General features: G+C 39.1%; 2 protein-coding genes and 1 long non-coding RNA gene across 4 annotated transcripts; 2 read left to right on the top strand and 1 right to left on the bottom strand.

Annotated features, from left to right (window-relative positions):
- The first annotated feature begins 3,668 nt into the window (after nucleotides 1–3,668).
- On the top strand, nucleotides 3,669–12,517 carry LOC108896400 (low-density lipoprotein receptor class A domain-containing protein 4). The gene is made up of 4 exons (XM_018695524.2): nucleotides 3,669–4,126; nucleotides 8,741–8,892; nucleotides 9,956–10,006; nucleotides 11,505–12,517. Exons 1-4 carry the CDS (start codon nucleotides 4,117–4,119, stop codon nucleotides 12,030–12,032), a joined length of 741 nt encoding a protein of 246 aa, XP_018551040.1. The 5' UTR covers nucleotides 3,669–4,116; the 3' UTR covers nucleotides 12,033–12,517.
- LOC127140264 (uncharacterized) lies at nucleotides 6,091–21,676 on the bottom strand. The gene is made up of 3 exons (XR_007810736.1): nucleotides 21,353–21,676; nucleotides 7,835–7,930; nucleotides 6,091–7,722 (listed from the first exon to the last, which is right to left on the bottom strand). It is a non-coding gene; the product is annotated as an uncharacterized LOC127140264 (long non-coding RNA).
- Nucleotides 21,677–22,178: 502 nt separating this feature from the next.
- On the top strand, nucleotides 22,179–59,387 carry arhgef1a (Rho guanine nucleotide exchange factor (GEF) 1a). 2 transcript variants are annotated; one of them, XM_018695514.2, is made up of 24 exons: nucleotides 22,183–22,220; nucleotides 22,356–22,426; nucleotides 28,332–28,494; nucleotides 28,715–28,782; nucleotides 31,303–31,366; nucleotides 31,657–31,789; nucleotides 32,973–33,082; nucleotides 33,898–34,041; nucleotides 34,275–34,525; nucleotides 35,014–35,139; nucleotides 39,358–39,475; nucleotides 39,960–40,036; nucleotides 44,025–44,196; nucleotides 47,911–47,987; nucleotides 48,135–48,307; nucleotides 49,007–49,074; nucleotides 50,531–50,719; nucleotides 52,371–52,457; nucleotides 52,924–52,973; nucleotides 53,807–53,854; nucleotides 54,021–54,071; nucleotides 54,951–55,277; nucleotides 55,677–55,839; nucleotides 57,009–59,387. In XM_018695514.2, exons 2-24 carry the CDS (start codon nucleotides 22,364–22,366, stop codon nucleotides 57,035–57,037), a joined length of 2,751 nt encoding a protein of 916 aa, XP_018551030.1. In that variant the 5' UTR covers nucleotides 22,183–22,220; nucleotides 22,356–22,363; the 3' UTR covers nucleotides 57,038–59,387. The 2 variants fall into 2 exon arrangements, with proteins under 2 accessions (XP_018551031.1, XP_018551030.1); XM_018695515.2 differs by having other exon boundaries at nucleotides 22,179–22,426; nucleotides 53,807–53,842.
- The last annotated feature ends 4,297 nt before the right edge of the window (nucleotides 59,388–63,684 follow it).

The following is a 63,684-nucleotide window of genomic DNA, read 5'->3' on the forward strand; positions in this document are numbered from 1 at the left end:
CATTATCCTTCCCTGTCACTCCCCTAAGCCTCGATCCATCCCCGCTGAATACGACTGCATTGGCAGGTGCGAGTCAACCTGATCTTGAGATGGAACTGGCCGACATAGCCGACAAAGACATATGGGTGTCCAAGTTTAAACGCCTGACAGCAGACCTTGAAGATGTTGCCCATCAGAAGGCCGTTCTTGCTCAGAATCACAAATGGCGTTATATTGACAAACCGGATAAACTTGTGTTCGAAACTTGGAATGCTATCCCCGACATTTATGTGAACATGAAAAAGTATGCACTTGGAGTCCTGTCGATCTTTGGATCCACATATGTATGTGTTCTCTAACAACTGAACTTTATTAAAAGCAAACATCGCGCACACCTCACAGATGACAGCTTAGGACCCTGTGTAAAGATGAAGGTGACGGCATACAGCCCTGATGTGCAGACGCTGTGCGCTGAGGTTCAGGAGCAGAAATCACATTAACCAAGTATGATAGATATTTTAATTACCTATTATTTTGCATATATTCATATTTTTTCATTGTTCAGTTCACTTTTATTATTCAGGTTGACAGCTGACTGCACACGCCAGTAAAAGGATGACAGCACACAGAGAGAGGACGGCATTTTTTGTTTCCTACTGGTAGATAATTTAGGTTCGGCCTTTTTTTCATAAATACAAGAAGGACTCAATAGACATTGAGTATTTTACTTGAAAGTAACCTTCAACCCAACGTCTTTTTTTCGGATTTCAAATGTTTTTGTTGCATGCAGAACTGTAATTTCATTTTCTCTGCAGTCGTTCATTGATTTCATAAATGCAACACATTATAATTTGTTTATACATAGCATAAAGGCAAAAAAAAGTGCAGTGTTATTTCATTTTAAATGTCTAAAGGGTTTTGTGGCTCCCAGTGTTTTCTTCACTGTGGGAAACGGGTCCAAATGGCTCTTTGAGTGGTAAAGGTTGCTGACCCTGTGCTAGGCTGATGTTCCCAGATGTGACAAGGAAACATGCTGAAAATGTATAAAGTGAAAACAACTAAGGCATCAGAGAAAACTCTGAACAGAACATGTGAACAGAGGTGGTTCTACCAGAGCAGCTTTACCAGCTCCCTCCAGCTCTAACTGCTATTAGCATTCTGTGCTACACTAAATAACATCAGACCACAGGCCAGCTACAGCTGAACAGCAGCTGTATTATATTAACAATCCTTTCTGAATATTCATATCCATCTGACATAGTTCAGTTTTCCAAGCACAAGGACCCTTCAAGTGAAATTAACCTTTTTAACTATAGGTTTTGGTAGTTTTGTAGTTTAGCTGGCTAACTAAAACTAACAGGCTCTCTGTCAGTTCAGGCGCCACATTCACAGTAAATAACTGTTTTATGTTTACATAAAATGAGCCATGTTGTTTCTAGACATGTGCTTGACAAATGTTAATGTAACAAAGTAATGTGAAGATGAGAAGATGAAACTCGCTCTGTACTGTGGAGGATCAGGATCAGAGGTCCAGCTCCTGTTTGCGGTGACAAACTGCCGCTGAAACAGGTGTTGAAAAAGTCCCTGCAATATTGAAATTAACATTTCAATGCTACATTGCATTTGACCTCCATTATTTATTTATTCATTCATTCAGTGTGTGCTTTATTATATGATTTTTTTTTTCTGAGATAAGAGGTGATTTAGAGCAGTTGATGACAGGCCTGTACATTTCCATCCCCCTCCGCCCATTTCATTGAAAAGAAAAACTAATAAAATATGTGATAACAGTTATACTTGTAGAAAGAGAGGACTGCTCACTGTAGCCTACTAGCCTAATATCCTTTATCCTAATATCCTGCTAGCATTTCTTTCTGCTAAAAAAAAATGAAGGGAACACTTAATCATCAGTATAACACCAAGTAACATCAAACAGATGCAATGGAGAAGCAAAAGCAAAACAACCCCCCAGAAGGGAATGGTTTTACATGTGGTGGCCACAAACAGTTGCTCTCTCCTTATCCTTCCTGACTGATTCTTCTCTAGTTTTGTGTTCTGTTAGTGTCCTCGTCACTACTGGCAGCATGAGGTGGTACCTGCAGCCCAATCAGATTGCACAGGTAGTCCAGCTCCTTCAGGATGGCACATCCATATGAGCAGTTGCAAGACAGTTCGCTGTGTCTCCCAGCTCAGTCTCAAGAGCATGGAGGAGATACCAGGAGAATGGCCATTACACAAGGAGAGCTGGTATCTGCAGTATCTGCTCTTTTATGCAAGGAAGAGCAGGAGGACCAGAACCACCAGAATCCTAAATGCCCTACAGCAGGCATTATGTATCTTATGCATCTGATGCCACCAAGTACCACCACAGATTGTCCAGGAGCTAACCGATACCCTGACCCAGATCTAAATTGTTGACTTTCCCTTTGCACTTTTAAGAGTAGGCTTAAAACTTTCCACTTTGATAACGAGGAGTCCTCTGTGTCCTGGCCTGTAAATTACTGTAGAAGGTTAAGAAATGTGTTAGGAATGTTAAGTTGTGCCTGGTTTGTTTAGTAAGACATTCATGTTCCTTTTATGTAGAATAGCATGGCTATTATTCTGTTTAGTTTATTTAGAGCATTCTGCCCAGTGATAGAAATGTGTTGTATGATTAATCACCCTCAAGGTATTTCTCAAGCAGTAGCATAAAGTGTACATGCAAGTCTGCTGAGTTCTAATAAAGAGCACCCTTTGTTCAATACTTTAACTCTGCTGCCTTTTTGCCTGCTTTAATCCAAGCTCGCCACAATATACATATATATGTATATATATAATATGTATATATTTTATTATTTTATACATATATAGACCTGAGAGGCCTACAAGCCACAGTATCTCGCACCCACTGTGAAATTTGGTGAATCAGTGATGATCTGGGGGAGCTTCAGTAAGGCTGGAATCGGGCCGATTCATCTTTGTGAAGGACACATGAATCAAGCCACATACAAGGTTATCCTGGAAGAAAACTTGCTTCCTTCTGCTCTGACAATGTTCCTCAACTCTGAGGATTGTTTTTTCCAGCAGGACAATGCTCCATGCCACACAGCTAGGTCAATCAAGATGTGGATGAAGGACCACCAGATCAAGACCCTGTCATGGCCAGCCCAATCTCCAGACCTGAACCCCACTGAAAACCTCTGGAATGTGATCAAGAGGAAGAAGGATGGTCAAAAGCCATCAAACAAAGCTGCGATCTTTTGTGCCAGGAGTGGCATAAAGTCACCCAACTGTAATGTGAAAGACTGATGGAAAGCATGCCAAGATGCATGAAAGTTGTGATTGAAAATCAGGGTTAGTCCACCAAGTATTGATTTCTGAACTCTTCCTAAGTAAAAATCATTAGTGTTATGTTGTTTAAAAATGAATATGAACTTGTTTTCTTTGCATTATTTGAGGTCTGAAAACACTCTTGTTATTTGGACCATTTGTCATGTTGTGTAAATAAATGCTCTAAATGACAATATTTATATTTGGAATTTGGGAGAAATGTTGGCAGTAGTTACCTATAAAGAGTAAAATCAGAGAAACTGATAATTTTGCAGTGGTCTCTTAATTTTCCCAGAGCTGTATATATAACACGGATCCAACGTCTGCGTGTGTATGAAATTCAGGCTATTTTCAGCTTTCCACTTGTCTCCACGGGTATAGCTGTTAGCGGCCACGGTCAGTGGAGGGTAACCTTTCCCAGTCTGGGTGATGTCTGGGTCTGGACCCTCCTCTCTCTGACCGTTGTCAGTCATTGTCACCAGCTCCCTCCCTCCCCCACGGATCAGTAACAGGAGGAGAGAGGAGGCGGGCTCCAACGCACATCCTCTAACATACACACAAGCAGCCTGCCGCTCAGCACAGAGATCCGCGGGGCAGTAACGGGGGATATACCACAGTATGTTCGGATGAGGATAGTCCGTGTTCCACACGGAGCTCCATGGTCGTGATGTAGGCTGTGTGCTCGGTGTGGGCACTGACAGGCTGCTGGACCCTCGAGAGCCCTTTGCTCCTTGCTTTTTGCAAAACAGAACGGTCTCGGGAAGCTCCAGCAACACAAGGTCCAATGTTTTTTGCCCCTGAAACTGCACTAGACCCCAGAGCCAGGGCATGGATATATGTAAGTCATCCTGTTTTTTTACCCAGACGAATCCTAACGGTTAAACGCATTTCCGGGCGAGGTTAAACGCCCCTGTGTAGGATAACGGGTGTAAATGGCTGTAGCTTCTGTTGAAGAGCGTATGACTGCGCGAGTTTGTCACAATATATATTGTGGTGGATTTGTAAGCTGATAACAGTGTCGTCAGATGGGTAAAATTAAAGTGTGTACTGGCTGTGAGGGATGAACAGTAGCTTAGTAATAGCCACAGTATTGCTAATGAGATGGCTCAGAGACAGACGGTGTATTGCGGCAGGTTCTTGGTCCTGCTTGGCCTGTCTGTCTGTGTGGACAGGCCGGCTGGTGAGGCGTCCACCCTCCCCCACATCATCTACTTCCCCCAACAGACTGCTGTCTGACTGCCCAAGCCCTGCAACACAAAGCTAGTCATGGAAAGCGGTGGGGCGTCACTGGTGACAAATAGTCAAATAGACTGTGATATTGAAGGCTCCAGGAGATCTGAAAATGTAGTTATTACAAATGTATATGTTTAGACACGATTTACTGACTAAGAGATGCAAAGTTACAAAGTTAGTCTAAAATAGCACAAGTTTATCCTGACTTTTCTCTTCTTGGTCCAGACAGGATGTTAGGGGCATTCCAATCATATTTAAATGACCAAGAAGGCCAGAGGTCAGGCTAAAGCTGCATGTTAGTGCATTTGTGAATTTCTTCGTTGTGGGACTAATAAAGGGTTATCTTGAAGTATGGACAGAAAAGCACAGTTAAATCAAGTGAATGCTGTACAGGAGGCAGAGGGTATAGCTGATAGTCAAACAGCAGTATAGACTGTTACATTGGAATACAGTTCCTGCAACGACACTTCAACTTGCTGTCTGTCAGAATGCACGCAACATATGCAACCATCATAGCTGCCAAGCTTTAATTGACTGACATTTGGTCACTTATGGGTTGACAGCAGCATTTCCATTTGGATTCAGTGATGCCAAACCATGTATGAGGTAAGCGTGAATCATTAAACAGTAGTTTGACAAAAACATCTCAAAATTGAGAAAAGTGGGTAACATCTTCCTAGACACACCATTCATTCCAAATACCATACAGTGAAAATGAGTTTTCAGGATTCCATAAAAACAATACAGGCTCAGTACAGTTCCCACAGGTCTGTAGGGGCAGGACTCTTGTGCTTTCCTTTTCTGGCATGTCTGGTTTATATATGTTTTCAGTTTGGTGAGTGAAAGTGTAGACTGCTGATTATTTTAGGAGTTCCAGTGGGTGGTGTCTGTATATTAACAGAATGTGATTTTTGAGAGCTGCCATAGCTGTAGAAAACAAAGGATCAAAATGCTGTGGCTACTGATCTATCATGAATACGCTCACCTTCACTTACTGACTTACTGCTTTGTCTTGATGTTATGATCATAGAAGGAGAGCATAGGCAGCTTAAATTATAGGGGTGAGTGATAGGTTAGTGAAAGGGGTGTAGTGAAAGGCTGATGAGATGACTAAATGATAAACACACACACACACACACACACACACACACACACACACACACACACACACACACACAAACACACACACACACACACACAAATGCACCAGGTTTATTAGTAATGCACCAGACTCCTCATTGCAGCTGGCGGCTGTCCCAGCTTGCTCCTCCCCAGGGTCAAGGGTGAAAGGTGAAGGCCTGTCAGTCACTGGTAATGTCTGAGCCTTTGTCTCCTCTCCTCTGCTTCTCTTTGTTCACACACTGGCTATCAATTGTGCACATATTTTTCAGTTTTCTATGTTTTAGAGCCAGAAATAGAACATGAAATAGAGATAATTTAAGCGGACTTGCAACTTTTATTAAGGAATATTGACAATCAATATAAATGCAAAAAAAAAACAAAAAAAAACAGCTATTCATTAATCTGAGACTTTTCAGGACCATATTTACTAAATATTTGTCATGGCACTATGCTTGTTAGCAATAAAAAAAATAAATAAAACTAACCCTTGAGGATATTTCTATTTCTGGGTGACATTACTATTGGGCTATTGGGAAATTAAGGAATAGAATCAGATTTTACAAGTCTATATTAATACAAGACTTGCACTCCATATGTATGTCGAAAAAGTTAATGTTTGCTGTATTCATTACCTTAGTCAAATTATTTATTTTTCCTGTTATTTATTTTTTGCTGTCCACACTGGTCATAAAGAGATAATGCTACTGAGTCAACAGTCCTCGTTCTGTGCAGTGAGATTTAACCACTAGGTGGTGTTTAGTGTTTAGTGAGATGGACTTTGCAGTCTTCAGAGTGACCTGTCCTATGTCAAGAGATGGTACATATTATGATAGCTATATTCTGCTGTTAATGCATGAGTGTGTATGAGAGAGTGTAGTGACACCTACTCTACCACATTGTGGGCAAATTGAAAACACAGTCCTGGTCAAAATCATTGGCAACTGTGAAATTTAAGCAGATAATTTAGAGTCGCTTGAGTGATAAATGCAAATGAACCAATTTTCTATAATGTCCAATGTAAAATGTCCAAAGTTGTTGGACAACAACAAAAACTGCTTTCATGTTGTAAAATAAAATAAAGTGTCTTATGCACACTGAACACCTTTTCTGAATTGTGTACTCGAAATTCAGTGGTGCCAATAATCTTGACCAGGACTGTGGGTAAGAAAAACACACAGCAAATCTGTGACTGCTGTTGTTTGGGCACTGATATAGAACATGTCATTTGCTATAAAGCACAAGCAATACTGAAATTTTTATACTGTTACTGATATTTGAATATAATGATATTTCAACTATTATGTTTTAACACATTTTTGTAGAGATCCCTTAAATGTTGTTATTACAGCTGCTTATTCATGCAGTTATCCAATCAGCCAATTAAGTTGGCAGTAGTACAGTACAATGCATAAAATCATGCAGAAAGGTAAAATATTATGTAAAAGTATTCTCATATTAGCTTTGTTTTGCCCTTCAGAATGCATTTTTGCACAAAACAAGAAGTATGGCTTTCACGCCAGTCTTGAGAAAATATGAACCCATCCTTTTCCCCATCCTTATTGTCAAGTTTTATTTACAAAGCCTGAACTCAACAATCACAAATGTGCATCAATGGGCTTTACAGTCTGTTACATATACACCAGTGCCCTGCACTCTTAAAACATATGTGTTAATATCATATATAAGGACCACACATTTTGTGTTACTTTCAACAACTGTTGTGTTGAGGGTTTTAACACAAGATTTGTGTTCGATGTTCAAACACAGTGATTGTGTCAAATGTAACACAAAGTGTGTGGTCCTATAGACACATTATTGTGTTTTAAAATTTGTTATTCTTTTCCTAAGGATTTGAATTGAAATATGCACCTGACATCCAACTGTGGAGAAGAGATGAACATTTATTGTACAGTTTAATTTAACAATTGTGGTCATGAACAGCCCTTCTTCTCCAAGTAAAACAGCAATCCTGCTGCTTCTTGAAATGATCACTCCTGGGCAGCTCCTTGGGTGTAGGATATAAGGTTGGTGGGCCTTCACTGATGGATTCTCAACCACAGATGCGATCCTTACTCCAGACTGTAACACAAAAAGTGAAATGCTACATCAGGAAACCAGCATGGGGAGAAAACTATGACAAAATTATGAGGTTCACTTAAGAGATGCAACCAAAAAGTCATAAGACACAAACCAACTTATGGGTGCAAAGTCCACATGGTAGTAAATGGCCCCTCGTCCTAATGCAGTTGTCAGAAGCAGGTGATGAGTGCTTGGAAACGAAGCGTGCCTACAACAGAAACATTTAAAGAAAAAAATGGTTAAACAAGGCTTACAGTTAAGGGACTGGAGCTTTGCTTATCCTCCTAAAGTTCTAGAAAACTCTAACAAGCTCTCTTTATCCTGGTTCACTGTATCCACCTCAGCCTCTCTGCTCAGCTGACCACTGGTTATGGAGCATGAACAGAGTTCTCTGACCCGAACAGGGAGCATATTTCCAAGTTGCACTGGTGCTTCTAGTTATATAATTTGGTAATGTCGCAGTCTGCAGCCCTAGCTGGCTTAGCTGTCTAGCTCTACAGTCTGCCGGTGCAGCTTGCAAATGTGATCGGATGTCTCTCGTGTTAAGGACAGAGGGAGCATTCACAGCCAATCAAGCCATAGCCATTCAGCCAAACTGGTTCGGACCGTTCACTCAGGGCTAATCAGTGTGTCAGTATGAGAGGCAGCATCTTACTAATGTTAGTCGGTCATTATTTCTTTACTGTGGCAGTAAACACAACACATCGGCCAGCTGGTGACAAACTGTGCTATATTCAGAGCTTTACAAGATATTGTGCTAACATGGATCACCCAGCTCCCCTCTTCCAGGATCACTGTTTGAGCTGATTGGTTGAACCGTGTTAGCATATAGGTATATAACCTTTTCCCACAGGACGGGTACATGCAGGTCTGTAACTTTGTGCCAGAAAATCTAAAGGTGGAATAGTGATCAGCTGTGACAAATATTAACTGTGTGATGGAAGACCTAGTTATATGTGCAAACCATCTTTTCTCAAATGTCCTCTGTGTGTTTATCTCTTTCTCTGTGTGTATGTAGCTGAACTGGAGTTTGTTCAGATAATAATAATCCTCCTGGTGATGACCCTCATGATAGTTGTGATCATCTGCCTACTCAACCACTATTGGCTGCCAGCCCTGGCCTTCCTCAGCAGGCTCAGCCACACCCAGAGAGACCAGACCACACAACTGGTTGGTGAATTTCTATATTTTGGAAACTGAAAATTTTAAGAACCACTGTTTTTTGATGCACGTTTAAAAAGAATCCCTTCAATTTACAGAGTTCTTAAAGAACTGTGGTGAAATTATATGTGTAATAAGTGACACATGCTACAGTGTAAAAAATAAACTTGTCAATTCTCTTTAATGAACAAACTGTAATGGAGACACTGTTTCTAAATGAACTCAAACATATCTCTGAAAATGCCCATACCATATTCTTATTTCCTCTTGTCAGCTGGTATATCTGTGATAAAAGCAAATTTGCTAATAATATAAGCTATGTAGATGTATTGGTCAGAATCTAGTAAAAATGTCCTGATGATCAGTGCATAGTTAATAATGATAATTATTAATATTAATATATTTTGTGTGTACATTGTAATCATTAAGCTTTATGTGTATCTATGGCCATTCTGACTGACTGACAGAGTCTATGTGATCCAAACAGGCCAAAATAGCTCAGCTGATAAAGCTTCCAGTTTCCATAGCACATTACAGTATTACAAATATTACTCATGTAATGATGATGATATTAGAGTGTTTGTGTTGTCATGGCATAAGTAATGTACCAGCTACAGGTGATGCATATGAGAAAGGATGCCTTACTTGAAAATGGTTTCAGTTCTTTTAGGTAAACAAATACATTGCAAATGGAAACTAAACCAAAAATACTTAAAGGATGAGGGTTATCATTCATTGTTCACTGTCCTTTACTCTCAGTCCTTGACATCTGCCTTGTGGCATGCTCATATTAAGTCTTAGGTAAGACCACCCTTTTGAGATATACAACAAATTGAAAAAGATGTAATAAAATGTCCTATTATTGTGACAGTGTGTTACATCAGTCTAGTTTTTAATTATTATATAATTGATTTACCAGCAATGGCCATTTAAATGATTTTGTGTATGTAACAAAGGAAATATACACATACACATAATATGTCTGCTCCTTCTCTCTGTGTCACAACCCCACCCCCTCCCATATACCTCTACCCCCCACCTCACCCTGACCCTCTCTGTCTCTTTGTCTTAGGATGGCAGTGTGTGGTCAGACAGTGTGCTGACTCAGCAGAGAAATACTGAGGTGAGTTATGCCTGGTGAGCCTTATGTGAGCCATTTGTTTTCACTTAACTTTCTCACCAGATTGCCCTCTAGAGCCGATAAACTGCTTTCAGGGCATCCCATTATCATTATCCCCATTTGAACAATTAGCATGTCTGTCCCCTCTCTATGAAAGCAGGCTTTTCTCCCTGCCTTTGAATAGGGTTATTCAGAATAAGCAGAAACACCTTTGCCTTCATGGAACATCAAATAATGACTCATGAAACATATTACTCACATCTGCTCCATGCGCATTACTGTGCTGCATTCTATTCATTTTCAACAGAAACAGTCTCTGAACTTTTATATGCTCCAACCTTCTGTCCATAAGCATAAATGCCATGATTGGCTGGAATGGATCACACTGATCCACCTCATTTATATCCTAATTCTAGAGCCAGAGCTGTGTAGAAACACCAGATACACACCAGACACACAGAGGTGGCAGCTTGCTCGGAGGACTATGAGGAGACATTCCAGTAATCATTGGGAGTGGGGCTGGCTATTTCTAGTATTGTTTAGTGATTTGTTATGTTGTTGACTTACTGACTCAGTTGAAAAAGTGGGCGACAGACAGAGAGATGTAGAAGAAAGGGCCAGAGCATCTTGATGTGGTATAAAGGAGATCTTTTCCATCAGATATTACCAGCTAAAAGGATAAATTACACATTTGGTTAAGATGAGATCAAACCCTGGGAATACACGATAGAGATCTATACTTATGTGCTATTTATATATCCCTAGTAGGGTATCCTTATTTTGAAGAAAACATTTTGGAAACAAATACAGCCTGATGAAAGTTAAAATGTTGAGAAATGGTTTGACCAAGAATTCAAAGTGATTATAAAAGTTTAGAAAAAGTTAAGAATATCAAAATAAAAAGCACCCCAACCAGACAATCCAGCCTCACAGATCATGAGAAATGAAATTTTAAATAGATATACAAAAGTATAAAAGTACAAATAATAATATAATAATATACTACATATATGTACATTGATCTTGGTGTTGTTTTATTGTTCTTTTTTCTGTTATTGTGTATTTGACAGAATTTTTATGCTTTTGGAATTGTGTTTTTAATGTGGATTTGAGAGAGAGAGTTTTTGAATGAGCTGGGAGCACAAACAAATGAGAGAAAGAGAGAGAGAGCGAGAAGCTGACGAAAACAAATGAGTGAAGACAGTTTAATTTGTAAATAGTATGATGAGGACACATACTAAAGCAGTGTTACACAATGTTAATTCAAACAACTTCACTCTGCATTATTGTTTCTTGTTATCAGACCAAGAACTTAAAACACTCAAAAGACTTGAAAGTCCTAAGTTTTAATTCCTCACTTCTTGGAACTATGTGGTAATAAATAGCCTCTATACCTCTGCAAGTTCAAATACTTCTAAGGAACTAAGGACCACTTGTTGTCTCCTACCCTAGCTGCCTGTGTCTGGTGATTAAAATGGGTTTCTTTGCTCTTTGTTTTCAGGTTATGCCTGGTCGTCTTAACAGCAACATGCCACACTTCATGCAGCAGCAGCAACTGTGTCGCTTCCAGCCCACCTACCCTTACCTACAGCAAGAAATCATCAACCTCCCCCCCCTCATCTGCCTGTCAGACGGGGAGGAGCTGCTGCCCTATAAGGGTCCCTGCAGCTTACAGCTCCGCCACCCAGAGCAGCAGCTGGAGCTGAGTCGAGCTGCTGTGCGTGCTCCGCCGAATCGGACTGTCTTTGATAGTGACCTCATAGATATTTACTCGCACAGCAAGAGCCCTCAGGCTCCCAGCAGTAACACTGGAACCAACGATGCCAGTGCCACAACAGAGGGTCCCCCACCCTCATACAGTGAGGTGATGGGAGGCTACCCAAGTTCCACACCCTGCTACAGCCAGTACAACAATAATGCGCCACCCACAGAGAACAGGTTAGGATGTGACAGTTCACAGATGCTGTTTCATGCTGGCAGCAGTGGTCCTGAGAGCACAGCAAAGACTTCCACTGACTTAAACAGCTGACAGAAGAAAACAGCATGAGAGAAGAAATAAGGGAACTGAATTGTACTAACCAGTCCCTATTCTCCATGTTTCCTCAGTCACCCGAGGGGAGCACATTCTGTCTACCTTAGCTGTACACCCTCACTAAACATGAACTAACTCTAGGAGCTCAATTGTTTTTTATTTCATATTAAAGCTGAAAGATTTTTTTATTAGGTATTAAAATCTCTGCTTTGGTTGTCTATTTTTGTACGCTTTACACTTCTGTATGCTGACACTGTGGATATTCTGATTCTGTTGCAAAGAAGATTTTGTTTTGATGTACCAGGTTTATGGACAAACTCCTCTCAAATCCAGAAATTAGTGCAGTGATTCACACTGTCATTAGTCACTGGGACCTACTGTAGTATGTAATGTAAGCAAATCTGAAGTTGCACTAACCTGGTTAAAAGCAGAGAATTCCTGTATTTTTTTGTTTTTGAGTAAAGGAGCTTCTAAGGTAGGAATAGTATTTGTTTTGTTGTCTGTGACAGAACTCTGCTCCAGTCTGAAGGATTCACATATTACAGGTTTATTTTTTATTTTTGTTTGACATTGCTAAGAAAATGGTCCATCCAGCCATTATTTTAGATGTCAACACCTCAAGCACTCTGAACTTTTGATCCAGCAAAAGACAGAATTATGGGAAAGTTAATGTTCCTCTTTAATTCATGCATAACAACGCTTTCTCTGTGCCATTTCTTTTCCACGGCATTTCTTTAGTTTATGCTTATACTGAACCTCAGAACCTCAGTTTACAGCTAAATCTAAATGGTTGACATTAAATGGTTAGCCAGCAAAGGTTGAAATCAATTTTAGAGAGTGGACTAAAACTAGAGCTTCAACAATAAACAATGAACAGTTATTGATCCATTCATTTATTTTTGCACTTATTAGTCTGTTAGAGTCCAAAACCAAAGGCTATTGAGTGTATAATGACATAAAGCAAGCAAATGATTGGCATTTTGCATGATAAATGAGTTAAATAATTGTCAAAATTAACTAATGACTTTTCAGCACAACTGTTGTTAGTTTACCAGCACTTTGAGGTTTCTGTAAAGTTCTGCACATGAATAATTTTTGTTATGATACAGTTTGTACTTCTGGCCACATCTAAAATTTGCCATTGTGCAGTTGTAATACTACACTGTAAGGCACTTCAAGATTTAGGTTGAGCTTCATAAGTAGAAAGGATTTTAATTTTAGAGGTTCAGTATTAGCAGAACTGATCTCACATCAGACCCTCCAGCTGCAAACTGAAGCTTATCAAATACAGGATAAGCTTCTCCTACATGACATAAACACAATTAAAAACTGGCACTACATTAACATTCATCAGAAATATTTTTTATATTAGGTAGAGGGAGATGAGTTGAACAGCTATTTCAGCTCGTAAAGTTAATAACTGGTATTTCGGTTTTGGGTAATTGAAAATTACAATTGAGCACTGTCTGGTCCACAGCAGTGATGACATCATTATCACTTTCAAAATGGTGACCACTGAGCGCCACCTCCATCTGAGGTAGGGTTCAAACCAGGTGAACAGGACGGGTGTTGGACGTGTTCAAATTCACATTTGGCAGATGACTGCACCAAGGTTGTTGTCCATTTTCTCAGAGCTGACCTGAAACAGAAATTCAGCTTCAGACATTCTACATAAACACTCCAAGAGTTGAAATGCATATACATGAAACAAGAGCTGTTTAACTCATCGCCTTCTACTTTAGGCCAAGAACTTATCAATCACCCCTCATAATATTGTGGAGCCATGCTTATTTGTGGTATATGAGTATTTATTTTTTATTTATTGATGTTACTTAGCAAAGCCTATAATAACTTTGAGCAGAATTTGAATTTGAGCCATGGTTCAGGAAGTTTTATTGTAACAGCCTGGGACCTGATGCTCCATGTCTGCTTTTTTCTGCATGTCACATGAATATGAGCTAACTTCGTGCCTGATGGTGACAGTGCATTGGCCACAGGAAACCACTTGCACTTAAAAAGCCCCCACCTCTGTTGTGCCTAACTTCCAATGGTGCTTTTTCAGCAGTCTGACTCCTGTGTCTTGATCTGTACAATACTGTACATATCTTAATATATTATGCACATGTCCTACCCAGTGGGAAAAAAACCCCACAGAGAACATTGTTCATACTGTAATTCTGTAAACATTAAAACAAAGAGGATGCATCAGAAAGGCAAATCCTGCTGGGATGTCTTGTGTCTTCTTTTAAAAAGGAAACAGAAAACACGTTACTTCACAGGCATGAACTGGAATGACAGTACATTTAGCAGTTCCACCCTCAGTTCAAAAAAATTGAACTCTGAATACTATACTATTAGCTTGTTTTGAGGATTTGAGGCTGACCTGTATGGTGACCAGAATGGAAGACTTCCCTGTGGCGATAGGGAGGATGCAAAGGAGGAAAAAAGAAATGAGGGAGGAGAGCTGGGTCTGGAAGGTGGAGACTGATTGAGAATGAACCATGCAACAAAGTGTGTCCACATTAGCATTGCCATTCTGATTTCGAATATAACCATGCTCATTAATTGTTTGCTTTGGCCATGATTAGATTATTGAGATGTTACTTTTAATCACATACATTCCAGGTTTGTTTTGTGTTCTGCATTACTCAGTTCAATTCAATTTTATTTATATAGCACCAAATCACAACAGAAGTTATCTCAAGGCATTTTCATATAGAGCAGGTCTAGACTGTACTCTTTATATTATTATATTTACAAAGAGAACCCCCAACAGTTGAGCAACACAAGGCCACAATGGCATGGAAAAACTTCCATTCAAGAGGCAGAAACCCCAGACTCAGGGTGGGTGGCCATCTGCCTCGACCGCCTAGGTTGAGTTATATTTCCATAAAGTTTATTTATTGCTGAGTTATTGGTTCAGTTATGTTTTCCATAAGTTCATGATTTTCTTTGCTGCTTAGCGAGTGGAGGAGTGGAAAGAAAAGAGGCAGCAGGTTGGCTGCTTTTATTGGCAACTGATGGTGCTACTCTGGTCACATTGCTGTGAAGGTTTCTACAGGCAAGACATGGAACTATTAGCCATGGGGTGATGTCCATGCTGCATATCCAGGGAGTTCTCACATGCCATCTTAGTTGCTGTTTACACCCCTCATTCTGCTAACCCAGCGGCATGTGACTCTGTTACTTGCAGACCAGACTCTGCCCCAGTATTTTCTTCATGATCCCGACTTAGGTCTCCAGACACATGACACATTACATTTATACTTATTCACTTCTTTCCTCAGTGTGTTGAGCAGTTGAAACAAAACAAAAAATTCCCTATGGGAATCAATTAAGTTTTCCTGATTCCTGTTTCTCTGAATCTACTGCACAGATTTCACCATTCATTTTTCATTCTGTCTCAAGTGAGTCTCCCAACTGTTGCAATACAAGATCATAGGAATAATTATTTAAACCATTTTTTTACTTATTGAGTTTTTGTTTAAGTATAATCACAGGTTGATGAACAATATCTGACTTAGAGAAGCAAGTGAACATGTTGAGGGATTGTATTAAATCAAGCTATGACCATAGCTCCCCTCCCTCGCCCAATCTCAGAATTTCCCACTTAGGCCAGCAGAAGGACCTAGAGGAAAACATTTAAAATTTAAAATTAAATTAAATTAAATTAAAAATAACACTACCAACCTTGGTAAATTTAGAAAACAAATACATGCATCTCCCAGTCTCTACAAATGTACTTGCATATACATATACTTGGTAGAAGAAATGATTAATCTTATTCTTCAAAATCTCAAACTACTCTGTAAATCTTTGATCCTTCTGTTATATAAATAGCTCGGATGTGGCAGGCCATACGACACCTGTACCACCATGCATGTGTCACACACATTAAGGTTTCCCCCAGGCTGTTTAGTCTCAACTTTAGTCTGCTACTCAAAACAATAACTGATGACCTGCAGTGCTGGATAAACTACTTTCCATCACGGAACAAATAGCTACTATTAAAAAGATAATGCATCCTAAAAGAAATGATTTCTTATCATTGATATTAACTTTCCCCACCGTTAACTGGTTCAAATCTCTAGACTCAATCATCTCCAAATTCTACTGAAAAAAACAGGACACCACAAATTTCACTGCCCATGCTGCAAAGACAGAAAACACAAGAAGGCCTGGAAGCTCTACATTCTAACCATTACTTTCTAGCAAATCAGCTACATATGCCACCAAAACAGCCCTGACCCATTGAGACATGGATTCCACTAGTCCTCTGATATCTGGCACCAAGCCTTCAGTAGCAGATCCTTTTAGTCCTGTCAGTTGTGGGGTGGAGCCTCCATGGATCGGACAGCACATCTCACAGATGCTTGATTGGAGATCTCCTTAAACTCATTGTTGTGTTCCTCAAACCATTCTTGAACCATGTTTGCAGTGTGTCAGGGAGCATTATCCTGCTGTTTACATGAAGGGGTGTACTTGGTCAGCAGCAATGTTTGTAGGTAGTTCCTGTCAAAGTCACATCCATATGAATGGCAGGACCCAATGTTTCCCAGCAGAATATCGTCCAAAGCATCACACTGCCTCCACCAGTTTAACCTCTTCCCAGAATGCATACTGGTGCCATGTCTTCCCCAGGTAAGCGATGCACATGCACCCGACCATCCACATGATTCATCAGACCAGGACACCTTCTTTAATTTCTCTGTGGTCCAGCTCTGATGCTCATGTGCCCATTGTAGGCTATTTTGACAGTGGACACGGGTCAGCATGGGTACCCTAACCAGTCTGCAGCTACATAGCCCCATATACAACAAACTGCAGTACACTGTGTGTTCTGACATCTTTCTATCAGAGCCAGCATTCACTTTTTCAGCTATTTGAGATTACTTGCCTAATATATCCCACCCACTGGCAGGTACCATTGTAAAGAGATAATCAATGTTATTCACTTAGTCATAATTCTATGGTGATAAGTGTATTATCAAATTGGCCCATTCAATCAGATAATGTGTCCTTAGACATAGAACAAACAGTTTGTAAAGACATTCAGATTTCTATTTTACTTTTACTGTGTTTCCACCAATCAAATACTATCTTTGTTTCAAAAAGTTAACAATAGCAGGCAACTCTGACAGCCTGGTAAAAATGCCACCTGTGCAGCATCTAAATATTCTCCAATCTGGAACAGTCCTAATTAACAGGAAACCATTTAATATCTGCTCATGGACAGAAAAAAACATCACACACATCCAACATATCTTCTATAATAACAATTGAATATGTTTAGCTAACTGGAGGCCAAGGTTATGTAACTAAATGATTAGATAGTGTTTTTCTTAGCGGTTTAGGGCCAAGTACAGTTTAAAAAAAAAGTATGAATGTATTTGTTGTTCCAACCTAGTTCCAACCTAAACCAACCTGGTCTGGTTAGGAGAGATGACATTCATCCCACTTTTGATGGAGGATCTCTCATATCTAGAAATCTGACAGAGTTTATTAGGAAGCCAAAGCCCTGATAATCCAGAGTTCAGGCCAGGAGACAGAGCTGCAGTCTTACACACTTCTCTGTGCCTCCTTTAGAACAGTCACCCCTCCATTACCCCATAGAGACTGTGTCTGCCCCCCGACCATTTAAATTAACTAAATTGAAGGTCAACAAAAGAGAAGTTATTCACAATAATCTCATAAAAATCAACACAGCCAATTCAAATGTACAGCAAAATAAAATAATTAAATGTGGATTACTCAATATCAGATCTCTCTCATCCAAAGCTGTACTAGTTAATGATTTGATATCAGATCACCATCTTGATCTATTCTGTCTGACTGAAACCTGGCTGTGTCAGGATGAGTATGTTAGCCTGAATGAATCCACCCCCCCCCAGTCATATTAATACTCACATTCCCCGAGACACCGGCCGTGGAGGTGGAGTTGCAGCCATTTTCGATTCCAGCTTACTAATTAACCCTAAACCTAAACTCAATTATAATTCATTTGAAAGCCTTGTTCTTAGCCTGTCCCACCCAAGGTGGAAAACATTAAAGCCAGTTCTATTTGTTGTAGTGTACCGTCCTCCTGGTCCATACTCTGATTTCTTATTTGAATTTTCAGAGTTCCTGTCGAGTTTGGTACTTAAAACAGATAAAGTTGTTATCATAGGCGACTTCAATATTCATGTTGATGTCAATAATGTCAGCCTTAGCTCTGCTTTTTCTTCATTACTAGACTGTATTAGCTTCTCACAGTGTGTAAATAAACCCACTCATGGTTTCAGTCACATTCTCGATCTTGTTTTAGCTTATGGTATTGACATTGAACATGTAACAGTCTTCCCACAGAATCCCGTTCTATCAGACCACTTTTTAATCACTTTTGAATTTATACTGCTGGATTATGTATTATCAGCAAAAAACATCCTGACTAGAAATATTTCAGATAATGCAGTACTTAAATTCAAGGAAATGATTCCCACTAACTTAGGTCCAGTGCCTCATCTTAATTTAGCAGAAGCTACTCCCTCCCAGCTTGATCATCTTGTAGACAGTGTTGCAGACTCATTACGTACCACTTTAGATTCCATCGCCCCCCCTAAAAATGAAAACAATAAAGAGGAAGAGGCAAGCTCCATGGTTCAACTCCCAAACCTGTACACTGAAACAAACAGCACGTAGGCTTGAAAGAGTGTTGCGTTCCACCAAACTGGAAGAATCGCACTTAGCCTGGCAGGATAGTGTCAAAAGATATAAAAAAAGCCATCTGTAATGCAAGAGATGCCTATTACTCATCATTAATAGAAGATAATAAGAACAACCCCAGGTTTCTTTTCAGCACTGTAGCCAGGCTGACAGAAAGTCACAGCTCTATAGATCCACGCATCCCTATAACCCTCAGCAGCAATGATTTTATGAACTTTTTTAATGATAGAATTTCTACTATTAGAGACAAAAATAAGCACATCCTGCCTTCAACCAGCACTAGTTTATGCCAAAACACAGGATCCATAGACTCAACTGCAAAACCTAACCTTGACTTCTTTTCTCCCATCGACCTCCCCCAGCTCACATCAATTATTTCGGCATCTAAACTTTCAACTTGTCTCTTAGACCCCATCCCAACTAGACTGCTTAAGTTAGCTCTGCCCTTAATTTGCAGTCCTGTATTATCTGTCCTTGGTAACAGGTTATATGCCGCAGTCGTATTAAACAGCTGTAATCAAACCTCTTCTAAAGAAGCTCACTCTAGATCCAGACGTATTAGCCAGTTACAGACCTATATCTAACCTCCCCTTTCTTTCCAAAATCCTAGAGAAAGCAGTTGCAAAACAGTTGTGCGACTTTCTACAGGATAATAGTTTATTTGAGGTTTTTCAGTCAGGATTTAGGCTGTATCACAGCACAGAGACAGCACTTGTAAAAGTTACAAACAACCTCCTGATCGCATCAGACAACAGACTTGTTTCTGTACTTGTCTTGTTAGATCTCAGCGCTGCTTTTGATACGATTGACCATCACATCCTTTTACAGAAACTGGAGCACTTTATTGGTATTAAAGGAACTGCACTAAACTGGTTTAAGTCCTATCTATCTGATAGGCTTCTGTTAGGATTCGGCAGTATGCCTCTCTCCCCTCTTGTGTCAGTGTGTTTCCCTTCCCTGCGTCTCCTGTTTGTCTCCCCCTGTCTGTGTTTGTTTTCCAGGGCGTGGCCATCTGGTTATCTCCTCCTACCTAAGTTTCCCTCCACTCAATCAAGCACTCCTGACTTCAATCTGGTTCATTACCTCACCTGACTCCTGCTGCATTTATACCCGGGTGCTTCACTTCAGTCTTCGTCAGATCGTCCGTTTGCCTGCATGGTATTCAAGCACATGATTCCTAGCTTTTTGAAACCCTCTCCATTAGCTGGCTAACTTTGTCTGTCCTCCTAACCCAGATAGTCGAGAGTCCACCTTTTGTTGGAAGCCTGCCTGCCTGCTCCTTTGTCAAGTGTTTCTGTTTTTTCCTCAATAAACCTTTCTTATCATTCCAAGTTCTGCATTTTGGCTCCTTTTCTGTTTATGAATCGTAACAGCTTCAGTTTGTACATTGACAACAACTCCTCCATGTACACAAAAGTTAGATATGGAGTTCCACAAGGGTCAGTGCTTGGACCAATCCTCTTCACTTTGTATATGCTTCGTATGTATGTATGCTTCGCTTTGTATATGGAGCCTAATGAAACCAATCATCTAACTCCAGGCTTGTCTTAGGGACATTAAAACCTGGATGACAAGCAATTTTTTTTATTACTGAACTCAGATAAAACTGAAGTCATTGTACTTGGTCCTGAACACATCAGAAAAAAAATTCTAATGATGTAGTTCCACTAGATGGCATTGTCCTGGCTCCCAGCTCCACTGTAAAGAATCTGGGAGTCATCTTTGATCAGGATATGTCCTTTAACTCACACATAAAACAAACTTCTAGGACTGCCTTCTTTCACCTGCATAATATCACCAAAATTAGACATTTTCTGTCTCAAAAGGATGCAGAAAAACTAGTCTGTGCATTTGTTACTTCTAGGCTGGACTACTGTAATTCATTATTATCAGGCTGCCCCAACAAGTCTCTAAAGACCCTGCAGCTGATTCAAAATGCTGCAGCACGATTACTGACAGGAACAGAGCCCATATATCAGGCTCCATCTTACCTTAAAGATCTCATAGTCCCCTACAATCCCACTAGGACTCTGCGCTCCCAGAATGCTGGTTTACTGGTGGTTCCCAGAGTTTCCAAGAGTTGAATGGGAGGCAGAGCCTTCAGTTATCAGGTTCCTCTACTGTGGAACCTTCTCCCAGTTTCGGTCCAGGAGGCAGACACCCTGTGTACCTTTAAGAGTCAGCTGAAAACTTTCCTCTTTGATAAAGCTTATAATTAGGGTTGGCTCAGGCTTGAACCATCCCTTAGTTGTGCTGCTATAGGCCTAGACTGCCGGGAGATCTCCCATGATGCGCTGAGCACTCTCTCTCTCTCTCTCTCTCTCCCCACAGTATGGATACATAGCCCATAAATACATGTTACTAACTAAATATCTAATAAAAATAATAAAATTGAACTGAATTGAATTGAAATCACCACCCTAGTGTATTGTTGGGCCAATCAAAGAGATAACCTCCGCCTGTGTTTTGGAATGAAAGGCTACAATGGCAATATGCTCACAGTGATTACTAAGATGCTGATGTTTAACAGGTATATGTTCATCATGGTCACCATCTTAGTTTTTTTAGCATGCTAAACATTTGCTCATTCACACTGAAGACAAAGTCCAGCTTACCTGATAATGGCTCCAGATGAAAAGTCAGAGGATCCCCAAAGTTATTATACTTCTTCCTGGGGGGAACATGAATGGCTAAATAAAGTTTGATAGCAGGCGATACAATCAATCTACAAATGTCACCAAAAGCCATAAATGTCAACTGTATGGTGGCACTGGAGTAAAAGTCAGCTGGATTTATTCTCTCGGGACCATATGTCTACATTGTGGATGTACAGACTAGCATTACCATCCCTACAATGATGTAGACATAAGCAATGACAAATGCACAACTCTGTGTATGTGCATGTGCAACTATTTTTTCTAATCATCCAATAGTGCGTGTTGAGACTACAGTTGCATGGCACTGTGTTGAAACATATCCTCCTATACCGGTGTAGTTTAACTGCTTCCTCACAGGGGAAATCTACACAAAGAAGCCAATGCGTCCACACACACACACACACACACACATACACACATTACTGTAACTGCACAGTCTGTGTACACTCTATTCAAACCACGCACACAGACAATTTGAATGTAGCAATTTTTGTAATGGTTGCAGCACATCTCTGTCAAACAGAAATATAATATGTGTGCTACGAAAGTTTTGATAAACTGACTAAGGTAATACCATCCTTTAAGTTTTGTCTCAATGTGAATAATTATTGGAAATTCAAGCATTCTGTAAATGGTTTCATATTGGGATGTAGCAAAGAGCAAATAATAGTCTATAACAGGCATTCACAGACAGCTGAACATTGTGTGTGTGTGTGTGTGTGTGTGTGTGTGTGTGTGTGTGTGAGGGGGCGGTGATGATTCAGAAGTCAGATTTCTCACAGGAACAGCCTCTTCACTAGAAGCAGAAGCACACTGCAGTTGGCCAGTGAGGAAAGATTTTTTTTTCCTCTTTGCTAGAGATCTGAGGGATTCACAGAGAAGCATACAAACATTCATTTTGGATATTTTATTTTTTGACCTGCTGACTGCCTTTCAAATTTGTCATTGTGTGAAAATACAGCTGTCACAATGTCAAGAGTTACCAATCTGTCGAAACTGCGACAAGAGAGGATGAGGGAGATCAACCTGCGGGTGAGTTGGCAAACAACTACCACCTTTGTCTAAAATGCTGTGACTTCTGTGATAAGAGGAACAGGTTATCGTACTTGCCATATATTAGTATTGTATATCTGTTGAGATAACTCCTAAAATGTGCTATGTTAATATTTACATTTCCTGTCTCTGGTTTTGTCACTTCCCCACTCTTTCGATATCACTGTGTCATTCCTGTGCTCTCAGCCAAAAAACATTTCCTCAATGTGACACAGGGCCTGCTCTTTATGACAGGAGCATGGGCCCCTCAGACCAAAGGCCCTGATATAGCTGTGCTGGTCACACATTACACTAATTAGGACATACAGGATAATGCTCTATGTATTTTTAAAATGTAGGTGCTGTGTATGTATGTTTGCTTGTACACAGTGTACTTTCTCACTAGATATCAGAGTATAGCAACTGTTGCCATAGAAATGGCAGTGGGTGTGTGTGTGATATTACTGCTTTCTTTGAGAATGTTGTGGGCCTCAAAATGTTTCTAAATAAATATATAAAAATCACTCATGTGAACACTGGTTGATTATGTAATCTGCTTTACTAAGGTCAGGCAAATTTGTAATTCATGTGAGCCATCAGCAACACACCATCTCTACCCTCCACTGCTGCACTCCTGAGCTTCTGCTGGACCTGACCCGAAGCTTTATTTTATCTAGATAAAAAATACAAATGGTGAAAATCTTACGATTTTTCAACATGAGGATATAGACACAGTGCAGACATAAACACAAGCCATTTTTATAGAACCTTCAATCTGTTAAGTGCAGCAAGCTAGCTGAATAGCATAGTCCTGCATTGCAAAAATACATAGATAAGCCAAAAGAGCAAGTGGAACAACAACCAAGCAACAGGGAGAAGAGGACACTGAATGTTTCGAGAGAAAAAGAGGATTTACTAGGACAGTAATGCTGACCTTAACGTTAAAGAAGCAATGGACAAAATTGTAACTGACTGTGTCATTTGTGGAGAGAAACTGACAGATAAAAGTATGAAACAATACCAGGCTATTAAACATGCTGAAATGGCAGGTAAACAGTTTTTCCTCTTAAAAAAAGAAACTTGTGATGGCAATCAGGCCCCAGACCGTTAGGGAACATTAGGACCACAAGCACAACACAATGAAACAATCAGAACAGCAGGAAACCTCTAGAATGAACTAATAGAAAAAATAAATGTCTGGCTAAATGTATGGCTCCTTTCTATCCATTCTATCCTCCCAAGAATATTTTCTGTTCAGCTACTTCACAATGCACAGTCTTCCCTATAACAATTTAGTTGCATGCTATACAGATGACACTGCTTCAGTTATGGGACCTCAGTAGCCATTTGAAGGCACCCTACTGCATAACGTTCGACTGCATGATGCATCACCTGGTGAGCAAACATCTCTCTGAGGAACTGAACAAAACCTTACAGTGGTAAAAACAGTCACCTTTATTAAAGCTTGTCCTGTCAACAAAGGAATCTTTGTGCAGCTGTGTGAGCATGAGGCACACCAGCCTCACCAAACTGAGGTGCACTTGCATGGAAGTGTTTCATTGAATTTCAAAATCAGATAAGGGAGTTCCTAACCTCCATAGTCAAAAACTAATGAAATAAGATGAGACATTAGATATTTGGTCCATACAGTGAGACAGTATTATACAATGCCAGGTCACAGTGGCTGTGTTTGTGTGTTAAATCGAGTGTAGAAAGAATTAACTGATGAAGGAGGACCTACAGTAGTAAGCTAAGGAAAGACCAATGAACCTAACTCTCACAAAAGAAGAGGATGCGGTGTGCCTCCAAACCTCAAAACTCAAACATAGATACAAGCAGTTTTGGTCACAACATACCTGTCAGACTCTTTTCAGCTCTGTGGTCATCATCAAAACAAAGACATGCAACAAGCTTGATGTTCACAATAACATCCATTTGGCACCAAAATCACACCTGACATCTCATTAATGACTCAAGAAATGCAGACTCAGACCTCTGATTAAATGGCTGCTTACACACCTATTTATTTATGATCCTGAAATTAAACAAGCTTTAGCTAGAGCAAATGCTTTGATTGATTCACTGCCATTCATACCAATATGTACCAGTTTTGGAAAGGACTCAATAAAATGTGTATGTAAATGTGTAATTGAAATGTGTGTGAAACATATGCAGTAGATGTGGTGTATCAAATCAACATGAATACTTAAATTTCTACCACTTTTAATAGAACAGCCATGCTGGGTAACTGCATAAGGATCTACATCTGGGCAATGTGCCTGCAACCCTGCAGATTAAAAATATATAGTATTTGATGATATATAGTATACAAAAAACAAACAAAAAACCTAAAACTAAAAATACATGAAATAAATAAATAAAAATGGAAAAAATCCTGCACATAGAGGGGCTCTGCAGGCACTTGCCTATGGTCACTGCCACTTTGGCCTCCCAGCTATGTATGCACATTCTAGTTACCCAATTATACCCACAGCCACCCTGCATGTGTCTATATTCATTTTTTTATTCATCTCTTGTCAGTGTCAGTACTATGTGTGAGGCGTGGTCCGTATGTCGGTCAGAAAGGCTAAACTTAAATTACCCAGGGTGCTATGCTGTCCCTTAGGAATCGATCTGGGTTACTGAACCACTTCTATCCTCACACTAGCTTACAGTTGTCCTCAAAGTGGAACACCAAACACACAAATAGTAAATGTGTGCTCATAATGCCCAACTGTGTGCAATAACAACAATAATTCATTTTAATATAGATTATTATTGAAACATGTTATGAAGAAAAAAAACAGAATAAGGACAATTAATTGAATTGCAAAGTACAGTCATAGTGAACGGTGTTTTGAATATAAGAAACTGTCTTGGAAGAGAGTTCCAGTAGGAGGGAGCAAAGAAAGAAGATGGCCCTATCAAATCAGGCCCAGTGCTTAGTTCCGGAGGTCATCAGCAGAGCAGAAGATTCAGAAGGGAGTGTGATGACTCAAAGGGTCATTGAGGTAGAACAGGGCCAAGTAGTATATTTCTGGATGTACTGAAGTTTACTTCAGAAATCAAGTCTGGAGGTAATAAGTCAATGGGTGAGAGTTTCAGCAGCAGAGAAGGAGACAGATAGGTGGAGATGGCTGATATGATGGAAAGGGAGCACATAAGAACTATATCTTCAGAAGAAAGCAATCTTATCTGTGTTGTTGCGTTTCCATGTCATTTTGTTTTTTTTAATGTAATCCAGATTGAAACTGAAGTTGGTCACACCATTGCAATATTTTGACAGAAAGGGGATATTAGAGATACTGTATCTTACGTCAAAGAATGTTTGGGTTGAAGCCAGGTTTTTAAGGATAGTCTGAGTCTGAGGAGATTGCGGACATCTCAGTGGCACCTTGTTGGTGTCATTTTTACAAGTAGGAGTAAAAGCATTTTATCGTGTTAAAGCAGGAATGTTGGTAAAGCAGGAATGTTGGTAAACCTTAAAAAATAATACTCAAATCCTGCTCTATGGTAGGATTATTTATAGTTGTAGTTTTTTTGCAACACTTGATTACTATGAGCTCAGACCTCACAGAGGAGAGAAATGGATCTTATTATGAGTACAGGGTATCAGGTCCAGGGAATTATGGTAGCTTCCTTTCCAAGCATCAATTTATAACCATTTTCTTGTTTAAAAATGACGCCGACTGTGGCCACACGTGCTCTCTTCAAGGGATGCAAATTATAATTACTAGTAAAGATTCCACAGTGTTGTGTGCAACTATTAAACTATTAAAGTTTAATAAAGCAATTCATTTAACAAATCAAAATTTAACACAACAACAAAAGATGTGGGATGTGTATGAGAGGTAGTGTAGGGTGTGCACCCTGGATGCAGTTTTGTGACAACTAACACCATCACATTATAAGGCAGACACAATGATTAACAGAGAATAACTCTATAAACTGGGAACATCTGGTCAACCAAGCAGTGAGATTAAAGTATGAACACTGCTGAACAGGCAACAGCTGCGGTCACCGCAATGGTTAATCTGACTTCAATACTAATTATACAGTAATGGTATTGCCATTTGTGATAGTAGTAGCACTTAAATATTTAAGATCAACAATATTCTATATTATTTACTCTAATCATTTTCTTATTTCCTAAACTATTTTCTTGTAATCAGTATTAATGTCATCAAAAGTTAGAGGCCATCCATAGTTTAGCTGTTAAAAGAGACGACTCTTGGTTCTGCTTTCACAATTGTATTCATGTGATCATCATGAAAGCTTCTCCTTTTCCGAGTAGTAACTGAAGAACAAGTAACTGAAAAGAAAAAAATAGCCCAAATAGACACTAACAGGAATTGACTTTATTGTAAGTAGCTCCACAGATTCATACAGAACAGATATAAGTCATGGCATTTTTATCAGTGCTTCATTTCTTAACTGCTCATGCTGTATAGCTGACTGCCTGAACTACTGTTAAGCATAAGCTCTGATAGGGCATCTATGTGTATTATCAACAATACTTATAAAGTTGGCCTAAGTCAAAATGTAAATAGATATTTCACAGGCTTTGAAACTATTACAGGTTGTAAAATGTCATCATTTTATGATGTTAATAGCCATGTATTCATTTTACAATGTTAAAAATGTTTTAATATTTTTCTTGATAATTTGATAATTGTAATGTCCTATGATAATGCAATATGCTTATAAATAAGTAAGTATAAGTATAGTAAGAAAGAAAAAACAGATACTTAAAAAAAAATAATTAATTGCTGCTCATTCATCATCCCGCCTCTCGCCCAATGTCAGCTGGGATAGGCTCCAGCCCCTCTGCGACCCCTAACAGATAAGCAGTATAGATAATGGATGGATGGAAAATTGCTCATATGCCATTGGCACATGATGTGGTTCTGCTGGCTCTTGGAATGCGGAGCTGATCACTTATTTATTTACTGGTTGCTGAACTAGAAAGTAACTTATTGTAATTATTGTATTGAAATGTTATTGTACAGTAACTAAATAACTAAATAACGTGCTGGCGTTCTTGCTCACTTGTCGTTATTACAAACCCTAACCTCAACTCTAACAATAGCAATAACAGGCATTCTCTGTAGGTTACTGGTCTGTAGGCTGTTTGCTACTGTTAGTAGCTATATCCACCTCCAAATCTGTAGTACTGTACACACAGTGGCTTAAATAAATTGTAATAGTTGACTTAAACTCTCTGAGTACTGTTACCCAAAGAACAAGTCAGATACAACATCATCTAGAGTCCATCTGATGCTGAGTAAAAGACGGTCCTCTGACGCACAGTAAAATTGACTGCTAACCAGCAAAATAGTAAGTTGAGGAATAGACACAAGCGTGACCACCACACCACAAATTTGTGGGGTAATGAGAATAATTATCATAATATAGCACTGAGAGTGAGAAGTCAAGCTGACAGTGGTTTTGACAGAGTGTGGACAAGCACACTGTGAGAGTGGAAAGGCTTTTTGTGTCCAGCTCTTTGTAGGGTTCACAGCTTTTGTCTAATTTCACAGGTCCTTGGGTATTTGACGTGTTCACCTGCGACCTTAATATGTCTCTACCTGTGACTATGCTTAACATCCCTCCAGTGAATGTCATCTCTGTCCCAGTTACGAGACTCATCTAATCATGATATTATAATCATGGTTTGTACTGAAATTTGCTCTGACCCCACATGTAGTTTGACACATCAACAATAAAGCAGTGATGCTGTTTCCATGACAGCCTGCTCCTTTTTTCATTTCCGGTCTTTACATACATGCACTAAATGACATACTGTAGGTTAGTGTCCAGATTCAGTGCATAAGTCTGCTGTGCTTTGTGCCATTGACAAATATAAAAGAACTTAATTTCACATCTTGCTTTATTTCTTTTCCAGAATAAAGAGAGAGAGCGCATGAGGGAGCGAGAGAAGGCAGCAAGAGAAAGGGAGGCACGTTACAGCAATGGCCACCTCTTCACCTCATTGACAGTGTCGGGAACCACACTCTGTACAGCATGTAACAAGAGTATTACTGCCAAGGAGGCACTCAGTTGCCCTAGTGAGTAATACAAATACTGCACCTCAGCAACTACAAACTGAATATAATGAGACGCATGGAAGCCATTTTGAGACAAGACACACACATATACATGCAGACAGACAGATAGACACACACACACACACATACAGGAAAGGAGGGCATGGCCTAAAACATAAGAGAGAGAAATAAATACAACAGGTGTGTTCTGTATATGCTTTTATGTTGTTATTTTTTCCAGCATGCAACGTCACCATCCACAACCGCTGTCGAGACACTTTGCCAAACTGTGCCAAAATGAAACAGAGGGTAAGACACAGGCTACACACTTTCAACACAAGTTTTTATTTTTGACAGATGCTATTAATATGTTCAGGATTTGTGCTGTTGTATCACACTCTTTAGAGAGACTGTGTGATTTTGGGCTGACTGAGACAAAGGTTGACAGCTGTGAGAGAAATATGGTAAAATCTTGGGTTAAAACTCCACTTCAGACATTTAGGCATTATAAACTTGAAATAGTAGATATGCTCAGTACAACTGCAAGGCAGGACTTATTCACCCCTGTTCACACTCAAAGAAACTGATTTTGTTAATATGCTGATGGTAAGGCTAAATGTTGCAAGCTATTTAGACAATAATGGCTATGTGTTGAGTTTTTCAGAGGACAGTCAATCTATACTGCTATACAAGCTGTACACTGACTACTTTAAGTTATATCCAAGTTTCATTTCTATAGTATTGTCCCTTGAGAATAAGATATAATAAAATGGTTGCTGAAATGTGAGGGGTGTACTCACTTTTGTGAGAAACTGTACTTGTCTCTGCACAAACTTTAATTTAATAAATAATGACCGGTTTAGGTTTTAGTGAACCGATGTACTAAACAAATTGGCACCTTATACATTTTGATCAAACAGTCTTAAACCAGGAAACTCTTTTCCTAACAGAAATATTGGTCTGCCAATGTACCTAATTCAGCAGAAATATATATTTCCTGCTCTTGAACTCTTTGGCTAAAGTTAAATGTTTGTGTCCTAGCTCTACAGTTTTTGTCACCTCTCCTCAATGCTCTTTGCCATGGCACACAAACCTTAGGCCATTTTTGTCAGGAGTAACCATCAAATGATTTTTTTTAGGAACACCTGTATATTCATGAAATTATCCAATCAGCCAATCATGTGGTGGCAGTGCAATCCATAAAATCATGCAGGTACAGGTCAGGAGCTGTGATCTCATTGTCTTTGACTGTGGCATGATGGTTGATGCCAGGAGCGCTGGTTTGAGTATTTCTGAAACTGCTGACCTCCTGGGATTTTCACACACAACAGTCTTTAGAGTTTACTCAGAATGGCACTAAAACAAAAAACATCCAGTGAGTGGAAGTTCTGCAAATAGAAATGTCTTATTGATGAGCGAGGTCAGAGGAAAATGGCCAGACTGGTTGGTGTTGTCAGAAACTCAGTCTTTACAACTGTGGTGAACAGAACAGAAAACCTTCTTTAGAATGCACTCCAACATTGAGACAGGTCCACATTGTTAGCAAAGAACAGAAATCTGGGGCTGCAGTAAGAACAGGCTCACTAAAACAGTTGACCACAGGTGGACCAACCAAGGTGTAGAAACACCTCAAAGATAATGCAGAGAAATGGGAGGTACCTGAGCTAAATTTCAGAGCAAAGGGTGTGAATACTTAAGTCCATGTGATATTTCATTTTTCCTTTTTAATAGATTTGCAAAAATTTCTAAAATGTGTAAAAAGTGAAGGGGTCTGATTACTTTCTGAATGCACTGTACAAGTGAGGTACGATACATAAAACTTTAACAAGCCTTGAAATTATATATATGATGGTAGTATTAGAAAACATGTTTTTATTTGCCTAATGATATCTAAAGTTGACCAAACACATATATTGTTATTGGAATGATTTTATTCTTAGAAATGCCAAACCATCTGGCAGATCAGGGAAGGCACTGAGAGCAACAGTCTGTGTGCCTACTTGCCACAATCACAGTTTTAAGCATGGTCAATTAGTTGCAGTCTTTTCTCTATGGTCCATAATGGGCTTATTCAACAAGACATCTACATCAACAATAAATGTGCCTCTTTCAGCCAGCTACACTCTAATTTGGTCTCCCTAATATATATTTCTTTTATTACCTATAGATCAGAAATGTAGTTTCTTGTTCAATTTGACTCTACCTCCTCTCCTTGTTTTACAAAGTGGGTCAGTGAGGTCCATTTATTGATCATTTCAGAGAGCAAATGGACTCAGCTTTAACTAAGTAGTGTATGCTTGATTTATGTGCCCTTCTTGCATGTGGCTTAATGCACAGTTTGTTTGAACTACCTTTTAAATCATATTCATCGTACAGCCTGCCTGAGAACTTTTTTTTGTTTTGTTTTGTTATGCTTTTCATTGTATTTTGGTGGGTGTATCTGGGTGATGGCTCATGTGCTATTGTATCTGTTGTGTTTTTCAAAGTTCAAAATAAAGCTAAAAAAGATATGCTGTTGTAATGTCACACATAGTTTAGGGCACTATTAGATGATGGAAATATATCTTTAATGTCAAAAAACATGATTGTTTTCAGTACCATTTAATCATCCTGTAATGAGTTGCTGCTTCAAACTCTGTCTCATAATGCCTGTGTCTCGTTACTAAGTAGAATGTGATAGTTCAAGTGCTATGGAAACTATGGAAAATGTCATTAGCTAGTGAGCTATCAATCAATGTATTTTACAATGCATGGCTTAAACTATAAGGGTTTTTCAGAGGTAGAATGTTATTATACATTCATACTGGTTTTTGTTCTTCATTAACACAGCAGCAGAAGACAGTCCTATTGAGGAATAACTCAGCCTTGCAGAATGTCACACTGCGCACAAAAAGTGAGAACTTTTCCTACACATACACAGTCTTAAGTTATATTAAGTCTTAAGTACTGCAACTATTTCTCCTCTTGCCACTTTCTTTCATCCCCTCTGCTTGTTATTTCATCTTCCTCAAAATGTTGACCTCTTCTACATTATCAAACTCTCCTCATTCCTCCTACTTTTATTTGTTTAATCTTCCTCCTAAACACGCTGCTCTGCTCTGTCATTATTCCTCTCTTCCTCCTCCTACATCTCTGTCTTTTCCTCGTCACTCTCCCTCCTCTACCTGCAATTTTTTTCCATAGCTCCAGGAATGCGTGAACGTCCAACTTCAGCCATCTACCCCTCTGACAACTTCAGACAGTCCCTGCTGGGATCCCGTCGTGGTCGCTCCAGCTTATCCCTGTCAAAGAGTGTCTCCACTAATAACATTTCAGGGTGAGCCTCATTTTCATTGACCAGCAGCTACAATACAATGTAAGGCACATCTTCTGACCCTGAACTAGTTCACAGGCAGTTGAGGCACATTTGTTTTAGAAGTCCTATCCAGGGATGAGGTATAGACTAGCTGCACCATGCCATAGGACAATCCTGTATCCCAATGAACCTGTCACAGTTCCTGTTTCAGCACTGTTTATTTTAGCCATGACACTGCCTGCATATCTGTGTTTGGGTCCTTCCTGCTGGTGCCTCGTACACCAGTTTTTTCCTGAAAAGGTATTAAAGTAGGTGATATATGCCACAGAGTACTTTCTAATTTACTGACAAAAAGCCTCCAGCAATGAACAAAAGCAGCTGTGATATTGACCATCCATCAGGTCACTTCCACACCCTAGATGTGACCTGACCTGACCCACAAAAATGTCTGAACAAAATGAGTCTGGATTGGTACTGATTTTAGGAAGTACAGTGGCTCACCCTTTATCAGTATATCTCTTCTTCAAATGACACTGCATTACTGCTATGAAGACAACAACCACAAAACAATTGGTAGTCACAATATTCTAGCTGAATATCAGCCCCTAGAGGAATGTTCCAGTATATAATCAGTATATAATCTGCAGACACCTACCTGTGGGTTTACTTAAGGTTAGGAAATGCTTGTATTCAACAAATGAAATCAATTACAGATAATTCTTCCAATTCTTTTGTGATTAGAGGCTACTTCCTATTTCATGTATTGTCTGCAAATGGCAGTATCAAAATATATCACCAGAGGGAGTCAAACACTACCAGAAATACAGTCTGCGACACACATTAAAATCGAGTGATTTGTTCCTTGGCCCACAAACCAACCTTCCTCTTTCATTTTGATCCATGAGGTATTTTTTAAGAGGTATTTTAACGTCCTGCTACAATACGTATAGGACAAAAAACATGACTGAAAATGGTTTTAGTTTAAGTCTTAGTTACACCTTTCGTAATTGAATTTTTCCTTCTTCCTAAACACAGATATAGTTTCAAATGCTTCAGCCCCATTCTATCTTATAATTCATCCTACATATACTGAGGTGGGGCAGGGTTACTAACAGCAGGCTCAGTCTGTCAGCTCCCTGACCTCTTGCAGTTTCCCAAATCTGTAACACTCAGTATTTGGTATACATTAATATGTGTGTTATAGGACACTGAATGATGACTCTCCCCTGGGGCTGCGCAGGATCCTGTCTCAGTCCACAGACTCCCTCAGCTTCAGGACCAGAGCTATGTCAGTGGAGTCTCTCAATGATGACGGTATAAGAGCATTCTAACTCTACTCTGTAAAACATTATACAGTTGGTGGAATCAACTATTCTTTTCTTATTAACTTAATGTAAATTCATTGGTTTTGTCATTTCAAGTTAATTCAACTGTGAATGTCTTCTTGAATGTCTGTGAATGTTTTAATTATCAACTTCAGAACTTGTGACACGTAAACATGAGATGTTCTCTCTTGAGCTCTTTTGGTTTGAAATGATGAGATGAAGGAATGAACTCCTGGAGTTCTGTTTGAGAGTTAAAACTCTACAAAGACTCAAACATGATGGAAAGTTTGTATTTAATACAGATGAATCATGGTGGTTTCTTTTATAACAATGAAAACTTTCTTTTATAACAATGAAAACAATACCAGCCATGGTGAAGGTTAGTTTTGAAGGTGTTTGTGTGACTAAACAGTAAATTCAATTTAACTTAATATCTTAAGTTTACTGATTTACTTGTTTTCTGAAGTTCAGTTAATGTGACCCACACGTCGTAGTAAAATGGCTGGAAAGGAGTGTTTTTGAATGTATCTTCAAAGACGTGTCTATTCTTTCACTCACAAAAACATGAAGAGTACATTTAATAGTCATCTTAACCTGATTTTAACTACAAAGGGATTGATTCATTGTTAGGGCTTGATCTGCTGATCTTTGTTATTTTACATTTTACACATGAACTGATATACTACAGTATCTTCTAATAAAAGGCAAGAGAGAAAGATCAAGTCTAATCACACCTTGATAGTTTAGGATAGATTTATAGAATACTTTTTCAGTCTTCCATGCTGATGGTTTTCCCGTATTTAGGAGACATGTACTATACTTCAGTGCTGGAGGAAATGGAGCTTGAGGGCCAGGACTTTAAGGCTGACTCATGGAGCATGGCCGTGGACAGCAGTTATCTGCAGACACACCGCAAAAACATCATCAAGAGGCAGGATGTCATCTATGGTGATAATAACACTATCAATTCTTCAGCAGTAGTTTATTGACCTTTTTTCTCCACCTGAGTACACATATTCCACATATTGCTGAATGTACAGTACCTACGTTGAAATACTACATAGTCACTACTTAATGTTACTAGATGTAATTCAAATTAAAATGAAAAGAGGTTCCTCTCATCGCATGTACTCTTTCACTACTCAACTCTGTTACATGAAACTGATGTGTGTCCTTCTCAGAGCTGATTCAGACAGAGCTGCACCACATGCGAACACTGCATATCATGGAGAGGGTGTTTCGGCAGGGCATGCTGGAGGAGCTTCAGCTGGAGCTCAGCACTGTGCATGCCATGTTCCCCTGCCTGGACCAGCTCATCAGGATACACTCTAATTTTCTGGCACAGCTGCTCTTGCGGCGGAACAACAGCCTGCAGCCTGGATCTGGCCGCAACTTCACCATTCACCAGCTGGGGGACATACTACTAGAGCAGGTGACTGCCAAGCATTCACATATACATACACCAACAGTTCAGTTAAGGACACAAGACTGAAACTAAAATGTAACTTTATTTGGTAATTATATCTGTGTTACAACATAATTTTGTGTAATTATGGTTTTTGTATTTATGGTTTTGCAGAAGTGTAGACTCCATTAAAGACTGGAGTTGTAACAGTGACATCCAGAGATTAACATGTAGCAGCTGTCTCACATGAGTTAACACGTTCAGTACAAAAACAGAGGTGTAAAAGGTGTTTCTGAAATCTGTTTGAGAAATGATTCGTTGATACAATCTTTTCCTGGCAGAGATTTTGTTTGCAATAAATTGCTATCAAAATTAACTGAAAAGCTGGATAACAGATATCAGGTCTAACAGTGCCTCGTTTTCCACAGACTTTGTTTTACATTTAAGCATGAGTTCTGTTTCACTCATGTTCACACACTGACAAACAATTGTGTGTGTGCGTGTTTTTCTGCCAGTTCTCAGGCCAGTGTGCTGATGATATGCGGAGGACCTATGCTGAGTTCTGTAGCCGCCACTTAAAGGCTGTTAAATTGTACAAGGAACTGCTGGCCAGAGACAAGAGGTTCCAGTGCTTTATAAGGGTGAGTTTATGCACAGGATGTGAACTGTAGGAGGAGTGTTACCTTTAGTACCTGATTTTGATTTATTTTTTGTCATAGTTGTATAACAATAATAGAAATAAATTCTTTCCATTTTATTAATTTGACTACTGTAAGTTTAAATCAATTTCATTGTGAATTGATTTTCATTCTCTACACACTGAGTTCAGCTGCTGCTCTGACTTTTAATTTTCCTCACAGACACCCTTCTCTCCATCTTGTTTGCAACTTTGTTTTTGCACTTCATTTTAGCTAGCACAAGACTCTGCTTTGCCTGAACTAAAAACTCTACCACAGGAGTTAGCAGTGTTGTTAAATTAGTGACTGTTACTTCCTCTTTAAGTTAGTAACAATGTTTAAGAGTTTAGTAGCCCAAATATTCAAAGGATAAAACAGATCCAAATAAATTAAAGAAACTGTTAAAATAAGAAAACTGGGTTAAAACCAACTGTGACAGAGAGTAGAGGCAAGTAGTAGGTGAGTTGTATTATACTAAGTATTTGGACAATTACATATTTTTTCATCAGTGCTTCAGCTCTGTGCTTCAGCACATTCCAACTGAAATAAAAGAATATGTCAAATAATGGATATAATATTAAAGTGCCAAGTCTCAGCTTTAGATAATTGATAACTGTCAATACAGAAATAACTGTGTGAGAGATATAGACCTTTAACTCATAGTCACCAAATTGCATGGGTTCAAAAGTAAGTGAACACTCAGTTACAACATTAGTTTGTACACAAAAGAACTCACATTTGGCTCAGAACTGGAGTTGCTATTTAGATTGAGGTGAATAAGATAATAATGAGCCAAAAGTATAATTTATCAAAGAGATATCAAAGGTTGTTGGTTTGTCATAATCAACAGTTGTATACTGTAAAAAAAAAGCTAGAAAATGTCAAATTTGCAAACCAGTCACCACCTGACACACTAGTGTGTGGAACTGACACACTGGCATTTATTGATGATTTAACTGATGGAAGCAACAGGATGAATGCGGAGGTACAGGAGCATTCTGTGAGCTTTCAGCAAAATAAATGGACTGCTTTTTTTTTTTTTTTTTAATACGCACACATTCACACACTGATGATACATTGGGGGCAGTCTGGATACTTCAGCATGTGGACTGGAGGAGCCGGGGATCCAACCACTGACCTTCTGAACCATTAGTGGGTGACCCGGTCTACCTCCTGAGTCACAGCCGCCCCTTAACATGAAGTTAAAGCAACCAAAGAGCTTTTCAGTATGAAGAGCTGGAATATTCTCAGTCTGATTGAGCGGCATTCTACTTACTTAAGACCAGACTGAAGACAGAGAGACCCCACAAAAAGCAAAGCTGAAGGTGGCTGTAGTGAAGGCCTGGGAGAGCATCAGCAGGGAAGAATTGCTGATGTCAAAAGGTGCAAGACTTCAGTCTCTGACTACAAAGAATTTTCCACAGAATATTGAATATGATGATTTTGTTTAAAGTCGGTATAAAGCAAATTCAGAGATTTGTCTCTAAACACATTATTTAGATTAGAAAATAGTTCCTTAACACACGCGTTGTGATGTACTCTTAGACTAGGACTCCAAAGCAGAGAAGCACACACACTGGTGAGTTCAAACAGAAAGTTCTTTTAATAAACAAACTGACCAAAAACCGGAACAAGAAGCAGACAGGGGAGGCAGGGAACTGGCTGGCAGGAGGAAGTCAGAAGCAGTGGAGAACAGGAGAATCTTGCCACAGGAAATGCTGGAGAACCTGCATGTGGAGTAGGAGCAAGGAATACTCTGGCAGCGAGCAGGAGTGAAGGCCGGGCTTATAAGGTGGAGGGAAATGGACTGTGAGAACAGGTGTGCATCAACAGCCAACAGAAGGAGCCAGCCACACCCCCTGCCACACACAAGCTCTGCAAAAGAACAGAAAAAGGGAGGGGGGAACAGAGAGAAAACACAACACAAAAGACAAACTAAGCCAAACCATAACACGCATAAAGACTTTAAAGTCTGTATTACAGCATTGTGGAGTTAGACCATTAAACTGTTTTCCATCAGTTTCATTCTCAGGATTTTATGGGCGGGTCTGAAACAGTGGCTCGATGACACACTGGAGCCACCACTCAGCATAATCCCACCCCTAACACTGTGACTGTTTTAAATAGCAGTGCTGCATTAGCATCAGTGCTTCTCCCGCTTGACTATTACAGGTGTTGCCGCAAATACATCTTCCCTGGATGCCATAGTTTGCAGGAAAGTCTATACCACCCCAAACAGTTCTTTCTATATACAGTTGCAAGAAAAAGTATGTGAACCCTTTGGAATCTCAGGGTTTTCTGCATTAATTTCTCCTAAAATGTGATCTGATCTTCATCTAAGTCAAGAGTATTGACAAATGTAATGTGCCTAAAATAATAACACAATTTTTTTTTTTGATCTTTCATGTCTTTATTGAACACACTCATTCAACATTCAAAATGGTGGTGGAAAAAGTAAGCAAACCCTTGGAATTAATAGCTGGTTGACCCTAGCTGGTTGGCAGCAATAACCTCAACCAAGCGCTTCCTGTAGCTGTGGACCACACCTGCACATCATTCAGGAGGAATTTTAGCCCATTCTTCCTGGCAGAGCTGCTTTATCTCTGTCATATTCTTTGGATGTCTCATGTGTATGGCTCTCTTCAAATCATTCCATAGCATCTCTATTGGATTGAGGTCTGTTGTGTAATTGCGCCAGTGTTTTGGCTCATTGTCCTGTTGCATCACTCAACTTCTACAGAGTTTCAGCTGACATATAGACATTCTCACATTATCCTGAAGAATTTTTTGATACACTTGGGAATTCATCTTCCCCTTAATGATTGCAAGCTGGCCAGGCCCTGATGCAGCAAAGCAGGCCCAAATCATGATGTTTCCTTCACCATACTTTACGATTGGGATGATGTTTTCATGATGATATGCAGTGCCCTTTTTACGCCAGATGTAGTGCTGCGTGTTCTTTCCAAATAGTTCAATCTTAGTTTCATCAGTCCACAAAACATTTTGCCAATACCACTGTGGAGTGTCAATGTGCTCTTTCACAAACATCAGGCGTGCAGCAATGTTCTTTTTAGTAAGCAGTGGCTTCCTTCATGATGTCCTGCCATAGACACCCTGCTTGTTCAATGTTTTACGTACTCATGAACACAGATGTTAGCCAGCTCCAATGATGCCTTCAAATGCCTTTGGTTGTCACTCAGGGTTGTTTCTTTACCTCATTGATCAGTCTTCTTGTGCTCTTGGGGTCATTTTGACTGGGGGCCCATGTCTCGGTAGAGTAGCCACAGTCCCAAAGTGTCTCCATTTGTAGATTGTTTGCCTAACTGTAGACTGGTGAATTTCTAAAGTCTTTGAAATGACTTTATAACCCTTTCCAGCTTTATGTAAATCAACAGTTCTTGATCGTAGATCCTCTGAAAACTTTTTGGCGAGGCATGGCTCACATAAGCATATTCTTCTTGTGATGAGTAAAGTCAAAAAGTTTGAGTGGTTTTTATCAAAGTAGCTCTAGTCCACACCTCCAAACTCATTTTCTTAACAAGACTCCAGATATGCTAACACCTGACTCCAATTAGCTTTTTTGAGGTCATTAATTCAAGGGTTCACATACTTTTTCCACTTGCACTATGAGGTTTTTATGGTTGCTCTCAATAAAAACATGAAAGGTCAGAATTTTTTTGTGTTATTATTTTAGGCACATTATATTTGTCAATACCCTTGCCTTAGATAAAGATCAGATCACATTTTATGACAAATTAATGCAGAAAACCATGGAATTCCAAAGGGTTCACATACTTTTTCTTGCAACTGTAGATACAAACCTACTGAAATTAAAGCTAACACTTGGCTCTTTAATGTAGTATCCATTATTTTATTTCCAATTGAATGTGCTGAAGCACAGAGTCTGAAGGTCAAAAAACAGGTCCAAATACTTCTGGTCTGGAGGTGTCAGGCTGAGATTTACTAAGACATCCTGCAGGGCAAGGAGAGAATGGTCTAAAAGATTTTAAATTGCTTTATTGTTATTTTGCTCTTGATTTTCTTAGCCCATCTGTCTTACTTGTCCTTCTGTTACTAAATAGGGGTATTTTTATTTTCCTAAAGGATGCCTTTCCAGTGCAATGAAAAAGAAATGACAGCCAGGATCATTTTGTCTGTGTGTGTGTGTCTGTCTCTGGGCAGAGGATGAGTCGGGGACCCTTGCTACGTTGCCATGGTGTTCAGGAGTGCATCTTGTTGGTGACTCAACGGATCTCCAAGTATCCTGTCCTTATTCAGCGGATTCTGGACAACACTACTGGTGACTCTACCCTGTCACAAAAGCTGTATTATCAGTCTTCTTCATTTTAAATAGGATTTTATCAGTCTTCTTCATTTTAAATAGGATTTGTATATATGTAGGATTTCATTGTAAATTAAACACAGAAAACATAACATTCGGTATCCACTTGCATTGCAACAGCTTTTGGGAGCACAGTTGTGGAGTAAGCTTGTACACATAGTGTTGCTGACTTACATGATCAAAAATAGCTGGTACTCCAGTCACCAAAGCCAAGAAATAATGTCAGACTGTTACTGTAACTGTAAAAACTGTAACTGTAAAGTTAGTTTGGTAACTGCTCATGTATATGAAACTGTCACCAACCAAAGTCATTCTAAAAGTAATGTAAATTATATTTTGGTCAGTCTATAGGCAGTACAGTGACAAAATGATGGTTAATAGTGGCTAAATAATATACATTGTATTTGCTTACAATGATCCTATTTGTTTGTTTCTCTTCCAGAGGATGAGGAAGAGGCAGCCTGTCTGGCCCAGGCTCTCAGTATGGTCAGAGAACTTCTTAGTTCAATAGACCAGCAGGTAACAAAACACTTTCTGAGTAATGTAACGGGCTCCACACCCCTCACATTTATGTAATTGTTGTGGTAGGGTTAGGGTTATATTTTCTTAGTTTTCCATTCTGTTTCTGAATTATACTGGCCCACTATCAGGCTTTTGGAAGTAGCTGAAATTATTTTTCTGTCGCTGTTCAAATAGATTTCACTAAATATCATCCATACGAAACATCCATCCATCCATTACCTATACTTCTTATCCTTTGAGGGTCATGGGGGCTAGCACCAATTCCAGGTGACATTCAGCGTAGACAGATCACTAGTCTATCACAGGCTGACGTGTAGAGACAAACAATCATTCATGCTAACATTCACACCTATGGGCAATTTAGAGTCACCAGTTAACATGTATGTTAATTGCTCAAACTCCACATAGAAAAGCCCTGGCCAAACTGGGGTTTGAACCCAGAACCTTCTTGATGTGAGGTCTGTGAGCCTTTATAACCAACTGATATAGCCTCATGCGCAGGTATTTCTGCTGCCGGTAATACTGAAAAAGGAGATGTATTGGCTCAGGTTGAAGGGACGTAATTTTCTGTTTTCACAAGACTATGTGGCTTTCCCAAGTGTACGGTGTTTGGCCTGTATAATGATGAGCCAAAATATTATCACCACCTCTGCCCAATATACTGTTGGTAGCTACAACTCTAACCCACTGAGGGATGAACTCTACTAGACCTCTGAAGGTACCCTGTGGTATCTGGCACCATGATGTTAGCAACAGATCCTGTAAGTCCTAGAAGTTGTGAAGTTGAGCTACCATGGATCTGCCTTGTTCTAGCATGTTCCCCAACACCCTGTCTCTGGTTCCACACCAAAAGCCTTGCTCTGACCCTAATGATTTAGTCATTGTCAAGGAGGTTCAGGTCTATATACCTGCACATTTCTCCCACACCCAACATATGATTCAACTGTTCACTTACTGTCAAATGCGCTGATCATCAACAACATTCAAACCACTGACAGGTGAAGTGAATGACACTGATTGTCTCTTTACAATGCAATTTTCTGCTGGGAAACCTTGGGTCCTGACATTCATCTGGATATTACTTTGATATGTACCACCCAACTTACCATTGCTGAAGACCTGCCACACCACCAAACTGTTCAGAAATGGCTCAAGGAACATGACCCAAGGTGTTGACCTGGACCCAAAAGATCCACTGCTAATATCCTGATGCCAAACACCACAGGACACCCTCAGAGGTCCCATGCCCATGCCCCAATAGGTCAGAGCTGTTTTAGCAGCACAAGGGGGACCTACACAAGATAAGATAAGATAAGATAAGATAAGATAATCCTTTATTAGTCCCACAATGGGGAAATTTACATTGTTGCGGCAGCGTAAGTGATTGAAAAAGACAGAAAGACATAAATACAAGTAAGGGCAAAATAAAAACAAGATAAAGCTATAATATATATATACACTCACACACACACAACAGTATAAACATGACAATGTAATAACAAAATATTAACAGAAGAGCAATATACACAGGACTTTATACATAGAGACAGAAAGTGAACTAAATGTTCACTGGTGTTGGGGGGGAGTGTCTGCTTCTGCAGAAATCCACTACCAGTTCTTTGGTCTTCCCTGCATTGATCTGGAGGCAGTTCCACAGGCACCAGTCCACAAAGCGTCAGTTCTCTGTACTCCCTGTCATCCTCATTTGTGATGAGGCAGACGACTGCAGAGTCATCAGAGAACTTTTGCAGGTGGCAGTGAGGTGAATTGTATTGGAAGTCTGCAGCATTATGCAAGTGGTTTTAATGTTGTGGATGATTGGTGTATATCTCAGAGCTTTACGTGTACTGTTCTTACAAGATAATCAGCACTATTTCCTTCATCTGTTCGTAGCTTTTTTTATTTTTATTTTTCTCATTCACTGTGTTCACAAGTGTTCTACCCATTTCAGTCCATCCATATTGCTTACAGCTTTGTATCTTACCTAATTTAAACCTTGTGTACACTTTACTCATGTAAACATTGCTGTTCATACCTATTCTCGTTTCACTGACATATGTCTCTTGGTGATTCTATTAAGATTTTTTTAACTCTCCCATATTTTTTGATATATTTCACTTTTTTTCAACATTTTCCCCATTTCATCTTTTCAAGTCCTTTTACCATTTTATACTTATTTACCTTGAAACTCCATTCAAACTTTAAACCAGTCTTTGCACATGACTTAACACATTCTTAACTTCTAGCTTCTTAACTTAATTTGTAATGTCAGTTTCTCAAGGTGGAAATCATGAATCACTTAGCTGATTTGAATCATTCAAAGATTCACATTTCTCAGATTATGACTGTTTTTGTGTCTTTCACTGTCTTTTAATAAGTTCTTAATAAGGAGATGATGCACCATAAATCACAGCTGAACCCATAGCAGAGTCACAACTCAGCAGCTCCACTGCTAAAAGCTACTGATCCAGTCAGTGACAACAGTGATTCAATGTAATCAGTTCACTCTGAAATTTGCTGATGGGATCTCATTTGTACACGTGCTAAACAAAATCTAAAACACATGGATGAACCTATAGTAATATCAACCTCTTAAAGCTTCAGTTGTTCACTTCTGAAAAATAATCTCTTTCAGCATGCTCTCACTCCCAATATGTCCACATTTCATACAACACACATAAAGCTGAAACTACAACAAACTACTGACAAATTTATCCTCTCAAACAATCTAATTAAGTAACATCTAAGTAACCAACAAACTGCGTGTAATCAGTGTCAAAGTGACAACAGAGGCATCCATATTCCTCAACTCCAATGTTAACTGACACCAGAACATCTAAGAGGAAATTTGGTTTTTAAATTGCTGGATTTCTAAATATTAAATACTAAATATTTGACACTTGGAGCACATATTTTATAACAGTTGGTCTATGTGTAGACATGGAAGCATGGAGACTAGACTACAGCTCTAGTTTATTAGGGTCTGGAGGTTTTATGACACTGATGATAATGTGCTCGCCCAGGCAGTAATGGGGTGCCTCACAAATGCAAAACTGTGTCATGTCCAAGAAATTATGTTAAGTCACTGTCGTGTTGTCCCGTCTTCATGTTGTCTTGTGTCTTCCTGTTTTATTTCGAAATCTTACTCGCCTCTCGTTTCAGGTCACTTGCCTCTTCCCCTCATGTGTTTCCCTCCTGTCTGATTGCTTGCCCCGCCCTGATTGTCTCCACCTGTTTCCCCTTACCTTGTGTCTATTTAGAGTCTGTGTCTCCCTTTGTCCTGTGCTAGTTTGCCCTGTTCATTCAGAGAGCCAAGCCAGCCTGCACCTCGAGTCCCAGTCATGCCAAGTTTTTGATCCCTTGTCTTGCCTTGTTTGTTTTGTTGTTTTTGCCTCCTTGTGAGTGACTTTTGTTTGTACTTTACCTAGTGGATTTTGCCTCCTTGTGAGTGATTTTTTTGTTTGTACTTTACCTAGTGGATTTGCCTCCTTGAGAGTGATTTTCTGTTGTTACTTTGTCAAATAAAGATTGTTTATTTTGTACTTTGAGTCTGAATCGTGCGTTTGGGTTCTCGTCCTAGTTCAGTCCTGACAAATTGTTAGGTTTGACTACTGACACTTTTGATGTTTCATAATACTCACTTATGATAGGAAAACACTTTTCACTTTCTCTTTTCCTTTATTATATTGCACTTGTACTCCAGCACAGAACACACTGTTTGGGATTCTCTTTTTAATGACATCGATGCTTGTTCCTGTGGAGGCTAACTGCACCTAATGCCCAGTATTTTATCAAATCAGTCAGAGGGGGAAGATCCACTAGAAACTTACCACATATCCATGTAATTTTATGTTTAAAATGATTGTTTGTAATGTCTCCTACTAAAATCCATTTAAACTGAATCAAATTAGTTATGTTTAGCCATGTTCATTAATACTGTTTTGTTTTACTCCAAATGGAATATGACTTTTATTCTGGTTGGCAGATGGAAGAATTGGAGAAAACACAACGGCTGCAAGAGATCCAGGCCAAGCTGGACCCACGTGCTGAAGCCAGAGTAAGGGATGGTGGACTTTTCAAGCCTGGAGAGTTACTCCGCCGGAAACTTGTCCACGAAGGGACCCTTTTCTGGAAAACACCAGGATCCCGGCTCAAAGGTACACAATGCTGTGAAAACATTAGCCTGTGTGTAAAATACTGGATACTCCCATTTTGAACTTCATATTGTTTTGTCTACATTACTATGTTTGTTCTCAGTTTGTGAAAAAGTGTAAATCAGTGGACCTAGATGCAGTAAAATGAGTTCCTGTGGTTGCCATGGTCACATTGTGAGCCATGGCAGCAAGCTGGACTATCATCAACTCAAACAGCAGCAGCAACTAGCTGTGTGCATTCATGAGAGCTCCAGTTCTCTCTGCTTGCAGCTGCTATAGTGCTGCTGTGTTTTTACAGCAACCCCTCAATATTTGAAAGTACCTTAATTGTGCCATACTTACTGTAATTTGTGAGTACATGCTTATACTATTATTTTCAAGTCAAGTCAATTCAGTTATCTTGAGGCACTGTACAAATAGATCAAGTCTAGACCATACTCTTTATCTTATAAAATTTACAAAGACAGACCCAACAGTTCCCACCATGAGCAAGCAGGTGACAGTGGCAAGGAGAAACTTCCTTTGAAGAGGCAGAAACCTTGAGCAGAACTGGACTCAGGGTGGGCGGCCATCTGCCTCAACCGGTTGGGTTTAGACAGAGAGAGAAGAGGGGTGGAGGGGTGAGGGGATAGGGGAAAGACAACATTGCACAATACACAGTCTATGTAATGTAATGTAATAATATATGTAATAATAAAAATAGTAATGAAAGCTATAGGAAAACATTAATAGCAGTAACACTACCATAAACACTAACAAATGTTTAAATGTTCTGTTGAGCTGGATCATGGGAGCAGCAGGAGACTCTACAACTCCAGAGGCAGACACCTGCAGTATGAGACAGCAGAAGAAGAGAGCGAAAGAGAGAGAGAGAGAAGCACAGCCTGGGTACTAATATGCTTGAGGGAAGAAACACACAGTTAGAGTGATGCAACGCATTTTAAGACAGTTTACAGTAAACTTGTCTGCAGGACAGCATGGACACCGTTTACTAACTACTAAGCTTAACTGATGCATTGAGACTGACCCAAGCCGCTGAAAGTAAAGTGGTAACCAGTGAAGCCTGAAAAAACAACAGAATAATGTGCTAACTGAAAGTTAAGGCATAAAGATGAGTTTTTAGTTTGGATTTAAAGGCCTCAACTGACTCAGCCTGTCATATCAATAGGGAGGTTATTCCAGAGGAAGGGGGCCTGATAGGAAAAGGCCCTGTTGACTACTTTCTAACTTTGGGAACAGATGTAGCCCTGCACTCTGAGAACGCAGAGTAAGGGAAGGAATATAAGGATTAAGAAGATCAGATAAGTATGAGGGGGGCCAGCCCATTTAGAATTTTATAGGTCCTTAGAAGCACTTTAAAGTCTGATCTAACATTAATAGGGAGCCAATGAAGGAAGGCTAAAATCTGAGTAATATGGTCAAATTTTCTAGACTTAGTTAGCATTGCAGCTGCAGCATTCTGAACCATTTGTAGACTTTTAGTGCATGCATGTGGTCAGCCCGAAAACAAAATATTACAATAATCAAGTCTAGAGGAAACAAAAGCGTGAACTGGAATTTCAGCATCTGCCATGGAAAGAAAAGACTGAATCCTAGCTATATTGCGCAGGTGACAAAAGGCAGTCTTGGTAATGTCTTTAATGTGCCAATCAAAAGAAAGAGCAGGATCAAATGTGACACCCAGATTCTTGGCTGTCATACTTTGAGAAATCACACAGTTGTCAAGGGATATAGTTACTTGATCAAACTGGTGTCTATATCACTCCAGGCCAATAACCAGCATTTTAGTTTTATCTCTGTTAAGATGCAGGAAGTTTTGAGACATCCAGCTTTTAACAGAAGATAAGCAGACCTCTAGTTCCCTAATTTGAGAGGCATTGTTAGCCTTTATAGGCACATACAGATGGGTATCATCAGTATAACAGTGAAAATTAATTCCCTGATTCCTAATAATTTGGCCAAGAGGAGAAATATAAAGAGAGAAAAGCAGGGGGGCAAGAACAGAACCCTGGAGTACTCCATATTTCACACCAGAAAAGGCTGATATGGTGTTATTACAAGAAACACACTGAGTTCTGTCGGATAAGTAGGATTTTAACTAGCTGAGGGCCAGGCCAGAGATTCTAAATCTATTTTCCAATTGGTCCATAAGTATACCACAGCTGTTTTAAAGCTAGAAGGAACAGTGCCAGTCGTCAATGATAGACTTGCAATATACAGCGCTGCAGGGCCCAAGACTGGCCAGAGATCTTTGGAGAGTTTACCTGGTAAAGGGTCAAGAAGGCAGGTAGCGGGTTTAGAAGCCAACACCAGCTTAGACAATGAATCAAGAGATACAGTATCAAAACTCATTTGAGCAAAAACTCTCTGAGACTCAATGTAATGCTCAGCTAGTTCTGCAGCAGATGCTGGAGAGGAGGAACTGATATTTAGTTGAATCTCATCAATTTTACTGCAGAAAAAATTATGAAACTCATGAGTTGTAAAGGGCGAGCAGCGTTTTTGCAATGTTGCACACTGCCTTTTGGGTATTTATTTATTAGAATAGCCACACAAAATGAAAATAAATCTTCAAGTAAGAGACTTGTTGAAGAGTTATTTTCATTTTTGTGAGACAGAAATGCATACGACATGTCAACATGAAAATAAATAACCAGCCAGAACAAGAGGAAGGCAACCAAAAGTGATGATTATTTAAAATAATAGTAATACTAAAAGTGAAAATAAAAATTTTCAAGGGCAAATGGCGTATTTTTATTTATTCACCACACCTCACTTATTTGTTGAAAATGATTAATAGTAAACCTGTCCAACTGACTCTTTTCTAACTTTTCATGCTCCTTATCATTAAGATGGGTTTCCTGTATATTAGGATAACAGCTTTTTGTGTTTGGTAGATACAGAGGGTAGTTTTAACTTATTACTATTACACTTTTTTAGAATCATAATTCAGTTTATTGACAAGGTATGCTAAAACATACAGTAGAGGGAATTTGGCTTCAAGGTTTGAAAATGCATAAAATTGCATTTTCAGTCACACTCTAACAAACAGCATGGTAGAGCCTTGGAATCAGTCCATTTTGGCACCGTGAGTTTCACAGACTTTTGGAATTTTTAAGAATAAGTTTTTCTTATATGACATTATCTGACACAGTGGGGACAGGCTCCAGCCCCCTGCCCACCAGCGCAACCCTTAGCGGATAAGCAGTATAGATAATGGATGGATGGATGGACATTATCTGACATTGTATTTCTTTGCTTGTTGACAGAGGACTCTGCCTGTTCTCTTACTGTGGTCATGACGGGGTCATGAGACACTTTCCTCTTGTTGGAGATTTGCAGATGGGTGGCAAAGGAAAAAACAATTTAAAGTGTCTTAGTTAAGTGTAGCCAGAGCAGCTTAAAATACACTTTGCCATTGGTTCTACAAGTCTCTGGACTTCTACTGGAGAGATGTGACTGTGAATGCCACAGCATATGAATCACACCATTTTCATACTCATCAAACCATTCCGTGACCCCTCATGCCATATAGATTGGTGTGTTATCCCATTTCTCCACTCCTTTTTCAGGTTTTTCCTTTGTCACCCATCTATATTTCCAACTTGACAGCAAAACAAATTTTTTTAACATACTGTACTTGATCTTGATGCATGGTTGTATATTTGTGTGTGTGTGTGTGTGTGCGTGCGTGTGTGTGCGCGTGCGTATGTGTAGATATACAGGTCTTATTGATGACAGACATCCTGGTATTTCTGCAGGAGAAAGACCAGAGGTACATCTTTCCAAATCTGGTAAGAAATAGTACTCACATATGTACAAGAGCACAGTAAAAGTAAATTCACTGATGGCTGGAAAAACTATTGTTTATACTGTTGTTATTTTTTACTTTCTCCAACAATGTAACAACTCCAACAACAATCCACTTCTGTGTGATCCAGGACAAACCTCCAGTGCTGTCCCTTCAGAACCTGATAGTTAGGGATATAGCCAATCAGGAGCGAGGCATGTTTCTCATCAGTGACTCCTCCCCTCCTGAGATGTATGAGTTTCATGCTGCCACTAAGGAGGACAAGAATGTCTGGATACGCCACATCCAGCGCACTGTCAGCAAGTGGGCAAATGCACGAACACAGACAAACATACTAGTACAATGTCGTCCACCTTTTTTAATATATATTAAAAAATACATTTTTGAATATAGCATATAGCATGGTACCAACAACCCCACTGATAAAAAAGCTGCCATAATATTACTGACTTTTATTAACTGATTAAGACATGTAATATATTTTGTCATAAATCTAATTTTCAGTGGTTACTTTTATTTAGTTAAAGTCTTGTTTTCATTGTAAAAATATAGGGTGTCAAATAAAATTTGACCATAGTACTTTACATGTACTATGGAACAGCTCTAGTATGCATATTTCTAATAATCTATGAAAAAGTAATAATATATACCATCATTAGTGTGGCCTCTTTCCATCAACTGTTGCATGTTTCTGCAGTCTTTTCACTGGTACCATTTATTTAAAAAAAAAAAAAAAAAAAAAAAAAACCTAGTCGGGTGCAGGGGAAGTTTTGCTGCACACACCAATATCCAATCTGGCTCTGTCACATAATGAAACTGAAAAATATGTACTGTGAAAAAGATGAAAAGCAGGTTTACATGCAAACATTAAAGTTGAAAATAACAAAGCATTATCCTGAAATGACATTACATGTTATTACTGTAGTTCAGTTTCCCACCTGTGATTTCATGCATACATCACTGATAACAGTATTTGTGTTGTCTGTGCTTTTTTGTGTTCAGGTGCCCATCAAGAGAAGAGTTCCCTCTAATAGAGACAGAACACAAGGCCCATCTGAGGAGACTCAAAGGTCAGGAGACAAACATTAATGACACAGTCAAAGGAATATTTTCATGTATCCATATGGACCCAATTTTTGTTCAGGTGTACTGGTGATCTGGCATTTTCCATTTTGCATGCTGAGGTAATTCCCTCAATTCCACTGGTTTAATATCTTGGTATGACTTATCAGTATTTTCACATTATTAAGTAAAATCATACTTGTATAAACATCCCTAAAATCACACATCTTCCTTTATTCATCTTTTGCTCACTATTATTTTATGTTTTTCAACCAGCTGATGTGATCATGCAGACAAAAAAAGTTGTATTCTGATTAGGGCATTAATACCAGCCACACAAATTAGTGAATGATTCTTAACAGCTCTTTAGTCCATGACTGTATACTGACAGCCTCTATTGTGGTGAGTTGCACAGCAGATTTGCTGGTTACACTATGCCAGACAATCACAAGTGAGCTCCACCATTAAGACCTGGACAAAGGACAGACTACACAAACACTCAAGAGGCAGAACCAAGCATATCATTCACTCGACAAGGAGAAGGAGGAGATAGATAGATAGAAACAAGGAGACAGAGGAAATAAGTTTGTCCTGAGGCAACAGCCAGGAGAAAGAGAGAAGTCTCACAATTACCACCACTGACATAATTTTTTTTTCTGTTGCTATAAATTCCTGTTTCCACTTAAAAGGATGGTCATAAGGTGGAGACATGTTTTAAGGTTGTGACAAAGTAGGTTTGGTTAGAATCAGGGTTAGGATAGTGGTTATGGTCCAGGAAATGACTGTGAGTCAATGTAATGTTCCTTGAAGACAAGGAGATAAGACATGTGTTTGTGTGTGTGTGTGTGTTTCATATCTCAGACACCGTCTTATCTCTCAGGTCCTTTAAACTTTTTGCTCAGGTCATGTCCTCATGTCAGGCTGCACTGCCCAGGGCAATTCTGTGTTTATTGTATCCATTTTTAAATGGATTTAGTATGCAGTCACATTATCAGTGGTCTTTCTACTTTCTGTGTTTTGGTACTGTGTGTACTCTGGCCATGGAAAGTACTCACTTTTGATTGTCTGGCAAGTGTTATAAATATGAACTATATATTAACATACTTGAGTATGGTACATGTTAACATCAATCAATATAGGTATCACCATTTCACTTTTCATGGTAGATACCTTAGGTAGTTACAGAGAGAAACAATACAAGAGCACTAGCAATGGATCTTAAAGAACTCGAGACCTACGCCATGGGTTTAAAACTGACAACAGACACAACAATTTAAAGACAGATGTGTGCATTACAACATGTATTACATGTACATGGGTGTGTTAGGATTGTGTATCTATTTCATGTGGCAGTAAATAGAGATCGGGTGTTCCTTAGATGTGAGACGGAGAATAGAATAGGCATGTATTGTATTACATTTGTGTTAAATGTCTAATCAATTCATTGTCCCTCACCACCCATAGCTGACCTCCAGCAGAAGGACCGGGAAATGCTGGAGCTCCTGCAAGAGAGGGTGACACTATTCTGTGAGTTGGCAGAGGTAACAAGTGGTCAGGAGGGCCTACAGCCTCCCATTACCCGTTACTTGTTCAGGGCAGACACACCCCAAGCTCCCCGTGCAGAAAAATTTCTACTGGATGCCACAGCTGAAGGTAACACACATGTTTCAGGTCAAGTACAAATAAGTATTTGTTAGTTTGTAAAGAAGGTGAATAATGTTCACATCTAACCCCAACTGGACAGGACAAAAAAAAAAAACTGCACTTGTTTCCAAAACACCAGTTGGTGTTAAAGTTTAACATGCAGAGTGACAGATGTCAGAGAAACAGATTTTACTCAGTGGTGACTGACTTGACAAGTTGGACAAGGCAAGTACAAGTACAAGTACAAGTACAACAAAACCTGTTATTTCACTGTTATTTTCACTGGTTAACTGAAACCACCTTAAGCTAAGCAACACAAGACACAGGATGTGAGCCCCTACATCCATTTTCAAAGTGATGTGCTTTTTAAATGCAGCCCTGTCCTTTATGACTACTGTCTGGTTTATCAGGCAGCAATAACATATCCCTCTGAGATATTTGGCAGAGTAGTGGCAGATGAAAACACATGCATTTTTGCAGGTGCTTATTTTCTCCATGAATGTGATACACTCCAGAAATATCCCAAACATTAAAATATTTTGCATTACTTTGAAACAAGCAAATCTGGCTGTTAGTGCATTTGTTAAAATAAGTCAGAATTGCTAGCTACCAGATGTCTTAAAATACACATTTCAAGGAATTCTTGATTAGTATAGTGAATTACATTACATCACAATTTATACTAAGGGATTAATGTACTTATCATAAGATTTCTGTTATTTTTGTTTCTGGATGACAATACCCCACATACAAAACCTAAATAATATCTGACATAACTTGGTTTTGAACTTATGAACTGGCCTCTGGTAAGGTGGCTATAGCCATGGGAATGTGTCTGAGTCTGTAACTTTGGTTGGGACTGAAATCTCTCATTAACTACTGAATAGGTGCAGACATTCATGGCCCACAGAGGATGGACCTCAACAAATTTATTTTCTCTTGATGTCTTGTGCAGCACTTTTGGTTTGTGACCAGATACCTCAATAACAAACCACTGGATGTTTAGTACCAATTAGCAAATGTCAGCATGCAAACATTCTAAACTTAAGATGGTTAACATAGCAAACATTATACCCACTAAACATCAGCCTTATCACTGTGAGCATGTTAACATTCTAAGATTAGGATATTATCTCACAGATATTGTAAAAAAATAAATAAATTTAAAAAAACAAAAAAAATTATGTGTATGTGTAGCTCAGTTCTGCCCTTGGTTAAACAGACATCGCAGACTTGTAACTCTTCATAAATCCATGACACAGACAGAAAGCAAAGGAGAGAGATGGGGACAGCAATGTAACCTGGTCACTACATTTTTATAGAGACCTGGTCTGATACCCTTATTTGGAGGATGACATAGGGACACCAGACACTCACATTGTTTGTTTTAGAGGGCAATGACAAACAACCTGCCTGATTGTTCAAGTCATAGCACTTGTTGCCTATGTAAATGCAGTAACCAGGTTTAATGCAACCTTGTTGAATAGCTTTTAAAGAAAATGAGCTGAACTGTGGAATAAACTGTGCATTGTGTATGTCTCACTTTTTAAGCAAATCACATACCTATCACCTATTTTAAATGATTTGAAATCCTAAATTTTATTTATTTATTTAATTGAGCTACTGACAAAAAACACTGAATTGCCATGTGTTTCTGCAGTGGACAGGTTGAGTGAGCTAATTCTGGGTTCCAGTGTGGACATCCCTCTTCTTTGTCATCATAACCACATCGAGGTGGCAGAAACCAGTAAGTCCCTAAAGATTCAAACTCTCATATTAAATATTATTGAACTCTGTGTTGGTGTCCAGTAACACAAAAGTATCGCAAACAACAAACATTTAAATGACCACACTATGTACATAAAACAGACACAAGATTCAGTTTTCACACCAAAGTGACAAATAAAGATTTTTATCACACACTGATAACCAGATTTATTAACACGAGAGAGGGAGTGGGTGTTACATGTGGTCAGAGCAGGTGGAGGTGGACAAGGTGTTACAACTGGTGATACAATTGAGGTCTCAGTGGATAACTGAAGTAAATCCAGCCAAATGCACACTTTAAATAAATGATCCAAAGACTGCAGCTAATCCAATTTCAAAAACTCAAGTTCAAATTGTAGTTTAATAAATAATAAAATAGTAAGATGTAAGCATTGTTGTTCCTGCTTCAAGACTAGTGAGTGACTGTTGTCTTTGTCTCTGCTCAGGTAATCAGGATCTGTTGGTGAATGGAGCCCATGATTTCTGTGCAGTAAAGGTGAGTTGACATGGCTTTATCAGGTCTGGGTTTGAATGTGGGAATATAGCGACCCCAGACCCCCTCAAAGGATAAGTGGCATAGCAAATGGATGGATGTTGTGGAGTGTCAAGATGCTCTTTGGTAATCTTAAGGCCTCAGTAATATTTGTTTGGGAGAAGCAGCTTCCTCAGTGATGTCCAGCCGTGGACACCATACCCTGTGCACTATTGTGTATAGCTGACAGAGATGTTAAACGGCTCCAATGATTCCTTTAAGCATTTACCTCACTAAGCGTTGTCTCTTTATAGCTACAGAACTGAATCATCTCCCATTTATAGACATCTGTCTGACTGTGGACTGCTGAGTATTTAAAGTCTTTGAGGTGACTCTGTAACCCTGTCCAGCTTTGTGTAAATCAACAATTCTTGATCTTAAGTCTTCTCCAGTCTTTTTTCAAGGCATGGATCACATCAGCAGATCCTTCCTTTGAACAGCAAACTCAAATGTTTGAGTGTTTTTTATAAGTCAAAGTAGCTCTAACCCACACCTCCAATCATCGTTTCATTGACTGGGCTCCAGGTTTGTTAGCTCCTGACTTCAGTTAGCTTTTTTTGATGTCATTAGCAGAAGGGCTCACATACTTTTTCCAACCTCCAATGTGAATGTTTTAATGATGTTTCCTATATGGAAAAAAAAAAAAAAACTTTTAGAAATGTGATTTTTTTTTTTTTTTTTACTATGTACTAATGTATTATTAATGCCACATGGCTGTATTATGTATATATCATCATTATCTCTCCTCTGTTTGTGGATTATTATTGGTTTTTTTTTTTGTTTTTTTTACCATTAAGGATTGCATGAGGAGCCAAGACAGGCCACCACCTGCAGTAAGTAAGGAGGTGAAGTCCCTATAATGTGACTGTGTAAACAGATTTAATCATTAAATTTAAGGTGAAGTGGTCAATGTAATGTTCTCTGAAGTTATGCAGACTTGACTCTGTGAGTGTGTGTGTGTGTGTGTGTATATGTGATGTCAGTAATAAGTGTGCTGCCTGTGTTTAACAGGAGATCTGTCAGAGACTGGTGAATCTCAGTGTTTATCTCCATGCACTCCAGGTGAGTGGGTTTCTCTATATCTGTTTTCCATTTCCCAAAGAGAGTAAGGGTCTGAAAACAGTACATTAAATTGTCTGCAGTAAATTATAGTATAGATACATACAGATATACAGTGTGTGCTCAATGAAGGATGTCACCCACGCTGTATCAGACTTGAATACACAAACAATACATACATTCATTGTTGTTTTGGGCCTGCTCAGGTTTTTGAAAGCAGTAACATTCTATTTATTTATTTTCTATTTATTACTTTTATTACTCTCACATAAAATAAAAACATTTTTGTTTGTCAAATATATTTTTGTTTGTCAAATATATGCTGGTAGCTGAATTTACTGAAACTATTTTTACATGCTTGCTGTGATGGAGGGACAAAAACACACAGATGGAATTTTGTACTAAAGGACTCTACATATGGAGGATATTCACTTAATTCAAGTCAAACCACTGAAACCTTGTTTTTGCTTCAGATAAAAATTTCAGAAAATATTTTTTAGTGTATCACACACTGATTGATTGATTTTTTTTTTCAACAATTAGTAATTCTTATGTAACATATATTGTACTACCATTGGTGAATGTTGACCAATTACTGAATTGATTGTATATGTGTATAATCATCCTTCCTCTCTTGGATGCATCCCCTTCTTCAGCCTATATTCAGAGGGTAAGTCTGTGAAATCCCTCTCTCAGGTTAGCTGGGCTCACTGTCCAGGCAGCTAGAAAATCATTACTCTTTGGTGGATGCTGTCCATGGCATTGAACTTATCTCCATTTACTCAAAAGCAGAAAGGAGAAAAGAATAGGCACACCTCTTCCAGTTAGTGTCACAATTTTCAGCCTGTTAACTCTGAAACTGGATTCTATCATGTCTTGCAGGGTGCTGTCATCAAACAAGACTCCATCCTGGAATTGCTCCTACAGCCACAGGACACCATGGTGCCAACTACAGGAGGAGTATGGCGCCCTCTCTGGCGAGACGGTGGAAATCGGGAAGCCACTGTGGGGTCAACCATTGGCGAGCTGGCTCTTTTGCAGAGACAACACAGCCTGCTGCAGGAAGAGTTGCTGAGGCTGCGGGATGCCGAGAGCCGGTTCAAGGACAGTGAGAGGGCCCGGGCCAAACTGGAGAGGCAGGTCCGGCACATGAAGGTGTGCAGCGAGGCTGCACCTGCTTCCCAGCAACTGGGGGAGCAGGACTCTCAAGTAAGAACAATTGTATTTTGGAAAACAGTAGAGACAGATTTTAAGAACTGGTGAAAATCAAGAAGCTGAGTTGTCCTAACTTTTTTTCCGCAGTGTCAGTCAGGTTCCAGAAAGACTGGACATGCTCTGCATGGGATGCAGTCTCAATCCCAAACTAAGAAAGAGCTCTGATGATGTCATCAGGGTTCTTAGTTTGTCAGATAAATGCCACAACCACACAAGCCCTTGTACAACCATGGTGAATCAACAGATTTTGACATGTAAAACTGAACTGACAGAGTTCATCATTATTTAAGCATTTTTCTGAGGAATGATATGTAAATCATTCATCAGCAGGTTTATAGGACACAATGCCCATTGGGTTTCTACAAGCTCTTTCCTCTTTTGTTGTCTTTGTAGCCTGCATCTCTGCAACTGGGAAGGGATATCATACCTGCACCTGCCACCCCAAGGGCCAGGCAGGAGCCTGTCCAACAATCAGATGGCCTTCAGGATGGCAGTGATTTGGAGGTAGACGTGACATCAGATGACGATGACGGGACAGCATCTGAAAGCTCCAAAGGTCAGACCATAGACAAGAAACACAATGACTGTGAATGTTATATGCATTATTTGGTATCATGTTTTTTAGGTAATGGTTCGTGTGTGGTAAGCTACACTGGAGGCTGGAAGCAATTCAGTGCAGTGAACAGGTGTCCCACTGTCCCATGGCATATTATGGAATACCTTCAAAATCTGAAATTTCAAATTTAACTGACTCTGCTAACTAACCCCCTGAATCTTCTGAATCTTCTCAGCAATTTAAAATCTTTTCTTTCATAATGTTTTATAGTTTATTAAACTGACTTAATCTTCTAGGCTTTTGAAATGAAGCTGAGATAATAAATTCAGTGACAGAGGGCAGTGACATTAAACAACACATTTAATCTTTCTCCTTCTCGTTTCGCCCTTGTGTTGCTGTAGTCTTCATGTTAGTCTTTCATTCATTTCAGACTTGTGTTAAAAGTGAATTGCTTTGGGTGATCTTGCTGCAGTGATTTAGAAGCAGGGGCAGAGCTATTCTATTAATGACATTATCTGCAGCTTTCAGTACGTTTGCAGCTTGTATCTGAATCTCTGCCCTTCAGAGTTTGGTTCATTTGTTCCTGCTCTAACTTTCACCTTATACATTTTAGCTTCACTGTTTACCTTCCAGAGGAAACTATAAATGGATATATGGTGCTGGCCACCCCAGGCTATGCCACTGTGTAGAATGTTGTATCAGTACATTGTAACATCACTGTTGAGTGCGGTTACAGGTGTAAGTGCAGATCTGACTATAGCTATAAGTAAGGCTGACTGTGTCACAGGTGAACACACTTGAAGGATGACAAAGAGGAACAGGATGAATTATGTCCAACATGCCTCTAGAGGGCTGTTAATGTGAAACATACGTAATAAGTGATTAAAGTGTTGAGTTTGCATTGACTGCAAATTAAAAACAGGAACATAACACAAAACAGGGAAAATAAATCAAAAATAATATCAAAAATACTTAAAAGCCTAAGTTTTTGCTGCAGTAAAGGTACATAAGTGGCCTGACTCTCAGTTCCAGAAAACATATAATAATTACAAGAGCAAAGCTACAGAATATTGGATTTGTAACTTTGTAATCAACACCACTGATATGTAACTTTATTGTCACTTTTGGGGAAGAAAGGACTATATTTTGATTTGCTTTCTCTTTTTCAGATCTTCAAGATATTCCAGAGGAGATCTGATCCTCAGCATATTTCACAGTGTTACTGAGTTTATACCTCTAAATGATTTTAACGTAACCTGACTAACTCCAATACGTCTCAATATTTATTTAGCTGCTTTGCTTTTGGGTAGATGGCTTGTGACAGTGAGCTGTTTTATTTTTCAGTTATCCTTTTGGATTGTGTGGATTTTCATGATTTAATTTGATCACTTGACTAAAGCGGTGTGGAAATGGAAAGACATTGCTGATATGTATGTAACTCTAATAACTCTATTAAATCCTAAGATTTCACAGAATGAACAATAGGAATTATGGTTAGGGCTCACAAGCATTCCTATCTTCTTGTTTTTTCTCTTTTTTTAACATTGTGCAAATGAAATATGTGTTTTATATAACTCATATCAAACAAGCACAGCTCGTAAGGCATAAAACAGCACTGAGTACATCCCTGCTCAATCTCTAAAATGTAAAATGATTCATATATATATATATATATATATATATATATGTACAACTTCAACAAAAGTCTGTTTACTTGTGACCACTGCAAACAAAAGTGAAACTTAATAAACTGAATGAACAAGGTTATAGAAGAACCTGTGAACATCACACCGTCCAAAGTCCATCATCCATGCTCAGGAGGATCACATCTGTCATCAGAAATAAAGGCACACATAAAAAATATTGGGGAACAAAAGAGGGTGCACTGACTTTTGTTGCAGTTGGTTCTTAAATATGGAGCTTTTAATTATAGTTTGATTAGTCAAACATTTCTAGTTTTCAAATTAATTTGTGTCACTCCTTTGGCTACAAATAACAAAAACTAAGCAATTAACATTGTATTGAATGGGCAGGGTTTGTCATTACTTAATACTTGAGCAATACTGACCGGGGATGTACTCTTGTCCTTCCCTGCAAACTATGTTGTTAGTGTCTCGGAGCATGAAACATCTTGATTTGACAGTTTGAATCGTACTGCTAAAAAACGTGTTCTTTAAAACAAGCAGTATCAGGGGAAATATGTTTCTATTGATTGCCAGACAGATCACTGGGACAGTGATCTATACTGATCAGCCAGTTACCAGTTTTACTGCTGTGGCTGAATGATGTATATACACTATATATCTACAGTGCATTCAGAAAGTATTCACTCACTTTTTGCATTTTGTAATGCTAAAATTTAAAAACAAAATCCCTCATCAATCTTACCATCAATACCCCATAGCAAAGTCCAAGCAGAATTTTAGAAATTTTTGCAAATTTTTTAAAGAAGAAAAACTGAAATATCACACTGACATTGGGACCATCAGGATCTTGGTCATCTCTGTAATTAAGGCTGTCACCCCTGATTTCTCAGTCTGGCCAGGTGCCAGCTCCAGGAAGAGTCTTGGCTGTTCCACACTTGCAAGAATTATGGAGACCACTGTGTTCTTAGGAACCTTCAGTGCAGCAGAATTTTTTGTTGTCTTCCCCAGATCTGTCTCGACACAGTCCTGTCTCTGAGCTCCGCAGACGGTTCCTTTGATCTCATGGCTTGATTTTTGCTCTGATTTCCATAGTCAGCTGTTGGACTATATATAGCCTTTCCAAATCAAAATAATAATAATAATAATAATAATAATAATAATAATAATAATGATATGATTTTAGCATGAGGCTGCAACATTACAAAATGATGAAAAACTGAAGGGTTCTGAATACTTTTTGAATGCAATTTACATATACCCATCTACCACAACAGTCAAGCCACTGACCGATGAAGTGAATAACATCAATCATCTCATTGCAATACAATGTTCTGCTGGGAAATCTTGGGTTCTTCATTCACCTGGATGTCACTTTGACACAGACCACCCACCTAAACATGACCTGTCAGGGCATGGACATGAGACCTCTGGGGTGGACACAGACGGGTTTGGTCTGCAGTGATGTTTCGGTGGGTGGTACATGTCAAAGTAACATCCAGGTCAATCCCTGGACTCAAGGTTTCCCAGCAGAACATTGTATTGTAATTAGATGATCAGTGTCATTCACTTCACCTGTCAGTGGTTTTAATGTGGTTGATTGGTGCACATGCGCACACACACACACACACACGCACACACTGGCTGAATGTATTTATAGAGGTATTTACACAGTATATAGATATATGCTGTGTATATATGTATAGTTACCAGGTAACTGGTTTTTAATGTTGTGGCTGATTGGTGTCAACAAGCAATCCAGAACATCTGCACTGCAATCATTCCTGCTTTTACAATGCTTATCTGATTCAGGTTGTGATGAGACTGTGTTAGAGAGATGCTGATCTATCTATCTAATATATAGCAGATTTAATGTCAATAAAGCACTGGCAAGTATTTACTCAATCTCATTAAAACTCCAGCATGTTTGTCTTATGGATTTGTCACAGACACATGCAAAGTCACACGTCGTTAGGGCCAGTCATGACAGCAGCCAATACAATGCGAATGTAAAGAAAGGATTTTGAAATGACTTTAACCAAAAGATCTGGTACACTATTTACCAGATCCTAGGCCTACCAGTTGAATCTACCAAACATAACGGCTGAGTCACTGAATACTAAACAACTGTAAAACTATTACCGAGACACGGATTTCTCCATTGCTGTGGACTAATCATAGTCTGTCAAGGCTTCTAATGCAACTCATCAATTCACAATATAGAAGAAATAGAAATCCGGCAAATCCATTAAACATTAATTAACTAATGTTACTGCTATCATGCAGCTCAAGTCCAAGTTCAAGACTTCATCAGGTGGACACAAACTCACACGCCACATGAATGATCATGTTGCTCTGTAACTGCTGAATGCAGAAATAAGCAACTGTATACTAACAACTTTATCATATCAATTTAAAAGATGATGGTCCATAAATGTTGTGTTCAATGCTTGTTTCTGCTGCCCCCAGGTGTCCAGAAAAATCAATGATTACAGTTTTATACAAACACACTTCCTTCTCTTCAGGCAGCTTTGCCTGCATTATGCACCAGTAATGAAGGGGTCTTCCAGGGTCTGTGGGCCCCACATGAATGCTCTCCTCCCCCTGGCACTCACCAACCACCACTGACACAAAGACTGAGTTCCTAGTACTGGTGCCACCGGGCAAGTTCACTATTGAGCAAAGGAACTCTGACTTGATGACTCCTTAACTCCTCCATTAAACAAGTTCCCAGATTTCTTCTCACTTCTTGGTGAGAATCCATCCTAATTAAGACACAGGGCAGAGATACAGGGAAAATATGTAAGAGAAAGAGTAATCAGTAAAACACTGAATTAGTAAAAGAGGAACTGACATATGATGTGTATACATTCAAAAACTGCTTTCATCTGCTCAAAATTAGCCTGTAGTTTGTAATTAGTCTGTCTTCCTGGATGTTAAAGTTCAGTTTGGCAGTTTTCTCGGGTCCCTCCCCAACTGTAACAAAATGGGCAAGACTCATTGATCTCTCCGATCCAAGTATACAGAGCAGACAACTAGCTAACTTTAGCTCTAGTTTGTGTCTCTTACGCATATCTGCTGGTCGTACTAGCTTTAACAAGACAGATAAGAAGAATGGTAAGAAAACATTTGTATAGTTTGATGACTATATGAACAAGATTTATTCTACTATTGTGGAAGTGAACACAACATCGGTGGCTGTGCTGTATTCAGCACACAACAAAATATTTAGGGCTGATGAATACAATAAATATGATGAACAGCCGGCTGTGGGTATGCTCTGACATTTCCTCACAGAAACACACTAGAGAGCCTCTTGTACAGCACATGTACCCACACAGTAACATTCAAAGGGCCATTCTTTGCATGAGAGACACAGAGAGTCTGACAGTAGAAGACCTGCTCAACTTCTCTGTCCATGTTATACTGAGCTGTGATTAATCAGTCTCCGCCATGTCCGCTGACCACACGTCACAGATTGGCCACAAGGCCATGCCTTCTATAATCATGCCTCTGTTGTAATTGTTAAATATGCTGGGAGAGAGGCTTCTATCAGAATTTGAAGATGTAGTGACTCTTTAATAATCCAGATTATGAAGAGAAACCATAGGAAAAAAATGCAGTCTTGACATGCAGAGCAAAAATGAAAATGATCAAAATATTCTTTATGCCTTGCACAGTGAATGTTTTGCCATGTTACACGTGACTGAATAAAAATGTCACTGATAGAAAAACAACAGGCAGCTCAGACAAGCTGAGTGCTCTGAAGTCTCAGATTCTCATACTGTCCCTGATAAGCAGTCCTCCAGAGGAAACAACAAAGTGTCATTTCTCATTGTCTTCCAGTTTCTGATCTGACACCTCTACCAAGAACACAGTCTTACTCCTAAGTCGTCACATACAAACGAATGGTCAGGACTGATGAATGATCAGGACCCACTGATGTCACACAGTACAACATCCACTTGCAGTGACTATGGCATTATTTAACCTTTTTATGGTTATGATAAAACACTAACAGCATTTGCTCAAGATTAAGGAAAGACTATGGTCTAGTTTGATACAGAAAAAGTTCACAATGACTTCAGACACAACATGTTTTTTTATATTCAGCCAAAATCACCATCTATTCCTAACCTTAACCAAAGTGCTTTTGTTGCCTAATCTACTGACAGTACTCAGGATGCAGACTCTGGTCTCTGTTGTGACAGTCATGCACTTTGTATACCTGTCATTACCCTGAACCACTTCCTGGTAACTTCACTGCTGTTAATTAAATGTTGTGCCTCAGTCATGCCTTAGTGTACCCGGCATATTTAAAAATGCTAAAGTGGTACCCAGTGAAATGGTCCTGACCAAGCCTTCACATGTGATAAGTTGGTAGTGAGAACATGTTGGTATCTGTTGTCTTAAAACTAGCCTCTACTGAACTGAAATGATTTTGATTGTTTCTGTCTGATAACATTTAGGAGATGCAGTTATTGAAAACATCAGTAAAAGAATATTTAATATTTATTTTGACAGTGTCAGTGTGATATCATATCATTCCATATTTGGACAAGAATAATAATAGTAATGTTGAGCCCATTGTTTTAAATCATAACTTCTTTGTGTGTCTTAATCACTGTTGGTTCCAAAAGCAGCTTATAGGTGCATTACTGCCAACAAACTTGGTGTTGGGCAAAAGACCAGATTATGTAATATATCTCAGAATAGCACAGATTAAAAGGACTTTGTACTGGCATACATGGGACACACTTGCCTACCAATTAATGCCAAGCCATAATTCACATGCCCACTAGAGGTCAGTTTAGACATTATAAAAAACTACAAATGCTTGTTTTTCATGTGGAAGCAACCTCCTCCTGACAATGAACCTACAAGTGAGAGGAACAATATTGATGAATGATAGGACAGAAGAAGAGCTAGATGGTTTTAGATCTATCTATCTATCTATCTATCTATCTATCTATCTATCTATCTATCTATCTATCTATCTATCTATCTATCTGCTTGCCTGCCTGCCTTCCTGTCTGTCTGCCTATCTATTTATTTAGGTTATAATTTTCCATTAGTCATTAAGAAGGTGGTGGCAGAGTTAAACTCATCTGCCAAATCAATGTAATCTTCAGGATATAGCTTTACAGTGGATTTTGTAATGGTGTGATATAGTGGAAAGAGGTTTGAAAACCTGTTTGAATCATTCAGAAATTCCACATTTCTGTGGCTGCAAGAAGATTATGAACTTTGCACAGTAATTATCATATTAGAATGTTCCAACTGTATACGTACCTCTCTGATGATGAATGTATTTTAGGCTACAGTGTCAGCGGCATCTCTGGAACCTGATAACAACTGAAAAGCTATAAAGGCAGGATTAGTAAAAAATTAAATGGCGAATAATGTTCAAAGCCAAGATAATTATGAGATTTATAAGAGACTATAAGCAGTGTAAAGTATTAGACACACTGGATACTTTACAGTTAGTACAGTATTTGTCAGTGACAGTGTAAGGCCTAACCTAAAAACAAGGACTGTACTTACTTTTGCACATCCTTTTGTCATTCATGTTGAGAATTACTACCTAAGGAAATAAAATTTGTAATACAGAATGTATTGTGTACTGTATTGTTGATGTGAAAATTCAAAAAAGGTTTCCTCTTTAGAGAGAGTAAAAGATTACTTATTATGTTAACCAACTGTATTTAGAGATGACCGATAGATACAGATCTTCACTGGACATACACCTCACAGTGACTTTGCCTTAGATGGTGGGATGTTAATCCCTCGGTGTTCACAGAGAGAATTAACTGTAATAAAATAAGGGTTGCATGGTGGTGCAGTGGCCTTGCTTGGAACTTGCTGGCCAGCTGGAAGCTTTCTGTGTGTCTGCATGATGTCTATGTGCCTGCGTAGGTTTCCTTCTACAGTCTAAAGTCATGCAGGTTAGTTTAACTGCTGACTCTAAATTACCTGTGAGTGTGATTGATTGTTTGTCTCTACATGTTAGTTCTGTGATAGAGGAAAATGTAATTTAATTATTTTGGATCCAGGAAGATGTCAAGCAACTTCCAGCTATTACCTGAGCCATACGATGTCCTCTCTACAACAAAGACTTGGAAAGAGGACAGACTACACAAAACTCAATACTTCTTCACACAGAGAAGAGAGAGAGGGGAAGACCAAGAGAAAGGCCAAGAGA

The sequence above is a fragment of the Lates calcarifer genome, unplaced genomic scaffold, assembly GCF_001640805.2.
Source record: "Lates calcarifer isolate ASB-BC8 unplaced genomic scaffold, TLL_Latcal_v3 _unitig_4112_quiver_405, whole genome shotgun sequence".
In the NCBI taxonomy this organism is placed as follows: Eukaryota; Metazoa; Chordata; class Actinopteri; family Centropomidae; genus Lates; species Lates calcarifer.

Coding starts and splice junctions, on each gene's coding strand:
- LOC108896400 (XM_018695524.2), top strand. Junction 8,893..9,955: donor GAGACCAGACCACACAACTG/GTTGGTGAATTT, acceptor TCTTTGTCTTAG/GATGGCAGTGTGTGGTCAGA. Junction 10,007..11,504: donor CTCAGCAGAGAAATACTGAG/GTGAGTTATGCC, acceptor CTTTGTTTTCAG/GTTATGCCTGGTCGTCTTAA.
- arhgef1a (XM_018695514.2), top strand. CDS start 22,364: ATGTCAAGAGTTACCAATCTGTCGAAACTGCGACAAGAGAGGATGAGG. Junction 34,526..35,013: donor GGGACATACTACTAGAGCAG/GTGACTGCCAAG, acceptor TTTTTCTGCCAG/TTCTCAGGCCAGTGTGCTGA. Junction 35,140..39,357: donor GGTTCCAGTGCTTTATAAGG/GTGAGTTTATGC, acceptor GTCTCTGGGCAG/AGGATGAGTCGGGGACCCTT.